General features: G+C 53.5%; 1 protein-coding gene across 4 annotated transcripts; it reads right to left on the reverse strand.

Moving 5' to 3' along the window:
* Positions 1 to 28357: 28357 nt before the first annotated feature.
* On the reverse strand, positions 28358 to 40196 carry HIGD1A (HIG1 hypoxia inducible domain family member 1A). 4 transcript variants are annotated; one of them, XM_073551746.1, is made up of 4 exons: positions 40050 to 40196; positions 29595 to 29702; positions 29356 to 29490; positions 28358 to 28700 (listed from the first exon to the last, which is right to left on the reverse strand). In XM_073551746.1, exons 1-4 carry the CDS (start codon positions 40105 to 40107, stop codon positions 28651 to 28653), a joined length of 351 nt encoding a protein of 116 aa, XP_073407847.1. In that variant the 5' UTR covers positions 40108 to 40196; the 3' UTR covers positions 28358 to 28650. The 4 variants fall into 4 exon arrangements, with proteins under 4 accessions (XP_073407847.1, XP_073407849.1, XP_073407848.1 ...); XM_073551748.1 differs by lacking the exon at positions 40050 to 40196 and adding an exon at positions 39841 to 40034; XM_073551747.1 differs by lacking the exon at positions 40050 to 40196 and adding an exon at positions 39860 to 40033.
* Between the last annotated feature and the right edge of the window lie 31164 nt (positions 40197 to 71360).

Below are 71360 nucleotides of genomic sequence, written 5' to 3' on the forward strand. Positions count from 1 at the left end.
AAATGAAGCAGGGCGCAGATCCTGGCTCTGATCAGCATAGGCCAGGGGTGGGCAATTCATTTTCCTGAGGGGCCACATGATAGACCATGACTGTTGTGGAGGGCCGAACCCTTAACATTAATTGTATCACTTAATATTGAGCAGAATTAAGTATGCTGACACCCCCCTGTATATCTTTAACCCCCCTGTGACGTAGCGATCACTAGCGGGTTGGGGTGTACTTGCTCGGCAGCGATATAACATTATAACATGCAGGAGGACTCTTTTTCTTTACATTGTGCTGCTGGGTTTATTGCTCCATAACGCCAGCAGCACCAACAGGTGGCGTGGCCTGGGCTGGCGACGGTGGCCTGGGCTGGCGACGGTGGCCTGGGCTGGCGACGGTGGACTGGGCTGGCGACGGTGGACTGGGCTGGCGACGGTGGACTGGGCTGGCGACGGTGGCCTGGGCTGGCGACGGTGGCCTGGGCTGGCGACTGTGGACTGGGCTGGCGACGGTGGCCTGGGCTGGCGACGGTGGCCTGGGCTGGCGACGGTGGACTGGGCTGGCGACGGTGGACTGGGCTGGCGACGGTGGACTGGGCTGGCGACGGTGGACTGGGCTGGCGACGGTGGCCTGGGCTGGCGACGGTGGCCTGGGCTGGCGACGGTGGCCTGGGCTGGCGACTGTGGACTGGGCTGGCGACGGTGGCCTGGGCTGGCGACGGTGGCCTGGGCTGGCGACGGTGGACTGGGCTGGCGACTGTGGACTGGGCTGGCGACTGTGGACTGGGCTGGCGACGGTGGCCTGGGCTGGCGACGGTGGACTGGGCTGGCGACTGTGGACTGGGCTGGCGACTGTGGACTGGGCTGGCGACGGTGGCCTGGGCTGGCGACGGTGGAACACGCACGGCTCAGGATCTCCGAGGAGGCATCTCCTAAAGTGACAAAGCAAAAGGAAATCGCTCTCTTCGATAACCCACGGAAGGATTGTTGGTACTCTCTGATTCCCCTTGTCTGAGCTTTGGACATTAAAAAAGACATTTTTGAAATCTGAGGCCTTTTCCCGCCATTTTACTGCAAGGTGATACCATTTTGAACCGTGAGTGAAAAAATCCTTTCCCTACTCCCTACATTACCCATCGGCTGTCCTTGTCATCAGAAAAAGTATCTCCACGCTTGTCTACCACATTTTAAAGATTTTTATTGTCTTTTGGAGATTTTTTTTACAAAAATCCTGTCATATACCAGCTGATTGGTGGAAGGATACAAAATAGTCCCCACCCTGTGCCTAATCTGACAGGATTTCTCTCGTTGCATAATTAAAAGACATTGACATTTTTTTTGGGAATCTCCTCTTGTCTGTTTTAGACCCTTTGGAAGTCCCAGGGTGTCCTAATTTAGCTGTATTCCCCTGCTTTGTCCCTGCGGAGGGATCTCTTTCATCTCAACGTCCTATCTCAAGTGCGCCATTTTCCTGTCATAATAGATCTGAGGCGGAAGGACACAAAATAGTCCGTGATTTGTGCCTATTTCTATGTTACCTCCGCTCCACTGGGGTGAACGGCCTTTCTTCGGCGGTGCCGTGTATCAGTGGCCGGCTCCCCTGGTGCACATGTTATGAGCGGGGACTGACGGCACTGAGCCCTGTGTGAAGACTCGCCGCCTGTCACGGCTGCATTTAAAGTCACAGGAGCGCGTCTCTATCGGCGCGCAGTTACTAAAGGATTTTACTGTGTGCATCATACAATATTAAAAGTGCCATCTGATTCTGTGGTGTCTCTCATTCCTCTGATTCCGTGGTGTCTCTCATTCCTCTGATTCTGTGGTGTCTCTCATTCCTCTGATTCTGTGGTGTCTCTCATTCTTCTGATTCCGTGGTGTCTCTCATTCCTCTGATTCCGTGGTGTCTCTCATTCCTCTGATTCTGTGGTGTCTCTCATTCCTCTGATTCCGTGGTGTCTCTCATTCCGTGGCGTCTCTCATTCCTCTGATTCCGTGGTGTCTCTCATTCCTCTGATTCTGTGGTGTCTCTCATTCCTCTGATTCTGTGGTGTCTCTCATTCCTCTGATTCCGTGGTGTCTCTCATTCCTCTGATTCCGTGGCGTCTCTCATTCCTCTGATTCCGTGGCGTCTCTCATTCCTCTGATTCCGTGGTGTCTCTCATTCCTCTGATTCCGTGGCGTCTCTCATTCCTCTGATTCTGTGGTGTCTCTCATTCCTCTGATTCTGTGGTGTCTCTCATTCCTCTGATTCTGTGGTGTCTCTCATTCCTCTGATTCCGTGGTGTCTCTCATTCCTCTGATTCCGTGGTGTCTCTCATTCCTCTGATTCTGTGGTGTCTCTCATTCCTCTGATTCTGTGGTGTCTCTCATTCCTCTGATTCCGTGGTGTCTCTCATTCCTCTGATTCCGTGGTGTCTCTCATTCCGTGGCGTCTCTCATTCCTCTGATTCCGTGGTGTCTCTCATTCCTCTGATTCTGTGGTGTCTCTCATTCCTCTGATTCCGTGGTGTCTCTCATTCCTCTGATTCCGTGGTGTCTCTCATTCCTCTGATTCTGTGGTGTCTCTCATTCCTCTGATTCCGTGGTGTCTCTCATTCCGTGGCGTCTCTCATTCCTCTGATTCCGTGGTGTCTCTCATTCCTCTGATTCTGTGGTGTCTCTCATTCCTCTGATTCTGTGGTGTCTCTCATTCCTCTGATTCCGTGGCGTCTCTCATTCCTCTGATTCCGTGGCGTCTCTCATTCCTCTGATTCCGTGGCATCTCTCATTCCTCTGATTCCGTGGCATCTCTCATTCCTCTGATTCCGTGGCGTCTCTCATTCCTCTGATTCCGTGGCGTCTCTCATTCCTCTGATTCCGTGGCGTCTCTCATTCCATGGCGTCTCTCATTCCGTGGCGTCTCTCATTCCTCTGATTCTGTGGTGTCTCATTCCTCTGATTCCGTGGCGTCTCTCATTCCGTGGCGTCTCTCATTCCTCTGATTCCGTGGTGTCTCTCATTCCTCTGATTCTGTGGTGTCTCTCATTCCTCTGATTCCGTGGCGTCTCTCATTCCTCTGATTCAGTGGCGTCTCTCATTCCTCTGATTCAGTGGCGTCTCTCATTCCTCTGATTCCGTGGCGTCTCTCATTCCGTGGCATCTCTCATTCCTCTGATTCTGTGGCGTCTCTCATTCCTCTGATTCTGTGGTGTCTCTCATTCCTCTGATTCCGTGGCGTCTCTCATTCCGTGGCGTCTCTCATTCCTCTGATTCCGTGGTGTCTCTCATTCCTCTGATTCCGTGGCGTCTCTCATTCCTCTGATTCCGTGGCGTCTCTCATTCCTCTGATTCCGTGGCGTCTCTCATTCCGTGGCGTCTCTCATTCCTCTGATTCCGTGGCGTCTCTCATTCCTCTGACTCCGTGGCATCTCTCATTCCTCTGATTCTGTGGCATCTCTCATTCCTCTGATTCCATGGCGTCTCTAATTCCTCTGACTCCGTGGCATCTCTCATTCCTCTGATTCCGTGGCGTCTCTCATTCCTCTGATTCCGTGGCGTCTCTCATTCCTCTGATTCCGTGGCGTCTCTCATTCCGTGGCGTCTCTCATTCCGTGGCGTCTCTCATTCCTCTGATTCTGTGGTGTCTCTCATTCCTCTGATTCCGTGGTGTCCCTCATTCCTCTGATTCCGTGGCGTCTCTCATTCCATGGCGTCTCTCATTCCTCTGATTCTGTGGTGTCTCTCATTCCTCTGATTCCGTGGCGTCTCTCATTCCTCTGATTCCGTGGCGTCTCTCATTCCTCTGATTCCGTGGCGTCTCTCATTCCTCTGATTCCGTGGCGTCTCTCATTCCTCTGATTCCGTGGCGTCTCTCATTCCTCTGATTCTGTGGCGTCTCTCATTCCGTGGTGTCTCTCATTCCTCTGATTCCGTGGCGTCTCTCATTCCTCTGACTCCGTGGCGTCTCTCATTCCTCCGATTCCGTGGCGCGTCTCATTCCTCTGATTCCGTGGCGCGTCTCATTCCTCTGATTCCGTGGCGTCTCTCATTCCTCTGATTCTGTGGCGTCTCTCATTCCTCTGATTCCGTGGTGTCTCTCATTCCTCTGATTCCGTGGCGTCTCTCATTCCTCTGACTCCGTGGCGTCTCTCATTCCTCTGATTCCGTGGCGTCTCTCATTCCTCTGATTCCGTGGCATCTCTCATTCCTCTGATTCCGTGGCATCTCTCATTCCGTGGCGTCTCTCATTCCTCTGATTCCGTGGCGTCTCTCATTCCTCTGATTCCGTGGTGTCTCTCATTCTTCTGATTCCGTGGTGTCTCTCATTCCTCTGATTCTGTGGTGTCTCTCATTCCTCTGATTCCGTGGTGTCTCTCATTCCTCTGATTCTGTGGTGTCTCTCATTCCTCTGATTCTGTGGTGTCTCTCATTCCTCTGATTCCGTGGTGTCTCTCATTCCTCCGATTCCGTGGTGTCTCTCATTCCTCTGATTCTGTGGCGTCTCTCATTCCTCTGATTCCGTGGCGTCTCTCATTCCGTGGCGTCTCTCATTCCTCTGATTCCGTGGCGTCTCTCATTCCTCTGATTCTGTGGTGTCTCTCATTCCTCTGATTCCGTGGTGTCTCTCATTCCTCTGATTCCGTGGTGTCTCTCGTTCCTCTGATTCCGTGGTGTCTCTCATTCCTCTGATTCTGTGGTGTCTCTCATTCCTCTGATTCCGTGGTGTCTCTCGTTCCTCTGATTCCGTGGTGTCTCTCGTTCCTCTGATTCCGTGGTGTCTCTCGTTCCTCTGATTCCGTGGTGTCTCTCGTTCCTCTGATTCCGTGGTGTCTCTCGTTCCTCTGATTCCGTGGTGTCTCTCATTCCTCTGATTCCGTGGTGTCTCTCATTCCTCTGATTCCGTGGTGTCTCTCATTCCTCTGATTCCGTGGTGTCTCTCATTCCTCTGATTCTGTGGTGTCTCTCATTCCTCTGATTCCGTGGTGTCTCTCATTCCTCTGATTCCGTGGTGTCTCTCATTCCTCTGATTCTGTGGTGTCTCTCATTCCTCACGGTCCCTCTTATAGAGGAAGACACAAGAATAAACATCAGCAATAATCCCTGCGAGGCCGGATTCAGGGCACGAGATGAGTCCCAAGGCTTCTCCAGTGTCCAAATCAACGAAAGTGTCTAATACGACTCCTCAAAAAGCACAGAAATTTCAGGATTCTTACAATACTCACTTTAAAGATCAAGTGGATATCGTTAACCCATTCAAGGCCAGATCTCCTCATAAAGAGGTCATGGATACATCCCTCTCATCAAAAAGGAAAAATCCTGGTAAAACTTCAAGTCCTGAGTCTGGAGATAATTCACCAAACTTTTCGCCGGAAAGGTCAAAATTTAAGATGGATAACACCAATCCTTCTCCTTCCCCATATCTGGATGTTATATCCATACACTCTTACATGGATACTCTCGCCCAGAAAATCACGTCCAGTATGTCTCAATCATTTGAAAACCAAAATAAAATGTTACAGTCCACCCTGGATAAATTTAGCAGCAGGTTAGACAACCACGAAAAACGGCTAACTGTAGTGGAAGAACCCACTGGTGATTTATCAAAAGACACCCATCACCTCAAATCTGAACTTCACAGACTTAAAATTAAAGTTGCGGATATAGAAGACAGGAACAGACGAAACAACCTGAAAATAAGAGGAATACAAGAATCTATCTCACCGGATAAACTAGAAGACGTCATCAAGACAATTTTCAAAAAATTACTACCGACACTTACAGACCAAGATCTCATCATAGATAGGATCCACAGACTTCCCAAACCACGGAATATCGATAAAGATCTACCTAGAGATACCATCTTAAGGGTGCACTTCTTCAAGATTAAGGAAAAAATGCCACAATCGGTTAAAGATCTAGGAGGTTTTCCAGAACCCTATGCTCACCTTCAGCTATTTACGGATCTTTCAAAGGAAACGATTGAAAGAAGAAAGTCTTTTAAGCCAGTCACCTCCACCTTGAGGGAAAATAACATCCCCTATAAATTGGGCTTCCCACTTAAACTTTTGATAATCTACAAAGGAAAGACGACCGTCCTATTCTCACCTAAAGAAGGAAGAGATTTCCTGTCCTACTACAGGATTCCTGACCGCCATAGAATCTCCAACTCTCAAGACCCTGGGCCCTCGTCAGAGAAGGGATGATCCAACGGAGAGACCTGGCCAATATATTTACTCACCTTGTTATAAGGCCTCTCTACACTTCTAGATTATTTGGTCAATGTATTGTACTGTACTGCTTATTATTCTTCTTTCCACAGGTTTTCTCATTTCTCTACTACTACTTTATGGACTCATATCACATGAGATTATTTTCCTTCTGGGAATAGTGTTGTTATGCCAAGGGATGCCTCCAATGGGATCCATACACAAACTTTCCCCACTAAGGAATTAAGGTACTGTCACACTTAGCGATATCGCTAGCAATATCGCTATAACTTGTGACGTAGCAGCGATATTGGTAGCGATATCTCTGTGTCTGATACTTACCTACGACCCGCTCCCCCGCTGCTTATCGCTGATCGCGCAAGAACGTCCAGGACTGTTTCTCGTCGTCAGCTTCCTGCGGTGCTTCCTGTGGAGAGACGAGCGACGAGCGTGGAGCCGGGCGGGAGGACGCAGGATCGCCTGGTGTGACAGGTAAGTAGCGACCCCCGACCCCTGCGATGTCGCTGGTGAGATCTGCCTGTGTGGCAGCTCACTAACGACCACTTAGTGATGCACCAGCGATCCTGACCGCGTCATATCGCTGGTCGGGATCGCTGGTGCATCGCTAAGTGTGACAGTACCTTTTGAGCTTTCCGGATTGGCTCTTCCTGAAGGACAATTTTGTTCTTATTGTTTTTGTGTCTCTTTTGTTTTTGGCTTCAAATAGGTATATAGTTTGAGGTTTTTGGACAACGAAGTTCTACAAAGGTAGGTGCACTCTGGTTTCTGCATTTCCTCTACCCCACTTCATACGAACCCAGCCATTCTTGTAACATGAAAATAAAATTCACATCATACAATGTCAGGGGGCTAAATAGCCCTTGGAAGAGATTTTCCATTGGTAGGGAGATTAACGGGATGCATCCTGAGGTTGTATGCCTTCAAGAAACCAAGTTCAAAAAAGACAACCACCCTTCTATAAATCTCAAAAATTTCCCATTTGTATTTGAATCTTGCGGCCCACGAAAGAAAGCTGGGGTTTTAACCCTGATTAGTAACTCAATTTCCTTTGAATTGCTTTCTGAAGTAAAAGACGAAAAAGGACATTATCATATTCTCCTGTGCAAATTGAACCGCCAAACCTTCACAATAGTTAATACTTATGCTCCCACCATCAGACAAATTAGCTTCCTGAATAAGCTAATGAAAAAATTAGACATCTTACGATCAGGAACCCTACTTTTGTTAGGGGACTTTAATATGGTGCCAGATGGTGTACTGGACTCCATCTCTCCCAGCAGACAAAAACGCAATCCTTGAACAGCTGGATTTATAATCACGAGCTATTCGACTCATTCTGCTGTTTGAACACCACATCTAGAGAATTTACTGATTTTTCTGATGGCCATCAGTCGGCATCTAGAATAGATCTGATTCTCACAGATGTCTTCTCCTTGCCAAGGTTCTCCTCCAGCTCCATACTTAATAAATCTATTACAGATCATTCCCCGGTAACTGCAGAACTGATAATAGGGTTTCCAACTCACCCCTAATTCATGTGGAAATTCAACTCCTCTCTGCTTCACAACCCCACCATCAAATCTGAAATCAGCTCAGCCTTACAGAATTATTTTAGTGAAAATGAATCAAACCTCCTCAATCCGTTTACCTATTGGAATGCTCACAAGGCGGTGTTGAGGGGAGTCTTGATTCAAATTTCTTCCAGACAAAAAAAAAAATTAATAGGGATAAAATCCTTACCCTACAACAGTCTATTAAACCTAAAGAAGAGGAACTCTGTCGATCCTCTGTTTCCTCTAACAAACAAGCTGTATTATCAGAATGTACTGATCTCAGGTTGCAGTTAAGGAAAATCATATTCAATTTTTACGACTCAGCTATTACATCAGCAAAATGCAAACATTACTTATCTATAAATCGCCCTTCAAAATACATGTCAAACAGAATTAAGAATATACGGAAACGGAATAGAATTGACAGTATAACTTCCTCTAATGGTGCATCCCTGGTCCACCCTAAAGATATTGTAGGAGCTTTTGCCGATTATTGCAAAAATCTGTACAATATCAACCAAGACAACCACAATATGCAGCCATCTACCTCAGAGATTGGATAATTTCTTTCCAGCATGAACCTTCCAAAGCTTAACCCTGAAGACTTATCATTTTTGTCTTCTCCCTTCAATGAACAAGAAGTCCTAGATACCATAAACAAACTTAAAACATTCAAATCACCCGGCCCAGACGGGTTTAGCAATGATTATTTCAAGTCTTTTAGTAATATATTAACCCCCCACCTTGTCAAAGTATTTATCTCAGCTTTCCAAATTGGTCAATTTCCTAAAGAGATGCTGGAAGCAACAATTATCGTAATCCCAAAAACAAATTCTGACACTAGCCAAATTTTTTAATTATAGACCTATATCCCTCATCAATACAGACGTAAAAATGTATGCAAAGATCCTGGCCAATAGACTAAATCAATTCCTCCCGAGTTTAATTTCCCATGATCAGATAGGCTTCATCAAAGGAAGACAATCCATCCATGGTACGAGAAGACTCATTAACATAATTAAGCTTATTTCCTCGAACAAACTCAGGGCCATTGATATCTCTCTTGATGCTGAGAGAGCGTTGGACCGCCTTAATTGGTCATATCTCAAAGCAACTCTCAAAAAATTTGGAATGGCTTCTCAGATCACGAGAAGTATTATGGCCTTGTACTCCGGCCCTGGGGCGAGGGTTTATTCCAACAATCATCTTTCCTCTACGTTTAATATAGCTAATGGGACCAGACAGGGTTGCCCATTGTCACCATTGCTTTTTGCATTAGCTACTGAACCTCTGGCCCAACTAATCAGGAACAGCACAAAGATCTCGGGAATCAAAACTCTGCACAGAGATTTTAAAATAGCGTCGTATGCAGACGATATTATTCTTACCCTCACAGATCCAAGCAACTCTATCTCTGCCTTACAAACATTAATCCTGACTTTTGCTAAAATCTCTTATTTTAAAATAAACGACTCAAAATCCAAAATACTTGGCTTTAACCTAGGATCAGACCAAGAGGAAATTGAGGGCCTCTCACCTTGGGGGTGGGCCACTGATGGGCTGACATATCTAGGCCTAAAATTCGTCAAAAACGTAAACTCTCTAATAAAAATAAACTTAGAGCTGCTTACTAAAAAGCTTTTTAATGAATTCCGTACATCTAGAGATGATGGGCTTTCTTGGTGGGGAAGAATCATGATGGTCAAGTTGTGTATTTTCCCAAAAATCCTATACCAACTTCGCTCACTGCCTTTAAAAATACCCACTTCCTCTCTCACAAACCTTCAAGCCTCATTAAACTCCTTTATATGGAATAACAAAAGACCCAGAATAGCAAAAAATATTCTATACAACCATAAATCTTATGGTGGAGCTGGTTCCCCAAATATTACGGCCTATTACATTGCAAATTTAGTCAAACAAAGCTCATACTGGTGGCCTCATGATACGACACCAGCTTGGCATGAACTAGAACTGTTCTTTAATAATTATAAACCTCTTCACCTACTAATTCTGAACCAACTCCTTCATAAAAAATTAATTGCAAATTCTCATCCGATTTTTCAAGCTATTTCTGAAGCTTGAAAAAAATTTTCTGCTCCAAAAAGTGGCTCTAACAAAGAAGTCACAATAAAAAATCTGGCTCTATCAGTTATCTTTCAAGCGTCTAATCAGACATTGACCCCATTTGGTCTGAACTTGGACATAAAAAAATTAAAGATTTATACGATGGCGTTACTTGTACACCTTATAATAAACTCAAGGAAAGGTTTCAATCTACTACCCCTGCTTTCTTACAATATGTTATCCTCAAAGACATAACCCATGAGTTCCGTACTATCTACCCGAGAATCTCTGACCCAGCAGTTAACCTTATTTGTAATATAGATCATAATATTTTCTGGAGTTTTGAATACATGTACAAATGATGTAACAATGGCTTTGAAGCGGTAAAGACTCAAAATATTGTCAAATGGGAAACCGAATTGCACACGACAATTGACCCTTCTGACCTTGAACAGGCATGTACCCTCTCGTGTGCCTCTTCCATTTCCCTATCACTACAAGAGACCCACTTCAAGCTTTTAACGAGATGGTATTATACCCCCGTTAGACTCCATAGAATCAACCCTGACAATTCTCCGCTCTGTTGGAGGGGTTGTGGAAGGCCAGGAAATATCTTGCATATATTTTGGCAATGTCCCAAAATTGTTCCCTTTTGGAGAAAGATTTCTAACCTTATTGATTTTATCCAGGAACACGACTTATTTTGTCTCCTCGTCTGGCCCTTCTTTCTCTGGACGTAGACAAAATTGATACTTCTAACAGGCTACTGACTATGCACATTTTACTAGTCTCCAAACATAGTATTGCCTTTCTTTGGAAAAACCCCAAACCCCCACAAATTAATGAAATTATAGACAAACTGAGCCTTCATCATTCTTTTGAATTGAAATTTGCAAATGTGCATGATCAATTTGCTAAATATTCTAGGAGATGGTCTAGATGGCTGGAGCTGTTCTCTTAAGTCTTCACCCAGAGTGCACCTGCCTAAGGCCCCTTGTGTTTGGGTCTTTGGAACATATATATTAATATATTATATGCTTAAATACCTACCTTTGTAATAATTCACTGTATATAATATGCTTCTGCATTAACTTGTTTCATTTTATGTCTTCTTTATATTTGGACTTTATTGTCCTTCCTTTTTCCTTCTTTCCCTTTACATTTTTCCCTCCCCCCATCTTTCCTCCCCCATTTATTGAAACTCAAATAAAACATTTGGAAAATAAACACACAGTAAAACAGCCTTTAGATCCGGAAAACAAAATAACAATGTCCATAAACAGGGTTCAGCTCCGTCAGGCCTGTGGGCGCACCGGCTGTGCCATGTCCAGCACGCAGGCTCTATAGCCTAAACACAGTCTCTTTCTGACCCCGGGCAGCGTACCACGGATCCCTGTCCGTTACCTGTTGGTGTCGGCCACACAGGTTCCCGGATGCCTCTTATCCTCAGAGGTATCCCACAACGTCTCTCTCTTGCCCCGGTCAGTATCACTCACGGTTATCAGACCGTCCACTCCGGAGGTGTCTCACAGGCCTCCTTCCTCTGGCTCAGTCTAGCCTACACTGCCACATGTGCCCCCCACACACAGGCTCCATTAGGTAGCCTCTCACCACCCACAGGTGAGGTAACAACACGCACTGGTCAGATGATCGTGACATCACCACAGGTCCTTAAACATACACAATCACATACAGGCGTCATCTTGGGTGTTCAGAAACACACCCCTTGGGTGGGTATGTAGGTGACTGGACCCACCCAGTTTTCCAAGTCACCTGGAAGCCTTCCAATGTATAGGAAAACCTTCAGCAGTAGATCTGCTGAGCAAAACACGCCCAGAGTTCCATCACAGGGCCACCCACCTCTGCGATACATACCGTCCATCAATCACATGACCAGTCGCCATGCCACAACCCCCAAAGCCCCTTATATACAGCATGAGCCTCACACAGCTTACTACATATGCGGCATCAGCCCCACACAGCCTCCCTATATACGGCATGAGCCCCACACAGCCTCCCTATATACAGCATGAGCCCCACACAGCCTCCCTATATACAGCATGAGCCCCACACAGCCTCCCTATATACAGCATGAGCCCCACACAGCCTCCCTATATACGGCATGAGCCCCACACAGCCTCCCTATATACACTATGGGCCACACACAGCCTCCCTATACACAGCATGAGTCCCACACAACCTCCCTATATACAGCATGAGTCCCACACAGCCTACCTATATACAACATGAACCCCACGCAGCCTCCCTATATACAGCATGAGCCCCACACAGCCTCCCTATATACAGCAAGAGCCCCACACAGCCTCCCTATATACAGCATGAACCCCACACAGCCTCCCTATATACAGCATGAGCCCCAAACAGCCTCCCTATATACAGCATGAGCCCCACACAGCCTCCCTATATACAGCAAGAGCCTCACACATCCTCATTATATACAGCATGAGCCCCACACAGCTTACTACATATGCGGCATCAGCCCCACACAGCCTCCCTATATACGGCATGAGCCCCACACAGCCTCCCTATATATAGCATGAGCCCCACACAGCCTCCCTATATACAGCATGAGCCCCACACAGCCTCCCTATATACACTATGGGCCACACACAGCCTCCCTATACACAGCATGAGTCCCACACAACCTCCCTATATACAGCATGAGTCCCACACAGCCTACCTATATACAACATGAGCCCCACGCAGCCTCCCTATATACAGCATGAGCCCCACCCAGCCTCCCTATATACAGCATGAGCCCCACACAGCCTCCCTACATACACTATGGGCCCCACACAGCCTCCCTATACACAGCATGAGTCCCACACAACCTCCCTATATACAGCATGAGTCCCACACAGCCTACCTATATACAACATGAGCCCCACACAGCCTCCCTATATACAGCATGAGCCCCACACAGCCTCCCTATATACAGCAAGAGCCCCACACAGCCTCCCTATATACAGCATGAGCCCCACACAGCCTCCCTATATACAGCATGAGCCCCACACAGCCTCCCTATATACAGCAAGAGCCCCACACAGCCTCCCTATATACAGCAAGAGCCCCACACAGCCTCCCTATATACAGCATGAGCCCCACACAGCCTCCCTATATACGGCATGAGCCCCACACGGCCTCCCTATATACGGCATGAGCCCCACACAGCCTCCCGATATACAGCATTAGCCCCACACAGCCTCCCTATATACAGCAAGTGCCCCACACAGCCTCCCTATATACAGCAAGAGCCTCACACATCCTCCTTATATACAGCATGAGCCCCACACAGCCTCCCTATATACAGCATGAGCCCCACACAGCCTCCTTTTATATAGTGCATGAGTGCCACACAGCCTCCCTATATACAGCAAGAGCCTCACACATCCTCCTTATATACAGCATGACCCCACACAGCCTCCCTATATACAGCATGAGCCCCACACAGCCTCCTTTTATATAGTGCATGAGTGCCACACAGCCTCCCTATATACAGCATGAGCCCCACACAGCCTCCCTATATACAGCATGAGCCCCACACAGCCTCCCTATATACAGCAAGAGCCCCACACAGCCTCCCTATATACAGCAAGAGCCCCACACAGCCTCCCTATATACAGCATGAGCCCCACACACCCTCCCTATATACAGCATGAGCCCCACACAGCCTCCTTTTATATAGTGCATGAGTGCCACACAGCCACCCCATGTACAGCATGAGCCAGTTTCACCATTTACTGCATGAGGCCCCACACAGCCTTTAATATACAGCATGAGCACTACAGTCTCTCCACATACTGAATGAGGCCCCACATAGCCTCCCATATACTGCATGAGGCCCCCACAGCCTCCCCATATACTGATTTAGCCCCACACAGCCTCCCCATATACTGCATGAGCCCCACACAGCCTCCTTATATACTGCATGAACCCCACACAGCCTCCGTATACAGCCTTCCCAGTCTCCCCATGTGCTGCATATCACCCCATAGAATCCCCATGTATTGCATGTCACCTCCATAGAATCCCCATGTTCACCTCCATAGAATCCCCATGTTGACCCCCCATAGAATCCCCATGTTCACCCCCCATAGAATCCCCATGTTCACCCCCCATAGAATACCCATGTTCACCCCCCTAGAATACCCATGTTCACCCCCCATAGAATACCCATGTTCACGCCCATAGAATCCCCATGTTCACGCCCATAGAATCCCCATGTCCACCCCCCATAGAATCCCCATGTTCACCCCCCATAGAATCCCCATGTTCACCCCCCATAGAATCCCCATGTTCACCCCCCATAGAATCCCCACGTTCACCCCCCATAGAATCCCCACGTTCACCCCCCATAGAATCCCCACGTTCACCCCCCATAGAATCCCCACGTTCACCCCCCATAGAATCCCCATGTTCACCCCCCATGTTCACCCCCATAGAATCCCCATGTTCACCCTCCATAGAATCCCCATGTTCACCCCCCATAGAATCCCCATGTTCACCCCCCATAGACTCCCCATGTTCACCCCCCATAGACTCCCCATGTTCACCCCCCATAGACTCCCCATGTTCACCCCCCATAGAATCCCCATGTTCAACCCCCATAGAATCCCCACGTTCACCCCATAGAATCCCCATGTTCAACCCCCATAGAATCCCCACGTTCACCCCATAGAATCCCCATGTTCACCCTCCATAGAATCCCCATGTTCACCCCCATAGAATCCCCATGTTCACCCCCCATAGAATCCCCATGTTCACCCCCCATAGAATCCCCATGTTCACCCCCCATAGAATCCCCATGTTCACCCCCATAGACTCCCCATGTTCACCCCCCATAGAATCCCCACGTTCACCCCCTAGAATCCCCATGTTCACCCCCCATGTTCACCCCCCATAGAATCCCCATGTTCACCCTCCATAGAATCCCCATGTTCACCCCCCATAGAATCCCCATGTTCACGCCCATAGAATCCCCATGTTCAACCCCCATAGAATCCCCATGTTCACCCCCCATAGAATCCCCAAGTTCACCCCCTAGAATCCCCATGTTCACCCCCCATAGAATCCCCATGTTCACCCCCCATAGAATCCCCATGTTCACCCCCCATAGAATCCCCATGTTCACCCCATTAGGATCCCCATGTTCAAACCACATAGAATCCCTCCATAGAATCCCCATGTTCACCCCCCATAGAATCCCCATGTTCACCCCCCATAGAATCCCCATGTTCACCCCCCATAGAATCCCCATGTTCACCCCCCATAGAATCCCTCCATAGAATCCCCATGTTCACCCCCTATAGAATCCCCATGTTCACCCCCTTAGAATCCCCATGTTCAAACCCCACAGAATCCCTCCATAGAATCCCCATGTTCACCCCCTTAGAATCCCCATGTTCACCCCCCATAGAATCCCTCCATAGAATCCCCATGTTCACCCCAATAGAATCCCCATATAATCCCCCTATTCTCCTCCCCATAGAATCCCCATGTTCACTCCCCATGTTCACCCCCCATAGAATCCCCATGTTCACCCCCCCAGAATCCCCATGTTCACCCCCATAGAATCCCCATGTTCACCCCCATAGAATCCCCATGTTCAAACCCCATAGAATCCCTCCATAGAATCCCTCCATAGAATCCCTCCATAGAATCCCCATGTTCACCCCCTATAGAATCCCCATGTTCAAACCCCATAGAATCCCTCCATAGAATCCCTCCATAGAATCCCCATGTTCACCCCCCCATAGAATCCCTCCATAGAATCCCCATGTTCACCCCCAATAGAATCCCCCTATTCTCCTCCCCATAGAATCCCCATGTTCACCCCCCTAGAATCCCTATGTTCACCCCCCATAGAATCCACATGTTCACCCCCCTAGAATCCCCATGTTCACCCCCCTGTTATGATTGGGTCACCGAGGAGGAAAACAAGACCAAGCTAAGCCACAGAAAACCAGAGAGGTTGGTAACTAAGCGGATTGCAGACCCTTGATCCTATCCACACAACTAGCAGTAGCCGTGGAGCGTACCTACGATGATTCTAGACGCCTCGACACAGCCGGAGGACTAAATAAGCCTAAAGCGAGAAAAGGGGAAATCTAAACTGCCCCAGAGCAGACCCCAAAGGAATAGACAGCCCCCAAACATATGCTGTCGGTGAGACAAGATGAAAACACAAACACAGGTAGGAAAATAGGCTGAGCAAACGATGGGGCCCACACTAACTAGAAAGGACAGGAAAGGAAAGATGCTGTCTGCAATCACGCCCAAAAACTCTGCAAAAATGTCCAACACTTCTGATAGCAAAAAACCCTGAAGTCACAAGACTTCATCCACTATATCAGCACTCTGGCATATTCTGAAAACAGAGCAAAAAGAGGCCAATCTAATAAGGGACAAAAAGTAACCTGGCACAAACAGTAACATAAGGATGGAAATTCAGCACAGCCCCAGCCGGGGCTGGCTGAGCACATAAAACTGAATAGACAAAACCAAATCAAATGTGAACAATAGCAAAGAACACTTAGCTTGAGAATGCAGGGACTGAACTGGAAACTAAGACCTCAGGAGGCAGGAAAAAATCACCAGCAGGGATGGAGGGAGTCGGCTGTCTTAAATCCAGTCAGAGGCTCCAGATGTCCAATCGTCATCCTCATTATCAGGTGGCAGGTCTCTGTCAATTAGATCAGCTTCATTACCTCCTGTAACCACCAGAGGGAGCCCGGAAAGAGAACTCATGACTCCTCTGTCAATACAACCAGCTCCACCACCCTCACCAGCAACCAGAGGTAGACCAGAAAGTGAATTCACAACACCCCCCACTAGAAACCCCATGTTCATACAAGCAGCCATTTATACCTATTTAAAAAACAAGGAACCTTGTTTTGCAATTTCTGACACCAACAAGCAACCTACCAGTGCCTTGCACCCCTGTGTACTTAACCATTTGGAACTGTCCATCCTACCCACAACTTGTGGGTCTCTAGTTCAATCACCACCAACGGCAAACATATAGTAAGTTGATTCTGCTTATGGAGTGCCCATCAGGGCTGTGGGGTACTCGGTACCGGGCAGTTCTTAAAGGGGAAGTGTCACGACAGCAGTGACCCGGTCCGTGGCCCTGGGCGTCCAATGAAAATGTTCAATAAAGTTTATAGGGGGATGATTTAAAAGGGAATTAGTTTGTGACGCCACCTGTGGTATTTGGCAAATAAGGTGTTAGCTGACGCTGCTTCAGAGTCCGCTGGGGCTGAAAGTGATGCAGCAGAGTTGTTACAGCTCTCCACAGGTAGAGCTAGACCCCAGGGTAACTGTATGTGTAAGTGATGAGATGATGATGGTGGTTGTAGTGCAGGGCAGGTGGTATAGCAAACAAATCTGAGGACAGCAGGGTTGTAGTGTCCTTTACTGGATGTATAGAGGTGCAGACCGGAGCACTGGTTACAGGTGACAATGGAGGTCCGGGCAGCCCGAAGCAACTCAGGATCCACTTAGCCAGGTGGGTTGGAGGCCTCCTTAGAGCAGCGCAGTATTTGAGGTCCTTGCTGCCTAAAGCTCTGCTCAGTCCTCTGTTCCTTTCACTGTCTGTCAGAACACATTACCCACATGGCAGGCAGCTTGAGCCTTTCACAGGTGTCGCTCCTTGTGGCGTCTCCGGCTCCAACCTCTGTTGCGCCTTCAGGTGTGTGATGGGGGCCAGAAGGCCTGCAGTCTTCTGCCCTCTGGATTTAGCTGATGAGACCGTAGTGCTCTGCGGCCACGGACTCCGGTGTCCAGTTCTCGCGCTGAGCTCTGGCATGAGTGTGGTCACAGCTCCTCTTCCCAAGCTTCCCTATATTTTTCCCTTCCTCTCTGACTCAGAATGCACTCCAGTCTGGGGACAAGCTCCTCACTCGTCCAGTTCCCAGCACTGAATGACTGAAACTGACGGAACTGGAGAGGATCTGCAAGGAAGAATGGCAGAGGATCCCCAAATCCAGATGTGAGAAACTTGTGGCCTCATTCCCAAGAAGACTCATGGCTGTACTAGCTCAAAAGGTGCGTCTCCTCAGTACTGAGCAAAGGGGCTGAATACTTATGACCATGGGATATTTCAGTTTTTCTTTTTTAATACATTTGCAAAAATTTCTACATTTCTTTTTTCTTCAGTGAAGATGGGGTGCAGAGTGCACATTAATGAGAAAAAATGAACTTTTCTGAATTTACCAAATGGCTGCAATGAAACAAAGAGTGAAAAATGTAAAGGGGTGTGAATACTTTCTGTACCCACTGTAAATTCCCTAGATGAAGAATTCAGGCATCAAATAGTTGCTGTTTTATGATCCATTTTTTTAAGGTAAACATTTTACCTCTGGGTGCGGCTGCATGCAAATTAACTAGAGCATAAGTGATCGTATTGATTACACAGATGAGAATGTGGAATCGATCGTTAGTATCAGTAATTTCCTCTAATAATTAAAGAGACAGTATCTCTGATTGCCGTCATCATTCCGGCTTTTTTTTTGCCTAAGGATGATCTAAACATATGAGGGAAATCCTTATGAGAAAATGTCGGTGGATTAATAGATAATAGTTTTAATTCTTGGAAAGCAATTACATCACAATTTGAGTTTTTAGCTTCTTTCCAAGCAGTGTGCCAATGGGACTATTGTGCCCCTTCACATTTAGAGATGAGACTTTACCGCCATTTAGAATACAGAATGAGACTGCATGGGAACGCCAGAAATTCTTATTTGTGAATATTAACTCTCTCCGAGTGAGAATATCAATGGTGCAAGTAACATCACATTACAAATAAAAGGATAAAAACCACTATAAAGCAACAACGCATAAAGCCACCACCAAAACACAACCAGACACAGATTCTTCTCAGATGAGCCGGTAACAAGGTCTGGGAACACACAAGACAAAATTCCAAAGGACCTCATATTAGAAAAGGGGGAAAAGGTCAGCCAACTCTGCATTTGAGTCCTGTAAAAGAACCTATAAGATAAAAGTCAGAAGACATCAAGAATGGATAAAAGCTGCTATAAGAATCTTCTTAGAAGCCCAGGAACTTCTGTAATCCAGGGTTACAGCTCTTCTTCAGGCTCGTCCGATGTAGGTTTCTTTCCTTTCCCTGAAATGTTATGTTCCTTTGGAAGTTTCTGGCCTTCTGTTGGATCTTGAATTACATACGGTTATTTATTGATGAAAACAATGAATTTTGTAGGAAGACCCCATTTATATGGGATGTTCTTATGGCTTAGGATTGTAGTGAGTTCCACAAAGGATTTCCTAGCCCTTAATGTCTCCCTAGTAAAGTCTGCATACACTTTAATGGCTGCATATGGAGAAAGCAGAGTTTTGTATTTGCTGAGATAATCAAACAGTCTTTAGTATGGAAGAAGTGGAGTCGTATGATGACTTCTCTGGGGATTTCTTTTGGTAGGAACTTGGGTTTCTGGAGCCTGTGGGCTCTGTCAATTGTTAAGTCCAAATTATGAGACGTCGTGAGAGTGTTGGAGTAGATCCTTATTATACGGGATAAGATCCGAAGGGGAGACACTTTCTGGTATTCCCCTGAATTTTAAGTTATCGCTCCTATTGCGATCTTCCTGATCAATAAGTTTAGCTCTTAGATATTTTACTTCATCTTTAAAGAGTTGTATAGTCTTATTCCAGAGAGTTTCGGTGTAAGGTAACGGCTTCCACTTTCTTCTCAGTAGCGATCATATTTTGGTTCATTTCTTCTAATGAAATTTTCAGGTTATCAAACTTCTATTAATATTAATGTCCAATTGTTGGATTGAAGAAGTGAATAATATTTCTCGGATGCTGTCAGATTTCCAATTGTCATGAGCTATGTCCTTATCCATTAGGTTTGGTGTCTGTAAGGCTAGTTTCACACTTGCTTTTTTTTGCAGCGCGTTTTTCCCGCAAAAAAACGCATTGAAAAAACGCATACATAAGCATACAACTGCTGCGTTTTTTCAAGCATTTTTATGAGCATGCATGAAAAAAACGCAGCGTTTTTATGCGTTTGTATGCGTTTTTAGTGCATTTTTACCGCGTTTGCGTTTTTTTCCAACATTTTTAGGTGGCCCCTCACACTACCCAAACCATGACTTTACTAACCCTAACCCTGACCCTAACCCTAACCTTAACCCTGACCCTAACCCTTAACCAAATCATACTTAACCCTAACCCAAACCCTAAACCCTAACTAACCCTAACCCTAACCCTGACCCTAACCCTAAACAAAACCATACTGAACCCTAACCCTGACCCTAACCCTTAACAAAACCATACTTAACCCTAATCCTGACCCTAACCCTGACCCTAATCCTTAACAAAACCATACTTAACCCTAATCCTGACCCTAACCCTGACCCTAATCCTTAACAAAACCATACTTAACCCTAACCCTGACCCTAACCCTGACCCTAACCCTGACCCTAACCCTTAACAAAACCATACTTAACCCTAATCCTGACCCTAACCCTTAACAAAACCATACTTAACCCTAACCCTGACCCTGACCCCAACCCTAACCCTGACCCTAACCCTTAACAAAACCATACTTAACCCTAATCCTGACCCTAACCCTGACCCTAACCCTTAACCAAACCATACTTAACCCTAACCCTGACCCAAACCCCAACCCTAACCCTAACCCTAAACCCCCTTAACTAACCCTAACTCTAACCCAAACCCCTAAATTCCATGGTTAAAAAAAAAAAAAACGCATATGCAAAAAAACGCATACATGAGCATGCCAGTGCGCACATATGCGCATCCATAGGCTATAATGGCCATTTTTAGCGCAAAACGTGCGCATATGTGCGCATGCGCTTTTTTGCAGGGCCAAAAAATGCAACATGCTGCGTCTGGAAAATACCAACGCACACCCCATGAAAATCGCATACATGCGCTTACCAGCGCGCAGGTATGCGCACCCATGTTAAATATAGGGGAAAAAACGCATGCGCAGGTATGCGTTTTTTTCCAGCGCTAAAAAACGCAAATGTGAAACCAGCCTAAGGGAGGACTTGTAGTGTCCAGTCTGGGGCGTTGTTTGTGAGGGGTTACGTTAGGTGACTAGTCCTCATCTGACTCAGGCTGAACAGGTGCTGCTGCCCCTTTGTCATCGCTGTTATCACTAGCCAGACCCTTCCTTTTGTTTTTCATACTGGAATCTTCATGTATAATGGAGGATATACTTGAATCCATATCTTTAGGTCCCCTCTTTTTATATGAAGGCTCCTTTAGTCTGGCCCTGGTAACAGTCTGTGTGTCACTATGTGCTCGAGGCTCTGCCTCAGTCTGTCAGTGTGAAGGACGGCGTTTGCGACTCAGAGTCCTTTCTGCTTGGGAGGATTTCCCAGAAAAATGGACTCTCCCAACACTGAGGTAGAATAGAATTCTAGAATGTTAGCGTTGGAAAGGACCTCCAGGGTCATTGGGACCTCCAGGGTCCTCGTGTCTAACCCCCTGCTCAATGGAGGAGTCACTAAATCATCTCAGACAGATGTCTGTCCAGCCTCTGTTTGAAGACTTCCATTGAAGGAGAACTCACCACTTCTCGTGGCAGCTTGTTCCACTCATTGATCACTCTGTCAAAAAGTTTTTTCTAATATCTAATCTGTGTCTCCTCCCATTCAGTTTCATCCCATTGCTTCTAGTCTTTCCTTGTGCAAATGAGAATAAAGTTGATCCTTCTACAATGTGACAGCCCTTTAGATATTTGTAGACAGCTATTAAGTCTCCTCTCAGTCTTCTCTTTTGCAAACTAAACATTCCCAAATCCTGCAACCTTTCCTCATAAGACAGGGTTTGCAGACCGGTCACCATTCTGGTCGCTCTTTTCTGAACTTGCTCCAGTTTGTTGATGTCTTTTTAAAAATGTGGTGCCCAAAACTGGACACAATATTCCAGATGAGGTCTGACCAAAGAGGAGTAGAGGGAAATAATGACTTCACGTGATCTAGACTGTATGCTCCTGTTAATACATCCTAGAATTGCATTTGCCTTTTTTGCTGCTGCATCACACTGTTGACTCAAGGTGACGGACTCCTCGTGAGTCACAGCAGAGCCGCCATGTGAAGTCCAGCACATTGCTCTGTGTCGTTCCCAGAGCGAGTGGAGCTGCGCTGAGGTACAGGAATTGTACTGACGTTTGCAGCGTCCTCGGCTCCTCCTGCTGTGACAGGATTCTTCTTCTTCTGAGGTAATGGCTCCTTCTTCCAGACAGCTGACAGAGGACCCCTTGGGTCCTGGGTAGGGGGCACGGTATTTTTCTGGCTGTCAGTACAACTCTTTGAAGGAGTAAAAGACACGAGAGGAGAGAGGGCTTTTGTAACTGTGCTCCTGCACCGGAAATGCCCCTTTTTTCCTATTAGGCATAATTGTAATCTAAATGGCTCAAAAATGTGCCAAAGTGACCCAGGAAAGTTCTTAAAGGCTTCCAAGAAGAAAGGTAGCTTCCATGTCCGACAGGACAGGGTGTGGTGCAGAAGGCATCGTACAAGAGATTTAGCCCAGACTTTACCAGGGAACAGCATTTTGAAGAGGGTCTAGGAGCAAGAGCGGTGCTCATACACATCTTTCTCCCCCACATCCCCAAGATGGGGCATTTTGGTAATTGGAAAAGCTCTTTAATCTTCAACTTTCCATGGAGACGTCAGAATGCTCATCAGCCAAGAGACGTCCCACATTCTATGTTACGTTGGCTGGAGCATGGCTATCAATGAGATATCAACGGGAGGCAGAACGACGCAGGACTAACCTGGAGATTTGCCATTTGTATCTAATGATGCAGTGTGATGACAGCCAATAGCCGCAGTTGCGGGGTCTGCTCCCTGACGAGTTGTCTCTGTGCTCCTTGATGGAGCAGACGATATACAGTATGTATGGTAACAGAAAAACCTCTAAGGAGGCGCTAATACGGACTGAACGACAACGCCGACCCGAGTTTCTAAGGCAGACGTATGCATGAACTGCACCCTGCAAAAGACGCTTTGTTCTCTTGTAGTACGTGTGCCGACTGGCGGTGGTCCCTTTCTGGAGCTCGTTCCTTCTTCAGTCTTCTCCTGAACTGAGCTGCGCTGAACTCCTCCTGGACTGGCCCCCACTCTATCCAGGAACCATCCCTCCAAAGCCCAGAGAGGATGTTCTCAGTCCCTCTGTCATCCCTCCACCTCCCAGAGAGAATGTTCTTAATCCATGGCCATCCCACCAAATCCAAGAAAGGATATTTGTGACCTAGTGGCCATCTTGTCGCACCCCAGAGAGGATGTTCTCTATCCGGCAGCCATCCCTCTGCACCCTAGAGAAGACATTTTGGTCCATCAACATCTTGGACATATGTTGTTCTTGAGCTAGCAGCCATCTCTTCCCCTACTGAGGGAACAATCATCTCTCTATCTCATGGAGAGGTGGCTCTTTCTGGTTTCCATCCCCCCCGGCACCACAGTGATGCTTCTTGATCCGAGAGATGACCTGCTGTTCTCAATCAGGTGGCCAAATGTCTATTTCCCGGAGAGAACGTTTTTGATCCAGAATCTCTTCCACTGCTTCATGGAGACAACGTTCTGAATCCCTCAGCCATCCATACATATCCTGGAGAAGATGTCCTTGATCCGGTGGTCAATGTTCAGCACCCCAGAGGACGTTCGTGATCTGGTGGTCATCCCTTAATACACCAATGATGATTTTTGATCCAGTGGCCATCCCTCCACATTTCATAAAATTGTTCTGATTCGGTCTCGATCCAGTGGCCATCTCGCCACATCTTGGAGAAGACATTCTTGCTTCCATCATGCTGCATAAGTTATATAAGAAAATACAAATTTTCCACAGCAGGACGTGCAGGACCCTGATCTGCAGGCTCTGAATGAGCACCTATGTCACAGCACAGAGCATAACTGTCCGCCTCCTCCTACACCAGGACTGAGCTTACCTCTCAACGTCTTTCTCCGGGCGGCTTCTTTTGGTGACCATTTCCTAAAGATTTTACAATCTCGCTGATGGTACAGATATGCCAACATAATGTGACCACAAGAATGGTGCTGGCATGGGCCGAGCGTCTGGCGGTTGTGTGCTGACAACAGATGTTGGGGGAAGCAGGGTCAGGCTGTATGGATGTCAGTATGTCGGGGGTCTCATGAGGATATAATAGCACCAGGTGAAGGCTGCATTCACACACCTGTACTAGCATGCCCAATCAGGGAACCCTGCTATCTGGCCGAGAATTGTGGCTGCAACAAGGACCCCAACAATAGCCGGACACGGCCGGGTGTTTCCAATTTGAAATATAAGTCCAGCTCACCAGTTGACATCCCAGGAATCAGAGCACGAAACCGCCGTGTCAAGACACGAAACATAGCAAAACGAGGGAAAAATCCAGCTCCATGATGTAGTGTGGGCACATGTGGCGCCCCTGAGGCTCAGTCGCCACAGAGGTACTGCACCTTCTCCTAAGGTGTAGTGCCCCACCACCTGGGTAAGTTGGGAACTCCTTTCCACACCCCAACACTCGCACCCCACACACAGGGTAGTTCAGCAATGGACCAGATTGCGGCTCCATGCTTAGAGGATAGCAGAGCACCTTTCGTGGGTCCTTACTTCGTAACACGAGATGTGCTGGGAGGTGGGTGGAGTTAGATATAAAAGAGTGGGAAAGTTTAGAATTACAGGTCAGTCTGACGGGAGGAGTCTAGAGGGTCAGTCAGTCAGTCAGGAGAGACTGAGGACGGATCCCTAGAAGGAAGGATGGAGGAAGGAGTGCTGCAACTGCCTCAGTGACCTGAGCCAGCTGGCACGGGAAAGGAACAGAAGGAGAAAGACGTAGAACTGCAACCTAAGCTTCCATAAGAGAGAGAAGGAATAGCGCGGAACGAAGGAGTAGGAGAACAGAGAGGAGTTGTGGGTTGGAAGAGGAACCCTGCCTATAGGTTCTCAGCGCAAAGCCGGGGCCCGGTCCCCGAGGTTGTATGGACACTTATGGTTCTGCAGCAGACACCGGTGGAGTAGTTGGCTGTAAATACACTACTCCTATCCAAGACTTGGGACACAACAGCAACCGAATAGAAAGCCAGGACTCTGGAGAAAGGAGTCCCCGATAGAGGCTACAGCTGTCTGTCATACAAGTAGAGTTGTTAGGAACATCTGCCAGGAGGAACTTCAGAGTACCACAGTACTGGAGCTCTTCACGCTAAGAGGCGCAATAGAGGAGTCGTTCAGGAAAGGCATATGTTGGCGGAGTGTTGGAGAGGATTCTGACTTGACCGGGAGGTTGATTGAGTCTCTGCCCCGGATGACACGGCACGGAGGCAGGCACCAGTGTGTACCACGAACTGAGAGTAAAGCTTTGGAACTACAAGCCCATGTGTCTTCCAGTCACTGTGCGCCAACACCGTCAGCACCGCTACATCTGGGTATCCTCCGTTACACTACCTGCGCCTATACACTGCCCTGGGGTTACAGCTACACCATCTATGCTGCAACACACCATCAGCCCCAGAGGATCTGCACGCAGCATTGGCTTAACATCTTGCTTGTCAAACACAGGTGGCGTCATGAACTATTCCATTTCATTAACTACAAACCACCATTGATTTGGGCGCCCAGGGCCACGGACCGGGTCACTGCTGCTGTGACACATGCCACTGACACCGGCCCGGTACCCCACAGCCCTGGGAGGGCGACCCACACACTAGGGGTATAGTGACAGGTGTACAGGGGCCTGTACATGGAGCACGGACCCTGCTCCCCGGCACTGTGTGGGCACACTAGGGGTATAGTGACAGGTGTACAGTGGTCTGTACAATGGAGCACGGACCTCTCTCCCCAGAACTGTGTGGGTACACTAGGGGTATAGTGACAGGTGTACAGGGGTCTGTACATGGAGCACGGACCCTGCTCCCCGGAACTGTGTGGGTACACTAGGGGTATAGCGACAGATGTACAGGGGTGTGTATATGAAGCACGGACCCTGCTCCCCGGCACTGTGTGGGCACACGAGGGGTATAGTGATAGGTGTACTGGGGTCTGTACATGGAGCACGGACCACGCTCCCCGGAACTGTGTGGGTACACTAAGGGTATAGCGACAGATGTACAGGGGTCTGTACATGGAGCACGGACCTCTCTCCCCGACACTGTGTGGACACACTAGGGGTATAGTGACAGGTGTACAGGGGTCTGTACATGGAGCATGGACCTCTCTCCCCGGAACTGTGTGGGTACACTAGGGGTATAGCGACAGATGTACAGGGGTGTGTACATGAAGCACGGACCCTGCTCCCCGGCACTGTGTGGGCACACGAGGGGTATAGTGATAGGTGTACTGGGGTCTGTACATGGAGCACGGACCACGCTCCCCGGCACTGTGTGGGTACAATAGGTGCGGAGCTCACCTGACACAACAACCTCCTGTCAGAGGGCGCGGAGCTCACCTGAAACAACCCCGTCTCTCAGAGGGCGCAGAGCTCACCTGACACAACAACCCCGTCTCTCAGAGGGAGCAGAGCTCACCTGACACAACAACCCCGTCTCTCAGAGGGCGCAGAGCTCACCTGACACAACAACCCCGTCTCTCAGAGCTCCTCTGCTGATCAGTATAATCCCTGTGACAATGTGATCAGGGGCTGGTTGGTGGTGGGATTCAGACTACCATCCAGGAACATCACTCATATCGGGAGCACATGACTGCAGAGACTCCAGACAAATCCGCACAGGAACAGTGGGGTCCGAATCAGTGCGATCCTCACTGGAGCAATTGAGCCCACTCAATGCTGCCCCCTGGGGTTGGCTGTGGGGTTCTATATTAAGTGGTAGCAGAGCTACAGCATCAGGTTTCCATTGTCCAGACATCAAGCTCTATGGCTGGAGAGACCCCATCCTCAGCAGTCTGTAACAATCAGTAACCGAACCTGGCACCAGCAACCCTGAAGCAAACACGTCCTTGGCCACTGGTCCTTAACGAAAATATTACAGGCCAGTGCTTCAATAAAGATGAGACATCCCAATAACAGAACCCCAGCCCGAACACCACCACCGTGGATACAAACACAGGACATGGAGGGACGGCACTCACCAGGGCAAACCTAGGATGCCGGGAGGGGGGTGTTACAGCAGTCACCAGGGCAAAACACAGGACGCCGGAGGGAACAGCAGTCACCGGGGCAAACACAGGACGCCGGAGGGAACAGCAGTCACAGGACGCCGGAGGGAACAGCAGTCAGCGGGACAAACAAAGGACGCTGGAGGGAACAGCAGGCACCAGGGCAAACCTAGGACACCTGGGGGGGGGGACAGCAGTCACCAGGTCAAACACGGGACGCCGGAGGGGGGGACAGCAGTCACCAGGTCAAACACGGGACGCCGGAGGGAACAGCAGTCACCAGGGCAAACACGGGACGCCGGAGGGAACAGCAGTCACCAGGGCAAACACGGGACGCCGGAGGGAACAGCAGTCACCGGGGCAAACACGGGACGCCGGAGGGAACAGCAGTCACCGGGGCAAACACGGGACGCCGGAGGGAACAGCAGTCACCGGGGCAAACACGGGAGGCCGGAGGGAACAGCAGTCACCGGGGCAAACACGGGAGGCCGGAGGGAACAGCAGTCACCGGGGCAAACACAGGAGGCCGGAGGGAACAGCAGTCACCGGGGCAAACACAGGAGGCCGGAGGGAACAGCAGTCACCGGGGCAAACACAGGAGGCCGGAGGGAACAGCAGTCACCGGGGCAAACACAGGACGCCGGAGGGAACAGCAGTCACCGGGGCAAACAAAGGACGCTGGAGGGAACAGCAGGCACCAGGGGAAACCTAGGACACCTGGGGGGGGGGGGGGGGGGCAGCAGTCATCAGGGCAAACACGGGACGCCGGAGGGAACAGCAGTCACCAGGGCACCGGGGGGACAGGATGCAAACACAGGATGCCAATGGGTGAAACAACAGTCACCGGGGCAAATATAGGACACAGGGAGAACAGCAGTCACCAGGGCAAACCTAGGATGCCGGGGGGACAGCAGACACCAGGACAAACACAGGACGCTGGAGGGAACAGCAGTCACCAGGGCAAACAGGTCGCCAGAGGGGAACAGCAGTCACCGGAGCAAACACAAGAAGCCGGGGGGGAACAAACAGCAGTCACCAGGACAAATATAGGACATGGGGAGAACAGCAGTTGCCAGGGCAAGCACAGGACGCCGGGGGAGGGGGGGGGGGACAGCAGTCACAAGGGCAAACACAGGACACTGGAGGGAACAGCAGTCACCGGAGCAAACACAGGACACCAGGGGAAAACACAGGACACCGGGGGGGGGGGAGACGACAGCAGTCACAAGTGCAAAACATAGGACGCTGGGGGGAGGACAGTAATCACCAGGGCAAATCAAAACACAGGTCATGGACGGCAGTCACCAGGGCGAACAAGATGTGGGTAGACCACAGCGACAGCCATCAGGGAGCACATGGGGGCATAGTATCCACAGGGGAGCACACTGCAGGAATCAGGGGGCACACAGGATGCACAGCAGCAGACGAGATGTTTTATTATTCAGATGGTCACAGGACAGTGGAATGTAACACGGCAACCAAAGTGTAAACGGCGCCATCTCAGGTGGCTGTTGGTAGAGCACCTCCACGGCCGTAGTCAGCGGTTTCCTCACACTCTGCCACGTCAGACGCATCAAAAAATAAAAAAATAAATAATATCTTGGTCTAATGTCGTCAGATAAAATTGTTCATGTTCCAAAATGTAACTACAGGACCTCCGCAAGAGGCACAAAAACCCCCAATGTGAAGTCCAGATGATGGGGGTCTCACTGCTGGGGCTTGGCCAGATATTCTTTATACATAGAGTACAGCACACCTGGAGAGAGAGGACAGAGTCACTGCCAGGAAGAGGAGGCGTTCAGTCCTACAGCACCAAAGCCATCGCCTCCCACCAGCTGCCCACCCCCATCGCCCCAACCTCTGGCCATCGCCTCCCCACCACCTCAACCTCTGGCCATCACCTCAATCTCTGGTCATCACCTCCCACCCTCTAATCTCTGGTCATTGCCTTCCCACCACCCCAACATCTGGTCATTGCTACCCACCATCCAATCTCTGGCCATCGCCTCCCACCGTCCCAACCTCTGGTCATCACCCCTCAACAGCTGCCCCCCCCGATCTCTGGCCATCGCCTCCCACCGTCCCAACCTCTGGTCATCACCCCTCGACAGCTCCCCCCCCCCCCCGATCTCTGGTCATCGCCTTCCACCGGCTGCCTGCCCCCCTCCCCCCCGTCTCTCCGGTCATCGCCTACCACCGGCTGCCTGCCCCCCTCCCCCCGTCTCTCTGGTCATCGCCTCCCACCGGCTGCCTGCCCCCGAAACCCCCCCCCCCCCACCGTCTCTCTGGTCATCGCCTCCCACCAGCTGCCCCCTCCTCCCCATTCTCTGGTCATCGCCTTCCGCCGGCTGTTTGCCCTCAATCTCTGGTTATCACCTCCCACCGATGGCTCATCCCCACCACAGACTCACCACAAGTCATTGCACCAACAACGAAGCCCTGTGCCCCCACCCGCATGTGTATAAGGTGCACAGACATCTTGGTGTCTCCTCGGGATCTGATCTTATACAGTCCATACGCCACGACCGCGGCAAATCCAGCAATACCTGAAATAGAGACCAGCAGTCATCAGCACAAAAGGGGTTAATGGGTGAGACAGCGCCACCTCAGACCCCAGGTGTACAATAAGATTAGCAGGGGTGACACTCACCAACAGGCACAAATGGGGACTCCTTAGACTTCTTTATCAGCTTCGATGTCTGAGTCTCTCCAAGTTCGTAGGTTGGGAGGACATCACCTGCGCCAGATGCCATGATGTCTGCAGGGCGAGAAGGACCAGGTGACCACGTGTACTGCTACCCCTCCCCCATTAGAGCGCCTCCTGTGTCCTCACCCCTCCCCCAATTCTCCGGCGCTCCCTCTCCTCTCCGGCTCTCCCCCCCCCTCTCCTCAGTCCTCTCCGGCTCTCCCCCGCCTCCCCCCTGCCTCTCCTCCGTATTGTCCGGCGCTCCCCCCTCCTCTCCTCCGTACTCTCCCCGTACTCTCCCCCTACTCTCCTCCGTACTCTCCCCCTACTCTCCTCCGTATTCTCCGGCTCTCCCCCTACTCTCCTCCGTATTCTCCGGCTCTCCCCTTCCTCTCCTCCGTACTCTCCGGCGCTCCCCCTCCTCTCCTCCGTACTCTCCGGCGCTCCCCCTCCTCTCCTCCGTACTCTCCGGCTCTACCCCTCCTCTAGTCCTGCTCTCCCCCTCCTCTCCTCCATATTCTCCTGCTCTCCCCCTCCTCTCCTCCATATTCTCCTGCTCTCCCCCTCCTCTCCTCCATATTCTCCGGCTCTCCCCCTCCTCTCCTCCATATTCTCCGGCTCTCCCCCTCCTCTCCTCCATATTCTCCGGCTCTCCCCCTCCTCTCCTCCATATTCTCCCCCTCCTCTCCTCCATATTCTCCGGCTCTCCCCCTCCTCTCCTCCGTACTCTCCCCCTCCTCTCCTCCGTACTCTCCCCCTCCTCTCCTCCGTATTCTCCCCCTCCTCTCCTCCGTATTCTCCCCCTCCTCTCCTCCGTATTCTCCCCCTCCTCTCCTCCGTATTCTCCCCCTCCTCTCCTCCGTATTCTCCCCCTCCTCTCCTCCGTATTCTCCCCCTCATCTCCTCCGTATTCTCCCCCTCATCTCCTCCGTATTCTCCCCCTCATCTCCTCCGTATTCTCCGGCTCTCCCCCTCCTCTCCTCCGTATTCTCCCCCTCCTCTCCTCCGTATTCTCCCCCTCCTCTCCTCCGTATTCTCCCCCTCCTCTCCTCCGTATTCTCCCCCTCCTCTCCTCCATATTCTCCGGCTCTCCCCCTCCTCTCCTCCATATTCTCCCCCTCCTCTCCTCCGTACTATCCCCCTCCTCTCCTCCGTACTATCCCCCTCCTCTCCTCCGTACTATCCCCCTCCTCTCCTCCGTGTTCTCCGGCTCTCCCCCTCCTCTCCTCCGTGTTCTCCGGCTCTCCCCCGCCTCTCCTCCGTGTTCTCCGGCTCTCCCCCTCCTCTCCTCCGTATTTTCCCCCTCCTCTCCTCCGTATTCTCTGGCTCTCCCCTCCTCTCCTCGGTATTCTCCGGTTCTCCCCCTCGTCTCCTCCGTATTCTCCGGCTCTCCCCCTCCTCTCCCCCGTATTCTCCGGCTCTCCCCCTCCTCTCCCCCGTATTCTCCGGCTCTCCCCCTCCTCTCCCCCGTATTCTCCGGCTCTCCCCCTCCTCTCCCCCGTATTCTCCGGCTCTCCCCCTCCTCTCCTCCGTATTCTCCGGCTCTCCCCCTCCTCTCCCCCGTATTCTCCGGCTCTCCCCCTCCTCTCCTCCGTATTCTCCGGCTCTCCCCCTCCTCTCCTCCGTATTCTCCGGCTCTCCCCCTCCTCTCCTCCGTATTCTCCGGCTCTCCCCCTCCTCTCCTCCGTATTCTCCGGCTCTCCCCCTCCTCTCCTCCGTATTCTCCGGCTCTCCCCCTCCTCTCCTCCGTATTCTCCGGCTCTCCCCCTCCTCTCCTCCGGCTCTCCCCCTCCTCTCCTCCGTATTCTCCGGCTCTCCCCCTCCTCTCCTCCGTATTCTCCGGCCCTCCCCCTCCTCTCCTCCGGCCCTCCCCCTCCTCTCCTCCGTATTCTCCGGCTCTCCCCCTCCTCTCCCCCGTATTCTCCGGCCTTCCCCCTCCTCTCCTCCGTATTCTCCGGCCCTCCCACTCCTCTCCTCCGGCCCTCCCCCTCCTCTCCTCCGTATTCTCCGGCCCTCCCCCTCCTCTCCTCCGTATTCTCCGGCCCTCCCCCTCCTCTCCTCCGTATTCTCCGGCTCTCCCCCTCCTCTCCTCCGTATTCTCCGGCTCTCCCCCTCCTCTCCTCCGTATTCTCCGGCCCTCCCCCTCCTCTCCTCCGTACTCTCCGGCTCTCCCCCTCCTCTCCTCCGTACTCTCCGGCTCTCCCCCTCCTCTCCGGCTCTCCCCCTCCTCTCCTCCGTACTCTCCGGCTCTCCCCCTCCTCTCCTCCGTACTCTCCGGCTCTCCCCCTCCTCTCCTCCGTACTCTCCGGCTCTCCCCCTCCTCTCCTCCGTACTCTCCGGCTCTCCCCCCTCCTCTCCTCCGTACTCTCCGGCTCTCCCCCTCCTCTCCTCCGTATTCTCCGGCTCTCCCCCTCCTCTCCCCGGCTCTCCCCCTCCTCTCCCCCGTATTCCCCGGCTCTCCCCCTCCTCTCCTCCGTATTCCCCGGCTCTCCCCCTCCTCTCCTCCGTATTCCCCGACTCTCCCCCTCCTCTCCGGCTCTCCCCCTCCTTTCCTCCGTATTCCCCGGCTCTCCCCCTCCTCTCCTCCGGCTCTCCCCCGCCTCTCCTCCGTATTCTCCGGCTCTCCCCCTCCTCTCCTCCGTATTCCCCGGCTCTCCCCCTCCTCTCCTCCGTATTCTCCGGCTCTCCCCCTCCTCTCCTCCGTATTCTCCGGCTCTCCCCCTCCTCTCCTCCGTATTCTCCGGCTCTCCCCCTCCTCTCCTCCGTATTCTCCGGCTCTCCCCCTCCTCTCCTCCGTATTCTCCGGCTCTCCCCCTCCTCTCCTCCGTATTCTCCGGCTCTCCCCCTCCTCTCCTCCGTATTCTCCGGCTCTCCCCCTCCTCTCCTCCGGCTCTCCCCCTCCTCTCCTCCGTATTCTCCGGCTCTCCCCCTCCTCTCCTCCGTATTCTCCGGCTCTCCCCCTCCTCTCCTCCGTATTCTCCGGCTCTCCCCCTCCTCTCCTCCGTATTCTCCGCCTCTCCCCCTCCTCTCCTCCGTATTCTCCGCCTCTCCCCCTCCTCTCCTCCGTATTCTCCGCCTCTCCCCCTCCTCTCCTCCGTATTCTCCGCCTCTCCCCCTCCTCTCCTCCGTACTCTCCGGCTCTCCCCCGTATTCTCCGGCTCTCCCCCTCCTCTCCTCCGTACTCTCCCCCTCCTCTCCGGCTCTCCCCCTCCTCTCCTCCGTACTCTCCCCCTCCTCTCCGGCTCTCCCCCTCCTCTCCTCCGTATTCTCCGGCTCTCCCCCTCCTCTCCTCCGTACTCTCCCCCTCCTCTCCCCCGTACTCTCCGGCTCTCCCCCTCCGTACTCTCCCCCTCCTCCGTATTCCCCGGCTCTCCCCCCTCCTCCCCTCCGTACTCTCCGGCTCTCCCCTCCTCCGTATTCTCCGGCTCTCCCCCTCCTCTCCTCCGTATTCTCCGCCTCTCCCCCTCCTCTCCTCCGTATTCTCTGCCTCTCCCCTCCTCCGTATTCTCCGGCTCTCCCCCTCCTCCGTATTCTCCGGCTCTCCCCCTCCTCCGTATTCTCCGGCCCTCCCCCTCCTCTCCTCCGTATTCTCCGGCCCTCCCCCTCCTCTCCTCCGTATTCTCCGGCCCTCCCCCTCCTCTCCTCCGTATTCTCCGGCTCTCCCCCTCCTCTCCTCCGTATTCTCCGGCCCTCCCCCTCCTCTCCTCCGTACTCTCCGGCTCTCCCCCTCCTCTCCTCCGTACTCTCCGGCTCTCCCCCTCCTCTCCGGCTCTCCCCCTCCTCTCCTCCGTACTCTCCGGCTCTCCCCCTCCTCTCCTCCGTATTCTCCGGCTCTCCCCCTCCTCTCCTCCGTATTCTCCGGCCCTCCCCCTCCTCTCCCCCGTATTCTCCGGCCCTCCCCCTCCTCTCCTCCGTATTCTCCGGCCCTCCCCCTCCTCTCCTCCGTATTCTCCGGCTCTCCCCCTCCTCTCCTCCGTATTCTCCGGCTCTCCCCCTCCTCCGTATTCTCCGGCCCTCCCCCTCCTCTCCCCCGTATTCTCCGGCCCTCCCCCTCCTCTCCTCCGTATTCTCCGGCTCTCCCCCTCCTCTCCTCCGTATTCTCCGGCTCTCCCCTGTATTCTCCGGCTCTCCCCTTCCTCTCCTCCGTATTCTCCGGCCCTCCCCTTCCTCTCCTCCGTATTCTCCGGCTCTCCCCCTCCTCTCCTCCGTATTCTCCGGCCCTCCCCCTCCTCTCCCCCGTATTCTCCGGCCCTCCCCCTCCTCTCCTCCGTATTCTCCGGCTCTCCCCTTCCTCTCCTCCGTATTCTCCGGCCCTCCCCTTCCTCTCCTCCGTATTCTCCGGCTCTCCCCCTCCTCTCCTCCGTATTCTCCGGCCCTCCCCCTCCTCTCCCCCGTATTCTCCGGCTCTCCCCTTCCTCTCCTCCGTATTCTCCGGCTCTCCCCCTCCTCTCCTCCGTATTCTCCGGCTCTCCCCCTCCTCTCCTCCGTATTCTCCGGCCCTCCCCCTCCTCTCCCCCGTATTCTCCGGCCCTCCCCCTCCTCTCCTCCGTATTCTCCGGCTCTCCCCCTCCTCTCCTCCGTACTCTCCGGCTCTCCCCCTCCTCTCCTCCGTACTCTCCGGCTCTCCCCCTCCTCTCCTCCGTATTCTCCGGCTCTCCCCCCTCCTCTCCCCGGCTCTCCCCCGTATTCCCCGGCTCTCCCCCTCCTCTCCTCCGTATTCCCCGGCTCTCCCCCTCCTCTCCTCCGTATTCCCCGACTCTCCCCCTCCTCTCCGGCTCTCCCCCTCCTTTCCTCCGTATTCCCCGGCTCTCCCCCTCCTCTCCTCCGGCTCTCCCCCGCCTCTCCTCCGTATTCTCCGGCTCTCCCCCTCCTCTCCTCCGTATTCCCCGGCTCTCCCCCTCCTCTCCTCCGTATTCTCCGGCCCTCCCCCTCCTCTCCTCCGTATTCTCCGGCTCTCCCCCGCCTCTCCTCCGTATTCTCCGGCTCTCCCCCTCCTCTCCTCCGTATTCCCCGGCTCTCCCCCTCCTCTCCTCCGTATTCCCCGACTCTCCCCCTCCTCTCCTCCGTATTCTCCGGCTCTCCCCCTCCTCTCCTCCGTATTCTCCGGCTCTCCCCCTCCTCTCCTCCGTATTCTCCGGCTCTCCCCCTCCTCTCCTCCGTATTCTCCGGCTCTCCCCCTCCTCTCCTCCGTATTCTCCGGCTCTCCCCCTCCTCTCCTCCGTATTCTCCGGCTCTCCCCCTCCTCTCCTCCGTATTCTCCGGCTCTCCCCTCCTCTCCTCCGTATTCTCCGGCTCTCCCCCTCCTCTCCTCCGTATTCTCCGGCTCTCCCCCTCCTCTCCTCCGTATTCTCCGGCTCTCCCCCTCCTCTCCTCCGTATTCTCCGGCTCTCCCCCTCCTCTCCTCCGTATTCTCCGGCTCTCCCCCTCCTCTCCTCCGTATTCTCCGGCTCTCCCCCTCCTCTCCTCCGTATTCTCCGGCTCTCCCCTCCTCCGTATTCTCCGGCTCTCCCCTCCTCCGTATTCTCTGGCCCTCCCCTCCTCCCCTCCGTATTCTCCGCCTCTCCCCCTCCTCTCCTCCGTACTCTCCCCCTCCTCTCCCCCGTACTCTCCGGCTCTCCCCCTCCGTACTCTCCCCCTCCTCCGTATTCCCCGGCTCTCCCCCTCCTCCCCTCCGTACTCTCCCCTCCTCCGTATTCTCCGGCTCTCCCCCTCCTCTCCTCCGTATTCTCCGCCTCTCCCCCTCCTCTCCTCCGTATTCTCCGCCTCTCCCCTCCTCCGTATTCTCCGGCTCTCCCCCTCCTCCGTATTCTCCGGCTCTCCCCCTCCTCCGTATTCCCCGGCTCTCCCCCTCCTCTCCTCCGTATTCTCCGCCTCTCCCCCTCCGGCTCTGCCCCTCCTCTCCTCCGGCTCTGCCCCTCCTCTCCTCCGGCTCTGCCCCTCCTCTCCTCCGTATTCTCCGGCTCTCCCCCGTATTCTCCGGCTCTCCCCCTCCCGTCCTCCGTATTCTCCGGCTCTCCCCCTCCTCTCCTCCGTATTCCCCGGCTCTCCCCCTCCTCTCCTCCGTATTCTCCGCCTCTCCCCCTCCTCTCCTCCGGCTCTGCCCCTCCTCTCCTCCGGCTCTGCCCCTCCTCTCCTCCGTATTCTCCGGCTCTCCCCCGTATTCTCCGGCTCTCCCCCTCCCGTCCTCCGTATTCTCCGGCTCTCCCCCTCCTCTCCTCCGTATTCCCCGGCTCTCCCCCTCCTCTCCTCCGTATTCTCCGCCTCTCCCCCTCCTCTCCTCCGTATTCTCCGCCTCTCCCCCTCCTCTCCTCCGGCTCACCCCCTCCTTTCCTCCGTATTCTCCGGCTCTCCCCCTCCCGTCCTCCGTATTCTCCGGCTCTCCCCCTCCTCTCCTCCGTATTCCCCGGCTCTCCCCCTCCTCTCCTCCGTACTCTCCGGCTCTCCCCCTCCTCTCCTCCGTACTCTCCGGCTCTCCCCCTCCTCTCCTCCGTATTCTCCGGCTCTCCCCCTCCTCTCCTCCGTATTCTCCGGCTCTCCCCCTCCTCTCCTCCGTATTCTCCGCCTCTCCCCCTCCTCTCCTCCGTATTCTCCGGCTCTCCCCCTCCTCTCCTCCGTATTCTCCCCCTCTCCCCCTCCTCACTCTCCCCCTCCTCTCCTCCGTATTCTCCGGCCCTCCCCCTCCTCTCCCCCGTATTCTCCGGCCCTCCCCCTCCTCTCCTCCGGCTCTCCCCCTCCTCTCCTCCGTATTCTCCGGCCCTCCCCCTCCTCTCCTCCGTATTCTCCGGCTCTCCCCCTCCTCTCCTCCGTATTCTCCGGCTCTCCCCCTCCTCTCCTCCGTATTCTCCGGCTCTCCCCCTCCTCTCCTCCGTATTCTCCGGCTCTCCCCCTCCTCTCCTCCGTATTCTCCGGCTCTCCCCTTCCTCTCCTCCGTATTCTCCGGCTCTCCCCCTCCTCTCCCCCGTATTCTCCGGCCCTCCCCCTCCTCTCCTCCGTATTCTCCGGCTCTCCCCCTCCTCTCCTCCGTATTCTCCGGCCCTCCCCCTCCTCTCCTCCGGCTCTCCCCCTCCTCTCCTCCGTATTCTCCGGCTCTCCCCCTCCTCTCCTCCGTATTCTCCGGCTCTCCCCCTCCTCTCCTCCGTATTCTCCGGCTCTCCCCTTCCTCTCCTCCGTATTCTCCGGCTCTCCCCCTCCTCTCCCCCGTATTCTCCGGCCCTCCCCCTCCGTATTCTCCGGCTCTCCCCCTCCTCTCCTCCGTATTCTCCGGCCCTCCCCCTCCTCTCCTCCGTATTCTCCGGCCCTCCCCCTCCTCTCCTCCGTATTCTCCGGCTCTCCCCCTCCTCTCCTCCGTATTCTCCGGCTCTCCCCCTCCTCTCCTCCGTATTCTCCGGCTCTCCCCCTCCTCTCCTCCGTATTCTCCGGCTCTCCCCCTCCTCTCCTCCGTATTCTCCGGCTCTCCCCTTCCTCTCCTCCGTATTCTCCGGCTCTCCCCCTCCTCTCCTCCGTATTCCCCGGCTCTCCCCCTCCTCTCCTCCGTATTCCCCGGCTCTCCCCCTCCTCTCCTCCGTATTCTCCGGCTCTCCCCCTCCTCTCCCCCGTATTCTCCGGCCCTCCCCCTCCTCTCCCCCGTATTCTCCGGCCCTCCCCCTCCTCTCCTCCGTATTCTCCGGCTCTCCCCCTCCTCTCCTCCGTATTCTCCGGCTCTCCCCCTCCTCCGTATTCTCCGGCCCTCCCCCTCCTCCGTATTCTCCGGCCCTCCCCCTCCTCTCCCCCGTATTCTCCGGCCCTCCCCCTCCTCTCCTCCGTATTCTCCGGCTCTCCCCCTCCTCTCCTCCGTATTCTCCGGCTCTCCCCTGTATTCTCCGGCTCTCCCCTTCCTCTCCTCCGTATTCTCCGGCCCTCCCCTTCCTCTCCTCCGTATTCTCCGGCTCTCCCCCTCCTCTCCTCCGTATTCTCCGGCCCTCCCCCTCCTCTCCCCCGTATTCTCCGGCCCTCCCCCTCCTCTCCTCCGTATTCTCCGGCTCTCCCCCTCCTCTCCTCCGTATTCTCCGGCTCTCCCCTTCCTCTCCTCCGTATTCTCCGGCCCTCCCCCTCCTCTCCCCCGTATTCTCCGGCCCTCCCCCTCCTCTCCTCCGTATTCTCCGGCTCTCCCCTTCCTCTCCTCCGTATTCTCCGGCTCTCCCCTTCCTCTCCTCCGTATTCTCCGGCTCTCCCCTTCCTCTCCTCCGTATTCTCCGGCTCTCCCCCTCCTCTCCTCCGTATTCTCCGGCTCTCCCCCTCCTCTCCTCCGTATTCTCCGGCTCTCCCCCTCCTCTCCTCCGTATTCTCCGGCCCTCCCCCTCCTCTCCCCCGTATTCTCCGGCCCTCCCCCTCCTCTCCTCCGTATTCTCCGGCTCTCCCCTTCCTCTCCTCCGTATTCTCCGGCCCTCCCCCTCCTCTCCCCCGTATTCTCCGGCCCTCCCCCTCCTCTCCCCCGTATTCTCCGGCCCTCCCCCTCCTCTCCTCCGTATTCTCCGGCCCTCCCCCTCCTCTCCCCCGTATTCTCCGGCCCTCCCCCTCCTCTCCTCCGTATTCTCCGGCTCTCCCCTTCCTCTCCTCCGTATTCTCCGGCTCTCCCCTTCCTCTCCTCCGTATTCTCCGGCTCTCCCCCTCCTCTCCTCCGTATTCTCCGGCTCTCCCCCTCCTCTCCTCCGTATTCTCCGGCTCTCCCCCTCCTCTCCTCCGTATTCTCCGGCTCTCCCCCTCCTCTCCTCCGTATTCTCCGGCTCTCCCCCTCCTCTCCTCCGTATTCTCCGGCTCTCCCCCTCCTCTCCTCCGGCTCTCCCCCTCCTCTCCTCCGTATTCTCCGGCTCTCCCCCTCCTCTCCTCCGTATTCTCCGGCCCTCCCCCTCCTCTCCCCCGTATTCTCCGGCTCTCCCCTTCCTCTCCTCCGTATTCTCCGGCTCTCCCCTTCCTCTCCTCCGTATTCTCCGGCCCTCCCCCTCCTCTCCTCCGTATTCTCCGGCTCTCCCCCTCCTCTCCTCCGTATTCTCCGGCTCTCCCCCTCCTCTCCTCCGTATTCTCCGGCTCTCCCCCTCCTCTCCTCCGTATTCTCCGGCCCTCCCCCTCCTCTCCCCCGTATTCTCCGGCTCTCCCCCTCCTCTCCCCCGTATTCTCCGGCTCTCCCCTCCTCTCCTCCGTATTCCCCGGCTCTCCCCTTCCTCTCCTCCGTATTCTCCGGCTCTCCCCCGTATTCTCCGGCTCTCCCCTTCCTCTCCTCCGTATTCTCCGGCTCTCCCCCTCCTCTCCTCCGTATTCTCCGGCTCTCCCCCGTATTCTCCGGCTCTCCCCTTCCTCTCCTCCGTATTCTCCGGCTCTCCCCCTCCTCTCCTCCGTATTCCCCGGCTCTCCCCTTCCTCTCCTCCGTATTCTCCGGCTCTCCCCTTCCTCTCCTCCGTATTCTCCGGCTCTCCCCTTCCTCTCCTCCGTATTCTCCGGCTCTCCCCATCCTCTCCTCCGTATTCTCCGGCTCTCCCCTTCCTCTCCTCCGTATTCTCCGGCTCTCCCCTTCCTCTCCTCCGTATTCTCCGGCTCTCCCCCTCCTCTCCCCCGTATTCTCCGGCTCTCCCCTCCTCTCCTCCGTATTCTCCGGCTCTCCCCCTCCTCTCCTCCGTATTCTCCGGCTCTCCCCTTCCTCTCCTCCGTATTCTCCGGCTCTCCCCCGTATTCTCCGGCTCTCCCCTTCCTCTCCTCCGTATTCTCCGGCTCTCCCCCTCCTCTCCTCCGTATTCTCCGGCTCTCCCCTTCCTCTCCTCCGTATTCTCCGGCTCTCCCCCTCCTCTCCTCCGTATTCTCCGGCTCTCCCCCTCCTCTCCTCCGTATTCTCCGGCTCTCCCCCTCCTCTCCCCCGTATTCTCCGGCTCTCCCCTTCCTCTCCCCCGTATTCTCCGGCTCTCCCCCTCCTCTCCCCCGTATTCTCCGGCTCTCCCCTTCCTCTCCCCCGTATTCTCCGGCTCTCCCCCTCCTCTCCTCCGTATTCTCAGGCTCTCCCCCTCCTCTCCTCCGTATTCTCCGGCTCTCCCCCTCCTCTCCTCCGTATTCTCCGGCTCTCCCCCTCCTCTCCTCCGTATTCTCCGGCTCTCCCCCTCCTCTCCTCCGTATTCTCAGGCTCTCCCCCTCCTCTCCTCCGTATTCTCAGGCTCTCCCCCTCCTCTCCTGCCCGTCTCCTCCTCTCCTGCCCGTCTCCTCCTCACCTGCCCGTCTCCTCCGCTTCTCTTCTCCTGTCAGTGCGGCCGCCGCTTTTCTTGTTCCGACAGTCTGCTGACGTCACGGGGCGGGGCCTCACACGTGACCAAGGTTACGGGCGAGTCCTTGGTGACCTTCCTGGCTCTGGCCGTAGAGTGCGGGCGGCCGGAGAGGAGCGGCAGCTCCCGCGCTACTCACCCAGTAACGGAGAGGAGGAGGCCGCCCGCTGCGGCTCCACCAGGGCCTGAACCGCCATAACACCACCGGACTACAACTCCCACAGGGCCTTGCGCCGTGACGTCACAGGATGCCGACTTCTCTATGATTGGCTGTGGTGTTGTTGGGGCGGAGCCAAGACTGGTTCGGATGAGACGTGCGGTAGCGCGAGGCCTCACCTCCATGTAAGGAAAGTGCGTGACAAACGGCGTGACGTCACCTGCCGTTACCAGGGAGACGCCGAGGACACGCCCAGCCCTGTCAGCGTGACTCAGCGCTTACTGTCCGCCGAGAAGAACGGAACGTGCGGTGTGCGGGCGGCGTCTTCACCACAGGGCCCCGGGGTGCGCGGGCGTCGTCTTCACAGGGCCCCGGGGTGCGCGGGCGGCGTCTTCACAGGGCCCCGGGGTGCGCGGGCGGCGTCTTCACAGGGCCCCGGGGTGCGCGGGCGTCGTCTTCACAGGGCCCCGGGGTGCGCGGGCGTCGCCTTCACAGGGCCCATCATCACAAGACCCCGGGGTGCGCGGGCGTCGTCTTCACAGAGCCCCGGGGTGCGCGGGCGTCGTCTTCACAGGGCCCCGGGGTGCGCGGGCGGCGTCTTCACAGGGCCCCGGGGTGCGCGGGCGTCGCCTTCACAGGGCCCATCATCACAAGACCCCGGGGTGCGCGGGCGTCGTCTTCACAGGGCCCCGGGGTGTGCGGGCGGCGTCATCACAGGGCCCATCATCACAGGACCCTGGGGTGCGCGGGCGTCGTCGTCACAGGGCCCCGGGGTGCGCGGGCGTCGTCTTCACAGGGCCCCGGGGTGTGCGGGCGGCGTCATCACAGGGCCCATCATCACAGGACCCTGGGGTGCGCGGGCGTCGTCGTCACAGGGCCCCGGGGTGCGCGGGCGTCGTCTTCACAGGGCCCCGGGGTGTGCGGGCGGCGTCATCACAGGGCCCATCATCACAGGACCCCGGGGTGCGCGGGAGTCGTCGTCACAGGACCCCGGGGTGCGCGGGCGTCGTCTTCACAGGGCCCCGGGGTGTGCGGGCGGAGTCATCACAGGGCCCATCATCACAGGACCCCGGGGGTGCGCGGGCGTCGTCGTCACAGGGCCCCGGGGTGCGCGGGCGTCGTTGTCACAGGGCCCCGGGGTGCGCGGGCGTCGTCATCACAGGGCCCATCATCACAGGACCCCGGGGTGCGCGGGCGTCGTCGTCACAGGGCCCCGGGGTGCGCGGGCGTCGTCGTCACAGGGCCCCGGGGTGCGCGGGCGTCGTCATCACAGGACCCCGGGGTGCGCGGGCGTCGTCGTCACAGGGCCCCGGGGTGCGCTGGCGTCGTCATCACAGGGCCCCGGGGTGCGCGGGCGTCGTCTTCACAGGGCCCCGGGGTGCGCGGGCGTCGTCATCACAGGGCCCCGGGGTGCGCTGGCGTCGTCTTCACAGGGCCCCGGGGTGCGCGGGCGTCGTCATCACAGGGCCCCGGGGTGCGCGGGCGTCGTCATCACAGGGCCCCGGGGTGCGCGGGCGGCGTCATCACAGGGCCCCGGGGTGCGCGGGCGTCGCCTTCACAGGGCCCCGGGGTGTGCGGGCGGCGTCATCACAGGACCCTGGGGTGCGCGGGCGTCGTCATCACAGGGCCCATCATCACAGGACCCCGGGGTGCGCGGGCGTCGTCGTCACAGGGCCCCAGGGTGCGCGGGCGTCGTCGTCACAGGGCCCCGGGGTGCGCGGGCGTCGTCATCACAGGGCCCATCATCACAGGACCCCGGGGTGCGCGGGCGTCGTCGTCACAGGGCCCCGGGTTGCGCGGGCGTCGTCGTCACAGGGCCCCGGGTTGCGCGGGCGTCGTCGTCACAGGGCCCCGGGGTGCGCGGGCGTCGTCGTCACAGGGCCCCGGGGTGCGCGGGCGTCGTCGTCACAGGGCCCCGGGGTGCGCGGGCGTCGTCGTCACAGGGCCCCGGGGTGTGCGGGCGGCGTCATCACAGGGCCCATCATCACAGGACCCTGGGGTGCGCGGGCGTCGTCGTCACAGGGCCCCGGGGTGCGCGGGCGTCGTCTTCACAGGGCCCCGGGGTGTGCGGGCGGCGTCATCACAGGGCCCATCATCACAGGACCCCGGGGTGCGCGGGAGTCGTCGTCACAGGACCCCGGGGTGCGCGGGCGTCGTCTTCACAGGGCCCCGGGGTGTGCGGGCGGAGTCATCACAGGGCCCATCATCACAGGACCCCGGGGTGCGCGGGCGTCGTCGTCACAGGGCCCCGGGGTGCGCGGGCGTCGTTGTCACAGGGCCCCGGGGTGCGCGGGCGTCGTCATCACAGGGCCCATCATCACAGGACCCCGGGGTGCGCGGGCGTCGTCGTCACAGGGCCCCGGGGTGCGCGGGCGTCGTCGTCACAGGGCCCCGGGGTGCGCGGGCGTCGTCATCACAGGACCCCGGGGTGCGCGGGCGTCGTCGTCACAGGGCCCCGGGGTGCGCTGGCGTCGTCATCACAGGGCCCCGGGGTGCGCGGGCGTCGTCTTCACAGGGCCCCGGGGTGCGCGGGCGTCGTCATCACAGGGCCCCGGGGTGCGCTGGCGTCGTCATCACAGGGCCCCGGGGTGCGCGGGCGTCGTCATCACAGGGCCCCGGGGTGCGCGGGCGGCGTCATCACAGGGCCCCGGGGTGCGCGGGCGGCGTCATCACAGGGCCCCGGGGTGCGCGGGGCGTCGCCTTCACAGGGCCCCGGGGTGTGCGGGCGGCGTCATCACAGGACCCTGGGGTGCGCGGGCGTCGTCATCACAGGGCCCATCATCACAGGACCCCGGGGTGCGCGGGCGTCGTCGTCACAGGGCCCCAGGGTGCGCGGGCGTCGTCGTCACAGGGCCCCGGGGTGCGCGGGCGTCGTCATCACAGGGCCCATCATCACAGGACCCCGGGGTGCGCGGGCGTCGTCGTCACAGGGCCCCGGGTTGCGCGGGCGTCGTCGTCACAGGGCCCCGGGGTGCGCGGGCGTCGTCGTCACAGGGCCCCGGGGTGCGCGGGCGTCGTCGTCACAGGGCCCCGGGGTGCGCGGGCGTCGTCGTCACAGGGCCCCGGGGTGCGCGGGCGTCGTCGTCACAGGGCCCCGGGGTGCGCGGGCGTCGTCGTCACAGGGCCCCGGGGTGCGCGGGCGGCGTCTTCACAGGGCCCATCATCACAGGACCCCGGGGTGCGCGGGCGTCGTCATCACAGGGCCCATCATCACAGGACCCCGGGGTGCGCGGGCGTCGTCGTCACAGGGCCCCGGGGTGCGCGGGCGTCGTCGTCACAGGGCCCCGGGGTGCGCGGGCGTCGTCGTCACAGGGCCCCGGGGTGCGCGGGCGTCGTCGTCACAGGGCCCCGGGGTGCGTGGGCGTCGTCGTCACAGGGCCCCGGGGTGCGCGGGCGTCGTCGTCACAGGGCCCCGGGGTGCGCGGGCGTCGTCGTCACAGGGCCCCGGGGTGCGCGGGCGTCGTCGTCACAGGGCCCCGGGGTGCGCGGGCGTCGTCGTCACAGGGCCCCGGGCGGCGTCATCACCACAGGGCCCCGGGTCGCGCGGGCGGCGTCATCACCACAGGGCCCCGGGGTGCGCGGGCGGCGTCATCACCACAGGGCCCCGGGTCGCGCGGGCGGCGTCATCACCACAGGGCCCCGGGTCGCGCGGGCGGCGTCATCACCACAGGGCCCCGGGTCGCGCGGGCGGCGTCATCACCACAGGGCCACGGGTCGCGCGGGCGGCGTCATCACCACAGGGCCCCGGGTCGCGCGGGCGGCGTCATCACCACAGGGCCCCGGGTCGCGCGGGCGGCGTCATCACCACACGGTCGCGCGGGAGGCGTCATCACCACCACCACCACAGGACCCCGGGGTGCGTGGGCGTCGTCTTCACAGGGCCCCGGGGTGCGCGGGCGTCGTCTTCACAGGGCCCCGGGGTGCGCGGGCGTCGTCGTCACAGGGCCCCGGGGTGCGCGGGCGTCGTCGTCACAGGGCCCCGGGGTGCGCGGGCGTCGTCGTCACAGGGCCCCGGGGTGCGCGGGCGTCGTCGTCACAGGGCCCCGGGGTGCGCGGGCGGCGTCTTCACAGGGCCCCGGGTCGCGCGGGCGGCGTCATCACCACAGGGCCCCGGGTCGCGCGGGCGGCGTCATCACCACAGGGCCCCGGGTCGCGCGGGCGGCGTCATCACCACAGGGCCCCGGGTCGCGCGGGCGGCGTCATCACCACAGGGCCCCGGGTCGCGCGGGCGGCGTCATCACCACAGGGCCCCGGGTCGCGCGGGCGGCGTCATCACCACAGGGCCCCGGGTCGCGCGGGCGGCGTCATCACCACAGGGCCCCGGGTCGCGCGGGCGGCGTCATCACCACAGGGCCCCGGGTCGCGTGGGAGGCGACATCACCACCACCACAGGACCCCGGGGTGCGCGGGGCGTCGTCTTCACAGGGCCCCGGGGTGCGCGGGCGTCGTCTTCACAGGGCCCCGGGGTGCGCGGGCGTCGTCTTCACAGGGCCCCGGGGTGCGCGGGCGTCGTCTTCACAGGGCCCCGGGGTGCGCGGGCGTCGTCTTCACAGGGCCCCGGGGTGCGCGGGCGGCGTCATCACAGGGCCCATCATCACAGGACCCCGGGGTGCGCGGGCGTCGTCGTCACAGGGCCCATCATCACAGGACCCCGGGGTGCGCGGGCGTCGTCGTCACAGGGCCCATCATCACAGGACCCCGGGGTGCGCGGGCGTCGTCGTCACAGGGCCCTGGGGTGCGCGGGCGTCGTCATCACAGGGCCCCGGGGTGCGCGGGCGTCGTCATCACAGGGCCCCGGGGTGCGCGGGCGTCGTCTTCACAGGGCCCCGGGGTGCGCGGGCGGCGTCATCACAGGGCCCCGGGGTGCGCGGGCGTCGTCTTCACAGGGCCCCGGGGTGCGCGGGCGGCGTCATCACAGGGCCCCGGGGTGCGCGGGCGGCGTCATCACAGGGCCCCGGGGTGCGCGGGCGTCGCCTTCACAGGGCCCCGGGGTGTGCGGGCGGCGTCATCACAGGGCCCATCATCACAGGACCCTGGGGTGCGCGGGCGTCGTCATCACAGGGCCCATCATCACAGGACCCCGGGGTGCGCGGGCGTCGTCGTCACAGGGCCCCAGGGTGCGCGGGCGTCGTCGTCACAGGGCCCCGGGGTGCGCGGGCGTCGTCATCACAGGGCCCATCATCACAGGGCCCCGGGGTGCGCGGGCGTCGTCGTCACAGGGCCCCGGGGTGCGCGGGCGTCGTCGTCACAGGGCCCCGGGGTGCGCGGGCGTCGTCGTCACAGGGCCCCGGGGTGCGCGGGCGTCGTCGTCACAGGGCCCCGGGTTGCGCGGGCGTCGTCACAGGGCCCCGGGTTGCGCGGGCGTCGTCGTCACAGGGCCCCGGGGTGCGCGGGCGTCGTCTTCACAGGGCCCCGGGGTGCGCGGGCGTCGTCTTCACAGGGCCCCGGGGTGCGCGGGCGGCGTCTTCACAGGGCCCATCATCACAGGACCCTGGGGTGCGCGGGCGTCGTCATCACAGGGCCCATCATCACAGGACCCCGGGGTGCGCGGGCGTCGTCGTCACAGGGCCCCGGGGTGCGCGGGCGTCGTCGTCACAGGGCCCCGGGGTGCGCGGGCGTCGTCGTCACAGGGCCCCGGGGTGCGCGGGCGTCGTCGTCACAGGGCCCCGGGGTGCGCGGGCGTCGTCGTCACAGGGCCCCGGGGTGCGCGGGCGTCGTCGTCACAGGGTCCCGGGGTGCGCGGGCGTCGTCGTCACAGGACCCCGGGGTGGGCGGGCGTCGTCGTCACAGGGCCCCGGGGTGCGCGGGCGTCGTCGTCACAGGGCCCCGGGGTGCGCGGGCGGCGTCATCACAGGGCCCCGGGGTGCGCGGGCGTCGTCTTCACAGGGCCCCGGGGTGCGCGGGCGGCGTCATCACAGTACCCCGGGGTGCGCGGGCGTCGTCTTCACAGGGCCCCGTGGTGCGCGGGCGGCGTCATCACAGGGCCCCGGGGTGCGCGGGCGTCACCTTCACAGGGCCCCGGGGTGCGCGGGCGGCGTCATCACAGGGCCCATCATCACAGGACCCCGGGGTGCGCGGGCGTCGTCATCACAGGGCCCATCATCACAGGACCCCGAGGTGCGCGGGCGTCGTCGTCACAGGGCCCCGGGGTGCGCGGGCGTCGTCGTCACAGGGCCCCGGGGTGCGCGGGCGTCGTCGTCACAGGGCCCCGGGGTGCGCGGGCGTCGTCCTCACAGGGCCCCGGGGTGCGCGGGCGTCGTCGTCACAGGGCCCCGGGGTGCGCGGGCGTCGTCGTCACAGGGCCCCGGGGTGCGCGGGCGTCGTCATCACAGTGCCCCGGGGTGCGCGGGCGTCGTCGTCACAGGGCCCCGGGGTGCGCGGGCGTCGTCGTCACAGAGCCCCGGGGTGCGCGGGCGTCGTCATCACAGGGCCCCGGGGTGCGCGGGCGTCGTCATCACAGGGCCCCGGGGTGCGCGGGCGGCGTCATCACAGGGCCCCGGGGTGCGCGGGTGGCGTAATCACAGGGCCCATCATCACAGGGCCCATCATCACAGGACCCCGGGGTGCGCGGGCGTCGTCGTCACAGGGCCCCGGGGTGCGCGGGCGTCGTCGTCACAGGGCCCCGGGGTGCGCGGGCGGCGTCATCACAGGGCCCCGGGGTGCGCGAGCGGCGTCATCACAGGGCCCCGGGGTGCGCGGGCGGCGTCATCACAGGGCCCCGGGGTGCGCGAGCGGCGTCATCACAGGGCCCCGGGGTGCGCGGGCGTCGTCGTCACAGGGCCCCGGGGAGCGCGGGCGACGTCATCACAGGGCCCCGGGGTGCGCGGGCGTCGTCGTCACAGGGCCCCGGGGTGTGCGGGCGGCGTTATATCCTGCCCTGTGTCTCGGCGGTTACTGTGCGCTATATGCTGTGGACCGAGGAGAGCCTGGAGGGGAGTGACTAGGCGATTACCTGACTGTTCACTAGAGCCTCTGATGGGGAGATTAGACTTGGCTCCCGATGAACGCCAGATGTCACTCCAGGACAGACCGACGGCCGTGCAGCTGCCGGACCCAGAGGACAGACTGGAGGGGGCGGCAGGCGGGATTTTTTATCTAGCGTCCCAATGTCAGCACATGGTGGGCCGGGGAGGATCCCTGACTCTACAGCGGGGAAGGGCCCGTTGTCGGCGGGTAGATTCAGATTAGATCCAAGATTTCCAACCACAGTTATGATGGGGAAAGTGTGGCAGCAGCTTAGACTGTGGAGGGGGTGACGGAATATACACGCTATGCGTCAATTTGGTCTGACCCTGGGGTGGCGGAGCTCATGAGACTGCGGGGAATTGGTCAGTGGAGGCGTGGTGGCACTTGCTTCGTGTCTCAGCTGTTGGTGGTGTTCTTAAGACGTCTGAAATGCTCAGGAGTTTCCTTTAAGCCAAAACGTGTTTTTCCAGTATCTGCAGTAGAGAGGTGCGCTGAGTACGCAGCCTGCAGTGTCGCGGGGGTCCTGCCGTCAGAGGACCTCCTGATAGAAGTACGAGGGGGTTCATCACTTGGGGCTGCTGGACGCCCGTTAATGCTGAAGGAATAATGGATGGCGGACCTGGGTGCTACATCAGACTCTCAGTGGGAGGCCATATTACAATATATTCCTACGGTCTCTGAGGCGCGTCGCAGGTATACTTGGTGCATCGAGTATATGGGACTCCGCTGTGGATGATGAAGGCGGGACTGAGGGGGGCTCCAAGTGTCCGAGGTGTTCTGAAGAAGGAGCCGGCCTTCTGCACAGGATGTGGTCATGTTCTCGCCGGCAGCCCTTTTGGGTGAAGGTGCTTGATGCAAGCAGTGATGGGGGTAGATGTTGGGCGCAGCCCGCTGGCTCGCCTCTTGGGATGTGTGGATGATGCTGCTGCAGATGAATGTGAGACATTGGCTGTTACAAGATTGCTGTAAACTGCCAGGAAGATGATCGCGATGCACTGGTTGGATGAAAGACCACCAGTCACAAAAGAATTCGTCAATAAAGTGAATTTTATTGTTCTCATGGAAAGGAATATATATATATTGAGAGAGGGCAACATGCAGAGTCTGGAAATGTTTGGGACGGATGGATGGATCCGGGTGAGGCGTCTGCGGGGCGGATGGATGGAGTGTCCGGGTGAGGCGTCTGCGGGGCGGATGGATGGAGTGTCCGGGTGAGGCGTCTGCAGGGCGGATGGATGGAGTGTCCGGGTGTGGCGTCTGTGGGGCGGATGGATGTAGTGTCCGGGTGAGGCGTCTGCGGGGTGGATGGATGGAGTGTCCGGGTGTGGCGTCTGCGGGGCGGATGGATGTAGTGTCCGGGTGTGGCGTCTGCGGGGCGGATGGATGTAGTGTCCGGGTGAGGCGTCTGCGGGGCGGATGGATGGAGTGTCCGGGTGAGGCGTCTGCGGGGCGGATGGATGGAGTGTCCGGGTGAGGCGTCTGCGGGGCGGATGGATGGAGTGTCCGGGTGAGGCGTCTGCGGGGCGGATGGATGGAGTGTCCGGGTGAGGCGTCTGCGGGGCGGATGGATGGAGTGTCCGGGTGAGGCGTCTGCGGGGCGGATGGATGGAGTGTCCGGGTGTGGCGTCTGCGGGGCGGATGGATGGAGTGTCCGGGTGAGGCGTCTGCGGGGTGGATGGATGGAGTGTCCGGGTGAGGCGTCTGCGGGGCGGATGGATGGAGTGTCCGGGTGAGGCGTCTGCGGGGCGGATGGATGGAGTGTCCGGGTGAGGCGTCTGCGGGGCGGATGGATGGAGTGTCCGGGTGAGGCGTCTGCAGGGCGGATGGATGGAGTGTCCGGGTGAGGCGTCTGCAGGGCGGATGGATGGAGTGTCCGGGTGTGGCGTCTGCGGGGAGGATGGATGGAGTGTCCGGGTGTGGCGTCTGCGGGGCGGATGGATGGAGTGTCCGGGTGAGGCGTCTGCGGGGCGGATGGATGGAGTGTCCGGGTGAGGCGTCTGCGGGGCGGATGGATGGAGTTTCCGGGTGTGGCGTCTGCGGGGCGGATGGATGGAGTGTCCGGGTGAGGCGTCTGCGGGGCGGATGGATGGATCCGGGTGAGGCATCTGCAGGGCGGATGGATGGAGTGTCCGGGTGAGGCGTCTGCGGGGCGGATGGATGGAGTGTCCGGGTGAGGCGTCTGCGGGGCGGATGGATGGAGTGTCCGGGTGAGGCGTCTGCGGGGCGGATGGATGGAGTGTCCGGGTGAGGCGTCTGCGGGGCGGATGGATGGAGTGTCCGGGTGAGGCGTCTGCGGGGCGGATGGATGGAGTGTCCGGGTGAGGCGTCTGCGGGGCGGATGGATGGAGTGTCCGGGTGAGGCGTCTGCGGGGCGGATGGATGGAGTGTCCGGGTGAGGCGTCTGCGGGGCGGATGGAGTGTCCGGGTGTGGCGTCTGCGGGGCGGATGGATTGAGTGTCCGGGTGAGGCGTCTGCGGGGCGGATGGATTGAGTGTCCGGGTGTGGCGTCTGCGGGGCGGATGGATGGAGTGTCCGGGCGAGGCGTCTGTGGGGCGGATGGATGGAGTGTCCGGGTGAGGCGTCTGGGGCGGATGGATGGAGTGTCCGGGCGAGGCGTCTGTGGGGCGGATGGATGGAGTGTCCGGGTGAGGCGTCTGTGGGGCGGATGGATGGAGTGTCCGGGTGAGGCGTCTGCGGGGCGGATGGATGGATCCGGGTGAGGCGTCTGCGGGGCGGATGGATGGAGTGTCCGGGTGAGGCGTCTGCGGGGTCAGTGCAGGCCACGCCGGGCCCAGCTTCATTGGGAGGGAGATTCATAGAGTTGTGCCTCTGAAAAGCCGTGTTTCCGTTTGCCAAGAGGTGATGCATTAGCTGAAGTATAAAGGATATTGGGATGGGACTGGTGGGAGGGGGCGGGTTATTGAGTTAAGGGGCTCGTTATGGTAAAAGAGGAAAATGTATTTATCTGCTTTTTACATTGCGTTTTGTATCTGTCTGGACTAGAGTTGAGCGAAACGGGTCGGCCAAATTCAAAAATAGCCGACTTTCGCTAAAGTCAGGTCTCGCCGATCGAAACCCGACCATAGCGTAAGGTCGCCGATCCGAGCGCTAAAGTCGCGTTTCAAAAAATGCTTCCAGCGCCTTTTCTCAGCCAATGATGGAGGACGCACACTGTGGGCAACACGATGACATGCGCAGCGGCCCCCACCATCTTAGAGAAGGGCATGCAAGTGATTGGCTGGCTTTGTGTGGCGTCACAGTGGGTATAAAAGGCCGCGACCGCCATCTTCTGCCGGTCTTACAATAGGGAGAGGTGCTGCTGCTGATTCTGAACAGGGAGAGCGTTACGCAGGGAAGAAAAAAAGCCCTGCTTCTGCTGCTAGCGCTTTCCCTGTGCAGTGACGGGCGGATTGTAGTTGTGAGCAGCAGCGCTGGTGGTGATTACGCTGCCTTATAAGGCTCCCTGCTAGCGGCATTAAAAGTCACAGAGAAAAAATGCGATCAAATAAAGTCCAAAGACCAGAATTTTAGCAAATATGAAAAACAATTTTATTAAATAGACAGCAAACAGGAAAAATGGGAATGGTGTCAGAATGACCATAGGGGCGCACAGGCTGAAAAATGGAGCATACCTTGGGGTGTATAGACCAAGGGATTAGGAATCACATCAACATTGCTGTGCTGACATGATGGTAAGTATATGGCACCTATCCCACACTGAAGTAATAATACCAGGCAGGGTACAAAAATGTATATAATCACATAACAAGTGTCTTTACCTGTCAGTATAGGTCCACCCAAGGCATGCCCCCTCCCAACGCACGTTTCGGCAAATGGCCTTTCCCAAGGTATGCTCCATTTTTCAGCCTGTGCGCCCTCATGGTCATTCTGACACCATTCCCATTTTTCCTGTTTCCTGTCTATTTAATAAAATTGTTTTTCATATTTGCTAAAATTCTGGTCTTTGGACTTTATTTGATCGCATTTTTTCCTCTGTGATTTTTGAGTTTTTCTGCGATTGTCCTTCAATTTCCATATGTAAACCCATCTTTAAGACTATTTTTCTGTGTCTATTATTGTTTTAATGGGTTTCTTTTCCATGATATGGTTCTGATAGCTGCATTGATGTGTGCACACTGCTGTTCAAACTGCTTTTTTCAAAGCACTCCAACTTTTATTATTTTCTTCTGCTCATTTACCGAGCGTTAATTTTTTCACACACCGTATAACGGTGTACGCTCCTCACACACTACCGTGTACCAGCTGGGATCACGGACAAATAGAAGCTATCTGGGTGTGACTCTGGAAGAAAAAGCCGAGGAGTTTTGACAGTTTTCTAGACCTACACGTTAGAGTGCTGTCCGCTTTTCAAACAGTTTGGTATATCTGCTGTTTGATTACGGTCAAAACTAGACAGAGGCAGCGTGTGTCAGTCTGTATACAAATAGATGGAGACTGACAATTTTCCTTACACACATCATATAGAGCTGTCCGATTCTCAAACAGTATTGTAGATCTGCCTTTCGCATTAGTCACATCTATACAGAGTCAGCGTGTGTGTGACACTCCGTAAATACATATACGGAGATTGTTAGTTACACAAAAAAACGTATACAGCTGTACACTTCTGATACTGTACCGTATATCTGCTTGTTGGATTACGGTCCAATACATACTGTAAGAGCGTCTGACTAACAAAATATATACGTAGATTTAATTTTTTGAATACACCTTACACAGGTGGACGCTCCTCATACAGTACCATCTCTCTGCTGGTATTTTTGGTACATTTTCCCAAACATGAGGAAGTATGGTGGAAGAGGCCATGGACGTGGGGAGGGGGGCGCAGCTGGTACTGATGGTGGTGGTGCATCGGCTGGTTCTGGCAAAAGCACAATAGCAGCTAAGGCAGGAGGTGTTGAGCCTGCATCATCGTCTGGCCCAAGAAGGCCTGTAAGGTTCCCTTTTCTTGGAGTAGGAAAACCGCTTTTAAAGCTGGAGCATCAGGAACAGGTTTTGTCGTACATTGCCGAAACATCCACCAGCTCTATTGCCTCCTTTTCTGAACGCTCCAAACCTGCAAGCACGGAGTCGTCAGTGCAGGGTTCTGGTCAGGAACATCTTTCCTTGTGTTTTTCACCCCCACCAAAAGTGAAGGACGCGGCAGCCCACACTTCAGATTACTCTATGGAGCTCTTTTCACATACCATACCTGGGTTATCAAGTCAAATCGTGAATTCCCCAGCCCAAACTGAATCTGACATGGAGTGCACTGATGCACAGCCACTGCTAGATGATACTGCTGGTACATTTACCCAGAGCACTACATTGTCCTACTGTTGAGGCAAAGGTTACCTCTAAGAAGTGCGGAAGGACCTTTAGCCGAGGTAAAACAACTCAGAAATTTGAATACCAGTTGCATGCTTAGACATTTAATCAGCATGCACTTGCAAGCGTGGACGGACTACAAAACTTCAGGTTGCACATGTGCACCTGCTCTGACTGCAGGTAGCCAACAACACTCCATCGCTACCTCCACTGTAAGACCACCGCCACCGTTTAGCACACCACCAGCACTAAATGTGGAGGTGTCATCGCAAGGCCAAAGCACTCCGGGAATCACAATGGTTTTGCAACGCAACACTGAGTCTAGGCCATCATCACCAATACCATCACCAACCCCCTCTCACTCCGTCCAGTCCACTGCTACTTCCCCGCTATGCTGCTCTCCAGTCCAGCTCACCCTACCAGACACTCTGAGTAGGACAAGAAAGTACTCATCCTCTCATCCGTGTACACTGTGTTTGAACGCCTACATTGCCAAACTAATCTCATTAGAGATGATGCCCTACCTTTTGGTTGAAAGCGAGGATGCTGGCCAGCCAGTAGTCGCACATGTGGGCCTATGCTCCAGGTGTCAATGCTGCACTGCAAGTGCTGGGTGGAGGAGCACTTTCTGGCCAGAAAGTGCTCCTCCACCCAGCACTCGCAGTGCAGAATTGACAACTGGAACATAGGCCCACATGTGCGATTATGCCTTGCGGATCCTAAAAAGGGACCCCCACATTGCCAAAATGATGAGGGATGACGACTACTGGCTGGCAAGCATCCTCGATCCACGCTACAAAGGCAAATTACACAACATCATCAAATTTGGTGTATTGATTGATGATGGTTAAGATGTAGCTATGGCCTGTCCTGCTGGCCTCTGGACTGGCTTACTGAGATTGAAATATATGCGAAGATTTAAAAGTACCACAACATTGTAGACTGTTTTACGCTTCGACTACCTTTCCCTACTTTTTAAATTCTGGTGTAATACATAGTGAGCCTGTGAGTGTCTGTGTCTGACTGCGGAAGTATAGACGGAAATTTACAATTACCCCTAGACTGGATACACCTGGTGTGTGCTGATACAGTACCTTTGTTCACAATTTTGTATTACGGTATCATCCATAGTGAGCGTGTGTGTTTTACGCCTTCTATATATACGGTGAATCGGACATACCAATTTTTAACCTATACTCGATACAGCTTGTATCTTGTTATACAGTACCTTTGTTCGACATTTAGTATTACGGTCAAATCCATACTGAGTATACAGAGATTACAATTGTACCCTATAATATATATATACTTGCTATCTTGTTATCCAGTACCTTTTTTACAACATTTTTTATTATGGTCAAACCCAGACTGAGTGAGCGTCTGAGGGTGACTCCAGAAATATATACCGAGATTTCAAATTTGGCCAACACTGGATCCATCTGTATGCTTCTGCTACAGTAACCTTTTTAGCTATTTATATTCTGGTGTAATCCATAATGAGCCTGTGAACGTCTGTCTGTTACTCCGGCAATATATTAGGAGCTTTAAGATTACCCCAACACTGTATACAGCTGTACGCTTGTGTTACATTACCCATTTACAGCTTTTCATATTCTTGTGTAATCCATACTGTGCCTGAGAGCATTTGTGTCTGCCTCCTGAAATGTATGCGGAGATTCAGAATGTTTACACTATACTATATATACCTTGTATCTTGTGATACTGTTACGTTTTTCAACATTTTATTTTATTGGGTAATCCATCCTAAGCCTGTGAGCGTCTGTGTATGACTCATGAAATATATACGAAGATTTACTGTTATCCCTAGACTGTATAGAGCTGTACGCTTCTGATGCAGTACCATATATCTGCTGGTATTTTGGGTCCATTTTCCAAAACATGAGGACGAATGGTGGAAGAGGACGCAGACGTGGGCGGCCACCTGGTACTGGTGGTGGTGCATTTGCTGGTAGTGCCTAAAACAATAGCAGCTAAGGCAGGAGGTGTTGAGCCTGCGTCATGGTGTAGCTCTGGAAGGCTCCGTTTTCTGGGAGTAGGTAGTCTGCAAACCCTGTCTTATGAGGAAAGGTTGCAGGATTTGGGAATGTTTAGTTTGCAAAAGAGAAGACTGAGAGGAGACTTAATAGCTGTCTACAAATATCTAAAGGGCTGTCACATTGTAGAAGGATCAACTTTATTCTCATTTGCACAAGGAAAGACTAGAAGCAATGGGATGAAACTGAATGGGAAGAGACACAGATTAGATATTAGAAAAAACTTTTTGACAGTTAGAGTGATCAATGAGTGGAACAGGCTGCCACGAGAAGTGGTGAGTTCTCCTTCAATGGAAGTCTTCAAACAGAGGCTGGACAGACATCTGACTGGGATGATTTAGCGAATCCTGCTTTGAGCAGGGGGTTGGACCAGATGGCCCAGGAGGTCCCTTCCAACTCTACGATTCTATGATTCTATGATTCTAAAGCTGGAGTATCAGGAACTGTTTTTGGGTTACATTGCTGAAACAGCCTCCAGCTCTATCGCCTCCTCTTCTGAAGTTTAAAAAAATGCAAGCACTGAGTCTTATCGTATGGAGTAATATACTGTCCTTTTTTTGAGCTATTGTACAACTTAAAATAGATATCAGTCATGTAAGCAGTGAAGTATGTGTCATTGTACTATACCTATATTTCTGTGCCGTATCGGAGCATCATGAGTTGTATGTGTTAAAGGGGCGCACTGACTCTTTGGCTCAGGGCACATGAAAACCTGGAGCCAGCCCTACCCCCCCACAACTTTAGCCAAATAACCCCCAGTTTTCAATGCGCAACTATTATTATGAAGTAAATGAAGGTTGACAAGCTTAAGTAATAAGAATTGATGTCGTTGGCATTGAAATGGGCACTGTAGGTGTGTTTCCTGTCCTCCTCTCACTGCCGACTTTGCTTCTCCTTTGACTTGCATTGGGTTTCGTGTTTCAGTCAGCCTCCGACTTTTCCCTATAGTTGACCGATTTCGTTCAACCCGACTTTTGCGAATGTCGGGTTTCATGAAACCCGACTTGACCCGAAAAAAGGCAAAGTCGCTCATCTCTAGTCTGGAGTTTGTCAGACTGTATTGCTATATGGTTATCTATTGTAATCAGATATTTGATTAAAAAAAAAAGTGCAGCAGGCAGGATATGTACTCGGAGCGCGGCAGGCAGGACATGTACTCGGAGCGCGGCAGGCAGGACATGTACTCGGAGCGCGGCAGGCAGGACATGTACTCGGAGCGAGGCAGGCAGGACATGTACTCGGAGCGCGGCAGTCAGGACATGTACTCGGAGCGCGGCAGTCAGGACATGCACTCGGAGCGCGGCAGGCAGGACATGTACTCGGAGCGCGGCAGGCAGGACATGTACTCGGAGCGCGGCAGGCAGGACATGTACTCGGAGCGAGGCAGGCAGGACATGTACTCGGAGCGAGGCAGTCAGGACATGTACTCGGAGCGCGGCAGTCAGGACATGCACTCGGAGCACGGCAGGCAGGACATGCACTCGGAGCGCGGCAGGCAGGAAATGCACTCGGAGCGCGGCAGGCAGGACATGCACTCGGAGCGCGGCAGGCAGGACATGCACTCGGAGCGTGGCAGGCAGGACATGTACTCGGAGCGCGGCAGGCAGGACATGTACTCGGAGTGCGGCAGGCAGGACATGCACTTGGAGTACGACAGGCAGGACATGTACACGGAGCACGGCAGGCAGGACATGTACTTGGAGTACAGCAGGCAGGATTTCCACTTACATGCGACCTTACACTACCTAGTCTGAAACGGGAAGGTTGCTCAGGCACCTCCCCAGTGCAGAGGAAGCAATTTATCCATAATGCCTCCAAACCATTGGCTGGGGAGGAAACTGCAAGTGCATGCGCTGGCCCTTTAACTCCTTCATGACCCAGCCTATTTTGACCTTAATGACCGGGCCATTTTTTGCAATTCTGACCAGTGTCCCTTTATGAGGTAATAACTGGAAAGCATCCTAGCGATTCTGAGATTATTTTTTCGGGACATATTGGGCTTCATGTTAGTGGTAAATTTAGGTCGATAATTTTTGCGTTTATTTGTGAAAAAAAATGGAACTTTGGCGAAAATGTTGCAATTTTCAAATTTGGAATTTTTATTCTGTTAAACCAGAGAGTTATGTGGCACAAAATAGTTAATGAATAACATTTCCCACATTTCCACTTTACATCAGCACAATTTTGGAAACAAAATATTTTTTTGTTAGGAAGTTATAAAGGTTAAAAGTTGACCAGCAATTTCTCATTTTTACAACAAAATTTACAAAACCATTTTTTTAGGGACCCCCTCACATTTGAAGTCACTTTGAGGGGTCTATATGGCAGAAAATACCCAAAAGTGACACCATTCTAAAAACTGCACCCCTCAAGCTACTCAAAACTACATTCAAGAAGATTATTAACCCTTCAGGTGCTTCACAGGAACGAAAGCAATGTGGCGCAGGCAGGGCGTGGAAGGGAAGGAGAGCCATTTGACTTTTTGAATGGAAAATTAGCTCCAGTCGTTAGCGGTTGCCATGTCGCATTTGGAGAGCCCCTGTGAGCCTAAACATTGGAGCTCCCCCACAAGTGACTTCATTTTGGAAACTAGACCCCCCCCCAAGGAACTTATCTACATGCATAGTGATCACTTTGAACCCTCAGGTGCTTCACAAATTAATCCGTTAAAAAAAAAGTACTTTTTTTCAAAAAAAATTTCTTTTAGCCTCAATTTCTTCATTTTCATATGGCTGACAGGATAAAATGGATCCTAAAATGTGTTGGGCAATTTCTCCTGAGTACACCGATACCTCATATGTGGTCATAATCCACTGTTTGGGCGCACGGCAGGGCTCGGAAGGGAAGGAGCGCCGTTTGACTTTTGAATGGAAAATTAGCTCCAATCGTTAGCGGACACCATGTGGTGTTTGGAGAGCCCCTGTGTGCCTAAACTGTGGAAACCCCCACAAGTGACCCCATTTTGGAAACTAGACCCCCTAAGGAACTTATCTGGATGTGTGGTGAGCTCTTTGAACCACTACATGCTTCATAGAAGTTTATAACGCAGAGCCAAGAAAATAAAAAATCATTTTTTCCCACAAATATCATTTTTTAGCCCCCAATTTTTTATTTTCCCAAGGGTATCAGGAGAAATTAGACCACCAAAGTTGTTGTGCAATTTTTCCTGAGTACGCTGATACCCCATATGTTGGGGTAAACCACTGTTTGGATACATGTCGGGGCTTGGAAGGGAAGGAGCACTGTTTGACTTTTTGGATGCAAAATTGGCTGGAATCAATGGTGGTGCCATGTCGTGTTTGGAGACCCCCTGATGTGCCTAAATAGTGGAAACCCCTCAATTCTAACTCCAACCCTAACCTCAACACACCCCTAACCCTAATCTTAACCCTAATTCAATCCCTAATCCTAACCCTAACTGCAACCCTAATTCTAATCCTAACCCTAACGCTGAGTGCAACCCTAATTCTAACCCTAATCCTAACCCTAAAGGAAAAATAAAAATAAATATATTTTCTTTATTTTATTATGTGTCCCTAGCTAAGGGGGTGATAAAGGGGAGCTTTATTTTTTATTTTTTGGATTTTGATCACTGCGATAGTTTTATCACAGTGATCAAAGTGTACCTGTGAAAAGAATGAATCTGCCAGCAGATTCGCGGGCACACTGCGCATGCGCCCGCCATTTTGTAAGATGGCGGCGCCCATGGAGAGAAGACGGCGGGACACCGGGAGGTACCGGGACTCATGAGGTACCAGAGGGGCTGTAGGGGGCGATCAGAAGGCAGGGGGAAGTGGAGGGGAGCAGATTATTGCAGCGGCTACCGATCGCCGCCGTCAGTGGGTGGCGGCGGCACATCGCCGCTGTCAGTCGGTGAGGGGGGGTCGGAGCACGGTCTCCAGCAATGTCCGATGCTACTGCAGCATCGGCCATGGCTGGATAGTAATATTTCATCAAATTTAATTGATGAAATATTACTATCGCTCTGATTGGCTGTTTCACTTTTAACAGCCAATCAGAGCGATCGTAGCCACATGAGGGCGAAGCCACGCCCCCTGTGGTAAAGTACAAAGCCCCCTGTATCTGCGGGTCAGGTGACCTTTCAGTGACCCCGGTCACCCGACCCGCAGGGGGCTTTAAACTCATGACGCCACATAGGCCTCACTGGTCATAATGGCACAGGTATTCATGACGCCTATGTGGCGTCGTTGGTCGGGAAGGGGTTAAGAGGGCGGGAGCGCACACGTGCCCTTAGAACATGGCCAGAGACCCGGCTGGAATTGCTGCTGGGGGCATGAGGTAGAGAGGAACCAACTACATCTCGGGTAACATAGTAACATAGTTTTGACGGCTGAAGACCTTATGTCCATCTAGTTCAGCCTCTTTTTAGTGCAGCTATTCTGCATTGTTGATCCTGGGGAAGGCAAAAAACCCACAGAGTAGAAGCCAATTTTCTCCATAGGGAAAAAAATTCCTTCCCCTAAGCTGGGTCAACCATCTACCTATAATATTCTGTTATTCGTAACCTTCTATACTGTTACTCACAAGAAAAGCCTCCATTCCTTTCTTACAGTCATTCAGTGAGTTGGCCATCACCACTTCCTCAGGAAGAGAATTCCAGAGCCTCACTGCTCTTACCGTGAAGAACCCTCTTCTATGCTGGTGCAGAAATTGTCTTTCCTCCAAACGAAGAGAATGCCCCCTTGTTCTTGTCACAGTCCTTGGTACAAACAGTTCATTGGAGAGATCTCTGTGTTGCCCTCTGATATACTTGTACATATATATTAGGTCTCCCCTAAGTCTTCTCTTTTCTAGAGTAAATAGACCTAATTTTGATAACCTTTCTGGGTATTGTAGTGAACCAACTCCATTTATCATTTTAGTAGCCCGCCTTTGAACCCTTTCAAGTTCAGTAATGTCTTTCTTGAGCGCCGGCGTCCAAAATTGCACACAATCCTCCAAGTGTGGTCTGACGAGTGATTTGTACAGAGGGAGAATTATGTTTTCATCTCGTGTCCCCAGACCTCTTCTAATGCATCCCATGACCCTACTTGCTTTGGTGGCAGCTGCCTGACACTGGGCACTCCAATTTAGCTTCTTATTGACTAAGATGCCCAAGTCTTTTTCCATGTCTGATTTCCCCAGCAGTTTCCCATTTAGTAATTGTAGCATCTGTTTCTCCTTCCCATGTGCAGAACCTTACACTTATCTGGGTTAAACCTCATTTGCCATTTTTCAGCCCAATTCTCCAATTTACTCAAATCTGTCTGTAGTTGTAAACTGTCCTCCTTTGTGGTAACTACCTTACATAGTTTTGTATCATCTGCAAATACTGATATTTTACTGTGTAAGCCATCCACTAGATCACTAATAAATATATTACATAGTAGGGGGCCCAATACAGACCCCTGTGGTCCCCCACTAGTAACCCTGGCCCAATCTGAGGATGCCCCATTAATAACCACTCTTTGTTTTCTATCAGTAAGCCTGCTACCTCCCCATCTACACACATTTTCCCCTAGCCCAAGCTTTCTCCTCTTACTTACCAATCTTTTATGTGGGACAGTGTCACATGCTTTAGAGAAGTCGAGATAAATGACATCCAATGATTCTCCTGGGTCCATTTGAGAGCTCACATCCTCATAGAAGCTGATCAGGTTAGTCTGACAGGAGCGATCCTTCATAAATCCATGTTGATATGGAGTTAAACATTTATTAACATTGAGATATTCCATAATGGTATCCCTTAGAAACCCTTCAAAAATGTTACCCACAACAGATGTTAAGCTTACCGGCCTATAGTTTCCAGGTTCCCTTTTACACCCCTTTTTGAATATTAGTACCACATTTGCTTGCCGCCAATCAAAAGGAACAGACCCTGTTTCTATTGAGTCTTTAAATATAAGGAATAGAGACCTGTCTATCACATTACTTAACTCCCTTAACCCCTTCACCCCCAAGGGTGTTTTGCACGTTCATGACCGGGACAATTTTTACAATTCTGACCACTGTACCTTTATGAGGTTATAACTCTGGAACGCTTCCATGGATCCCGGTGATTCTGACATTGTTTTCTCCTGACATATTGTCCTTCATGTCAGTGGTAAAATTTCATTCAAATAACTTGCGTTTATTTGTGAGAAAAACGGAAATTTGGCGAAAATTTTGAAAATTTCGCAATTTTCCAACTTTGAATTTTTATGCCCTTAAATCACAGAGATATGGCACCCAAAAAAACTTGATAACTAACATTTCCCACATGTTTACTTTACATCAGCACAATTTTGGAACCAAAATTTTTTTTTGTTAGGAAGTTATAAGGGTTAAAAGTTGACCAGCGATTTCTCATTTTTACAACACCATTTTATTTTTATGGACCACATCACATTTGAAGCCACTTTGAGGGGTCTATATGATAGAAAATACCCAAAAGTGACACCATTCTAAAAACTGCACCCCTTAAGGTGCTCAAAACCACATTCAAGAAGTTTATTAACCCTTTAGGTGCGTCACAGGAATTTTTTTGAATATTTAAAAAAAAATGAACATCTAACTTTTTTTCACAAAAAAAATACTTCAGGTTCAATTTTTTTTATTTTACCAAGGGTAACAGGAGAAATTGGACTGCAAAAGTTATTGTGCAATTTGTCCTGAGTATGCTGATACCTGATATGTGGGGGGGAACCACTGTTTCGGCGCATGGCAGAGCTCAGAATGGAAGGAGCGCCGTTTGACTTTTTCAATGCAAAATTGTCTGGAATTCAGATCGGACGCCATGTCACGTTTGGAGAGTCCCTGATGTACCTAAACAGTGGAAACCCCCCACAAGTGACCCCATTTTGGAAACTAGACCCCCCAAGGAACTTATCTAGATATGTGGTGAGAACTTTGAACCCACAAGGGCTTTACAGAAGTTTATAACGTACAGCAGTACAATTAAAAAATCATATTTTTTCCACAAAAATGATCTTTTCACCCCAATTTTTATTTTCCCAAGGGTAACAGGACCCTAAAAGTTATTGTGCAATTTGTCCTGAGTACGCTGATACCTGATATGTGGGGGGGAACCACTGTTTCGGCGCATGGCAGAGCTCAGAATGGAAGGAGCACCGTTTGACTTTTTCAATGCAAAATTGTCTGGAATTCAGATCGGACGCCATGTCACGTTTGGAGAGTCCCTGATGTACCTAAACAGTGGAAACCCCCCACAAGTGACCCCATTTTGGAAACTAGACCCCCCAAGGAACTTATCTAGATATGTGGTGAGAACTTTGAACCCACAAGGGCTTTACAGAAGTTTATAACGTACAGCAGTACAATTAAAAAATCATATTTTTTCCACAAAAATGATCTTTTCACCCCAATTTTTATTTTCCCAAGGGTAACAGGACCCTAAAAGTTATTGTGCAATTTGTCCTGAGTACGCTGATACCCCACATGTGGGGGTAAACCACTATTTGGGCGCATAGCAGAGCTCGGAAGGGAAGCAGCGCCATTTGACGTTTTTGGCTGGAATTGAGATCGGACATCATGTCGCGATTGGAAAACCCCTGATGTACCAAAACAGTGGAAACCCCCCACAAATGACACCATTTTGGAAACTAGACCCCCAAGGAACTTATCTAGATGTGTGGTGAGAACTTTGAACCCCCCAGTGCTTCACAGAAGTTTATAACGCCCGGGCGTGAAAATAAAAAATTCGTATTTTTTCCACAAACATGATCTTTTAGTCACCATTTTTTTTATTTTTCCAAGGGTAACAGGAGAAATTGGACCCCAAAAGTTGTTGTCCAATTTGTCCTGAGTATGCTGATACCCCATATGTGGGAGAAAACTACTGTATGGACACACGTCGGGGCTCGGAAGGGAAGTAGTGACGTTTTGGAATGCAGACTTTGATGGAATGGTCTGCGGGTGTCATGTTGCCTTTGGAGAGCCGCTAATGTACCTAAACAGTGGAAACCCCCCACAAATGACCCCATTTTGAAAACGACCCCCCACGGAACTTATCTAGATGTGAGGTGAGCACTTTGAACCCCCAAGGGCTTCACAGAAGTTTATAATGCCCGGGCATGAAAATAAAAAAATCGTATTTTTTCCACAAACATGATCAATTAGTCCCCAATTTTTTTATTTTCCCAAGGGTAACAGGAGAAATTGAGCCCCAAAAGTTGTTCAATTTGTCCTGAGTACGCTGATACCCCATATGTGGGAGAAAACTACTGTATGGACACACGTCGGGGCTCGGAAGGGAAGTAGTGACGTTTTGGAATGCAGACTTTGAGGGAATGTTCTGCGGGTGTCATGTTGCATTTGGAGAGCCGCTAATGTACCTAAACTATTGAAACTCCCCACAAGTGACCCCATTTTGGACACTAGACCCCCCACGGAACTTATCTAGATGTGTGGTGAGCACTTTGAACCCCCAAGTGCTTCACAGAAGTTTATAATGCTCGGATGTGAAAATAAAAAAATCATTTTTTTCCACAAAAATGATATTTTTGCCACCAATTTTTTATTTTCCTAAGGGTAACAGGAGAAATTGGACCCCAAAAATTGTTTTGCAATTTGTCCTGAGTAGGCTGATACCCTATATGTGGGGGTAAAACACTGTTTGGGCACATGGCAGAGCTTGGAAGGGAAGGAGCACCATTTGACTTTTTCAACTCAGAATTGGCTGGAATTGAAATCAGACGCCATGTTGCATTTGGAGAGCCCCTGATGTGCCCAAACAGTGGAAACCCCCAATTCTAACTGCAACCCGAACCCCAACACACCCCTAACCCTAATCTGAGCCCTAACCCTAACCCTAGCCCTAGCCCTAATCTCAGCCCTAACCCTAATCTCAGCCCTAACCCTAGCCCTGGACCTAACCCTAATGGGAAAATGGAAATAAATACATTTTTTTATTTTATTACTTTTCCCTAACTAAGGGGGTGATAATGGGGGGTTTGATTTACTATTTATGGCGGTTTTTATGTTTGGCGGCTGTCACACGCTAAAAGACGCTTTTTATTGTAAAAATAGTTTTTGCATCACCACATATTGAGAGCTATAATTTTTCCGTATTTTGACCCACCGAGTCATGTGAGGTCTTATTTTTTGCGGGACGAGTTGACGTTTTTATTGGTACCATTTTTGGGCATGTGACATTTTTTGATCGCTTTTTATTCCGATTTTTGGGATGCAGAATGAACAAAAACCAGCGTTTCATGAATTTCTTTTGGGGGGGTGCGTTTACACCGTTCCGCGTGCGGTAAAATTGATAAGGCGGTTTTATTCTTCGGGTCGGATACGGTTACAGCGATACCTCATTTAGGTCGTTTTTTTATGTTTTGTCGGTTTTATGCAATGAAAACTATTTTATATAAAAAATTATTATTTTTGCATCGCTTTATTCTGCGAGCTATAACTTTTTTATTTTATCGCTGATGATGCTGTGTGGCAGCTCGTTTTTTTGCGGGACAAGATGACGTTTTCAGCGGTACCATGGATATTTATATGCGTCTTTTTGATCGCGCGTTATTACACTTTTTGTTTGGCGGTATGATAATAAATCATTATTTTTTGCTTCGTTTTTTATTTTTATTTTTTAAGGGGTTCACTAAAGGGGTTAACTAATGGGACAGTTTTATAGGGCGGGTCGTTACGGACGCGGCGATACCTAATATGTGTACTTTTATTGTTTGTTTTTTTTTATTTTCAAAAAATGGATTTATTTGGGGGAATATTTTTTTTTTTTGTAATTTATTTGGCGATTTTTTTTAAATTATTTTAACACTTTATTTTTATTTTTTTTTTACTTTATTAAATAGTCCCAGGTGGGACATCACTGTCCTGTGACAGAACGCTGATCTGTCACATCACAGATCACTGACAGATCAGCGATTTGTCACAGGCAGTGCCGAAGGCTTCCTCATGACTGCGCTTCCTGCAGGCCCCCGAAGGCCCCCGTCGCCATCTTGGATTCGGGGGCCTGCAGGAAAGGAGCCCCCCGCAGCAGCGCTGCACATTGCGCTGCCGTGGGGGGCTCAGGGAAGCACGGAGGGAGCCCCCTCCCTGCCGATGCTTCCCTTTAACCCCCGGTACACCGCGATCATGTTTGATCGCGGTGTGCAAGGGGTTAACGTGTCGGGGGCGGTCCGTGACCGCCCCTGACACATTGTGCCGGGTGTCAGCTGTGATAATCAGCTGACACCCGGCCGCGATCAGCGGCGCTCACCACGTGGGCGCCGCTGATCGCGGTAGACGTACTATCCCGTCCATGGGCATAGGGGCCCGGGTCCCATGGACAGGATAGTACGTCGGATGTCAGGAAGGGGTTAATGCCCGAGGGTGAATGCCATCAGGGCCTGGTGATTTGTCCATTTTCATCTTACTAAGGCGGTTCTGCACTTCTTCCTGGGTTAGGCAGGTAATACTTAATGGGGAGATCACATTATCACTCTGCATTTCCCCTGGTGAGTGAACTGACGCCAGGAACCCGGCATGGTGCTGAAACAGTCAGCTATCTTCCTTCTTGGTGTAGCTGGAGGACATCTGTGTTTATCTCGCAGTCTACTCAAGCTGAGTGCTCCCTCTTGTTTGTGTATCCAATCTGTCTTTAGCGGTAGTGGGGATTCACTAGCGCTTATCCTGTCCTTTCCGCTGCGGGGCTTATTGCCAGGGTCAGGCAGGGATTAGGTATCCTGCTCGGCGATAGGTGCGGAACCTATATAGGGACAATAGGGCAGGCAGGGTGACGTTAGATCTATTTAGGGGTCTTCACTCCTCCTTCCCTAGTGTTTGGTTTCCTTTCCCTTATCCCTTCGTGTTGCACTTAGTCTCCCTTCACTGTGCATGACAGGAGTGCCTGGAAAACGCCGGAGTGAGTGTATGTGAGAATAGGGCAACTTCCTCTATGTACTGGATGTTCAGGAGTATATGGCTGCATGTGGTAATGATCAGATAGTTGCAGGCACTGTAGGCGAACTGTCCGCGTCCCATGTTCTCTAGATGTTTGTACCTGTCTGATCCATGTGAGATGTGACTCAGGGGCTTTGGACCATGGCATTACAGAGGGTGCTCTGGACCATGGCGTTTCCACGGGGGCTCCACCATTGTCTGTGTCCTGACTAGTACCAGACATGCAGAGAATCAGTGCGGCTTAGTGTCAGGAGCCTGTACCTACAGCACTACTTGCTCTCGGCATCACATTGTAGTTACTGGAAGAAAATAACAAGAATCCATCTGTGAAGAATATGGGGGGATTTAATGGCAGCTTACAATCCTCCATCAGCATGTGTAGCTGTAACAGGTCACCTGGCTCAGCAGGTGCTCCAGCCACACCAGCTAGTATCCAAGTCATACAAGATGACTTTCAGCGGAGCCCACACTGTGTAACTGCTTTGTCCAATCAGATAGGATTTCATAAAGAGAATATGGACTTATCATACATCCTAGCCACACACTGGTTACATTTTCAAGATCGCTGGAATGGGCCAAAAGCCTTCCAGGGTCTCAGTGAGTTCTAGCACCCCAGGATGGGGTGATATGCTGGTAGAAGCTGGGTAGGAAAGCAGTGTTTGGTCTCCAATTGTTAAGGAGCATGGCTGGATCCGATGGTGCCTGTCACACTGTGACAGTCTTCAGTAAGGAAGGGTGGCCTCAAACTGTCCCTGGAGTTGGGACCATAACTATCCCTGTCCTAGGGGTACTCTTAAAGGTAGAGTGTCCAACCTTGCTTTGCTCCTGTAAAAACCTAACCTGTCCCTTCCCCCACCCCATGAGGTATGGGACAGAAATAAAACGTAAACCAGACTCAAAGACAAAACAGATAACAGAAAACCTCAATCATACAAAAACACTAACCTACAATATGGAGGTGGATAGGGACTGGGAGGAATAAGCTAAATGGGACCAGGGACCAGGAGATACACACGTACTACAGCAAACCACAGGAAACTACAATGCCAAAACTTCAACTAGCTAGCTTTAGCGCACAGCATCTAAGAGCAAGAAGCAGAGCGCTCACCGGTCAGGCCAGGCTTTATAGGAAGCGTTGATGACCAGGGCTGTGGAGTCGGTAAGCCAAACCTCTGACTCCTCAATTCCCACGATTCCGACTCCCTCATACATGGCTCATGTTTAATTGATAAATTTCCTGTAGTAAAATGGTAACATCGGGCTTTTAATTGTTATTATGATACAATAATCAAGACATTTAGATTGAACATAAAATATATTTATTGGAATACAACTTTAGAACAAAACACTTGCATATTTACAATTTATTATACACTCTGCAGTAAGTGGGAAAAAGAGTTTTCAACAAAAACCGTACTGAATAACATTTGTGCAGTCTATGAATTTGTTCTGAGAAATAGAATTGCCTCCATCAGATCCTCCCTCATAGATGACCTCATTATTCTAAGGCTCGAGACCAACCTCTCTACAGTAACTTGTGCTGGAGGTAAAGCCCTAACCACATGGGAACCTCTCTAGCAATGTCAGGGTGTGAAGGAATTGCCTCCTGCACAGTCAGTTTTGATGAACTGTTGAACTCTTCTACTTTGAGAACAAGTGAAAAACGTTGCTGAAATATGGTCATTAGTGCTGAGCATTCCGATACTGCAAATATCCGGTATCGGCCGATATTCGCTGTATCGGCATACCGAGTACCGATATTTTTTCAATATCGGAATCGGAAGTTCCCATAATGCAATGAGCCACTGTTGTGGCTGTGATTGGCTGCCGAAATGACGTCATCATGATGCGCGGTCTGTGCGCATCATGATGCGCCGTCAGTTCGGGCCTTCCGGGGGGTCTGTGCCAACTGCCCGGGGGTCTGTACCGACCTGCCCGGGGGTCTGTGCGGCCTGCCGGGGGTCTGTACCGGCCTGCCGGTGGTCTGTGCCGACTGTCCGGGGGTCTGTGCAGGCTGCGGGGGTCTGTGCAGGCATCTTCCCATCGGGCGATGCCTGCTACCATGACGGTGATTGACACATTAGCCAATGATGGGACAGTAGTAGTCCCATCATCCGGCTAATGTGTTGAATGTAAACATTTTTAAAAAAAATACATACTACATACATACTACATACATGCTACATACATACTACATACATACTACATACATGCTACATACATGCTACATACATGCTACATACATGCTACATACATACTTGCTACATACATACTACATATATACCACATGCATGCAACATACCACATATATACTACATGCATGCAACATACATACAACATATATACTACATGCATGCAACATACATATACTACATGCAACATACATACTACATACATACTACATACATGCTACATACATACTACATATATACCACATGCATGCAACATGCATATACTACATGCAACATACATTCATACTACATATATACCACATATATACTACATGCATACTACATATATACCACATGCATGCAACATGCATATATACAACATATATACTACATGCATGCAACATACATGTGACGGGGTATACGACAGAGCAAGAAGGGACAACAGGCCGAGGGACGATCCAACGAGATTTATTAAGGCAGGGAGCATACAACATCAAATATCCATAATGTCCTTGGAGTCCATGAGAAGTCCACAATAAGTCCACACAATGGAAACAAATCCGGGCACCTCACGATAGTCCTTGTGCCAGATACGATAACAATAATCCTTGCAATAGTCCACAGGATTCCACACAATCCCACGGACGTCACGAGCTGGCCTCAACTCAGTTCGTGACTCCTTCCACATCCGCACTCAAATCACAACTGATCTTAAAACAAGAATGTATTGTCAGGGCTCCTAGGATCAGCCCATCTGAAGGGGGGTAGGTGTCACACCTACTATTCAATGGTTTGGTCCATCAGAAGATTCTAGAAATGTAAGGGCTCCACTTAGTCTACAGGATGTGTATTGTAGGTTATCTTCTGCTTAGGAAACAATAGCCAAAGTTCCACTAGCTGCTGACACAAGCCTAAATTAGATTATGGTCCAGGTACATCACAAGACATTGCAAAGTATTGGGGGAAGGAGACATGGTTAATTTACAGCAAATACAACCAGAGGAAAGGTAAATGACATATTATACAAAATACAGGACAGGGCAAAACTACAAATCATGACAATCCCTTCCCCTCCCAATTTGTGTACGTACTAGGGACCTCTACAGGTCGCTTGTTAAGTACACACAGGCATGGCTGACAGGACTCAGGGCTCCTCCTGCCTGGACAGTCCATCTGCATTTCGGTGTTGGCTGCCTCTTCTATACTGTATGGTAAAGTTTTAGGGCTGCAGAGCCAGGCTCCATCGTAGTAAGCGTCCATTGTCCCCAGAGACTCGGTTCAGCCAGGTGAGGGGATTGTGATCAGTAATGACAGTGAATTCTCGTCCATACAGATATGGCCTTAGTTTCCTAAGGGCCCACACTACAGCCAGACATTCTTTTTCAACAGTTACATAGGCCACTTCTCGGTGCAGCAGTTTCCGGCTGAGGTAGGCAATGGGGTGCTCGTCCCCAGCTGCATTCACCTGGCTGAGGACAGCTCCCAGTCCATAAGCAGAGGCGGCCGTCTGCACAATGAATCTCCTCTTGTAATCTGGAGCAGCCAGAACAGGGTCACAGACCAGAGCGTCCTTCAGCTGGTTAAAAGCCTCATCACAGGCTGGAGTCCAGATCACCAGCCGGGGCATCGTTTTCTTGGTCAGGTTGGTAAGAGGCTTGGCCACAGTGCTGAAATGCGAAACAAATTTTCGGTAATAACTGGCAGTGCCCAAAAAAGCCATAACTTGTTTCTTAGTTTGGGGTATAGGCCAGTCTCTACTAGCCTGGATTTTGGCAGGTTCAGGACGGAGCTTCCCTCCTCCTACTCTATGCCCTAGGTACTGGACTTCACCCATCCCCAATTGGCATTTATCGGGTCGAATGGTTAGGCCGGCTGCAAGAATCAGGTCAAGAATAACGGCTACTTGTTCAGATGTTCCTCCCACGTCTGGCTGAAGATGGCGATATCACCCAAGTAGGCACAAGCAAAGTCACCACATCCCCGGAGGATCTGGTCCAGCATTCTCTGGAAGGTTGCCGGGGCATTCTTTATTCCAAAAGGCATGCTTAGAAATTCATACAGACCAAAGGGGGTTATAAAAGCGGACTGTTCTCTCCATCCGTGAGCGGGATTTGCCAGTATCCCTTACTGAGATCCAAGGTAGTGACATATCGGGACCCAGCCAGTCGGTCTAGAAGTTCGTCAATACGGGGCATTGGGTAAGGATCGCTGACGGTATGGTCGTTTAGTCGTCGATAGTCCACACAAAATCGAGTACTCCCATCCTTCTTGGGTACTAACACCACAGGAGAGGCCCAAGGGCTATGGGAGGCCTGGATTACCCCAAGCTGTAACATCTCCAGTTTGTGCTGCATAGTGTTTCGAACAGATTCAGGTACCCGGTAAGGAGCCTGTTGTATGGGACGGATACCCTGAGTGTCCACATGATGTTGGGTGACGATGGTTCGACCTTGTTTCTGATGAGAAAGCAGCCCGTCTCTATTGAAGCACTCCCAGCATCTGGTTTTTCTGCAAGGAATCCAGGTGATCTCCGAGAGGAACCTGTTCCACAGTGGATGGGGCTCTCGCTGCTTCAACGAGGTCAGGTAGGGAGTCCTCATCCTCTTGACTGTCTTCTGAAGCTAGCCGACAGCTTGCTATCATTGGAAGGTTCCGGTCATGGTACTCCTTAATCATATTCACATGGACAGTCTTTTGTCTTAGCCCCTGATCATCTAAAGCAAGAAGATAATTGGTATCATTTAGTTTTCTGAGAACCCGGAAGGGGCCCTCCCATGTTGTCTGCAGTTTATTCTGCTGATGGGGAACAAACATTAAGACCTGTTGTCCTTCTACAAACTCCCGATAGCGTGCTTTACGGTCATACCATGTCTTCTGTCTGGTTTGAGCCATACGCACATGACTCTGGGCTAAACTAGCGAGTTGAGCCAGGGTTTCTCGCAGCTTTAGGACATAAGGGACAACAGGGGCTCCTGTATCTTCAACTTGTCCCTCCCAATATTCTTTTAGCAGGGTTAAGGGTCCTCGGACCTTTCTTCCATAGAGTAGTTCAAAGGGGGAAAACCCGGTGGACTCCTGGGGAACTTCCCGATAGGCAAACAAGAGATGGGGTAGGTACTTCTCCCAGTTTGAATCTCTGTCCGTGAAGGCCCTCAGCATATTCTTCAGAGTGCCATTGAACCGTTCACAAAGTCCATTTGTTTGGGGATGATACGGGGTCGTTCGGATCGCTCGTACTCCACAGGTGCGCCACAGACACTGGACCAGCTCTGACATGAACTGGGAGCCTTGGTCTGACAAGATCTCACTGGGGAATCCTACTCTGGTGAAAATGGTAACCAGGGCCTCGGCCACCTTGGCTGCAGAAATACTTGACAAGGCCACAGCTTCTGGATAGCGGGTGGCATAGTCCACAACAGTGAGGATGTACTGCTTTCCAGATTTACTTGGTTTAGCCAGAGGTCCAATGATATCGACAGCTACTCTTTGAAAGGGTTCTTCTATTATAGGGAGCGGTTAAGGGGTGCCTTTGGGTGATCTCCGGGTCGCCCTCTACGCTGACATATGTCGCAAGTTCGGCAGAAATGCGCTACGGCTTGGGAAATCCCAGGCCAATAGAAAGATTGAGTCAATCGTCTCTCAGTGCGGGTTTTGCCTTGATGGCCAGCAGTAGGAATGTCATAAGCAAGGTGTAATAGGGGAATTCTGTATTTCTGAGGAACAATCAGCTGTTTGCTTAAAGTCCAGGGCTTATCTAGGGAGTCAGCATTGGTAACCCGATACAGAAGTCCATTTTCTCTGATAATTCTTTCCCCGTTCTCCCCCAACTGCCCTATCTCAGCTCGAGCTCTAAAACTAGCTAGGGTGGG

This window comes from Dendrobates tinctorius, unplaced genomic scaffold (assembly GCF_039654945.1).
Source record: "Dendrobates tinctorius isolate UK_male_01 unplaced genomic scaffold, ASM3965494v1 ptg000179l, whole genome shotgun sequence".
Taxonomy (NCBI): Eukaryota; Metazoa; Chordata; class Amphibia; order Anura; family Dendrobatidae; genus Dendrobates; species Dendrobates tinctorius.

Bases quoted from the DNA above. Each gene is read 5' to 3' on its own strand.
- HIGD1A (XM_073551746.1), bottom strand. From the start codon at position 40,107: ATGGCGGTTCAGGCCCTGGTGGAGCCGCAGCGGGCGGCCTCCTCCTCT. The intron at 29,703-40,049 runs GTGAGTAGCGCG...CTCGCCCTGCAG, and splicing joins CTCCTCCTCTCCGTTACTGG to ACATCATGGCATCTGGCGCA. The intron at 29,491-29,594 runs GTGAGTGTCACC...TCTCTATTTCAG, and splicing joins GTCCCCATTTGTGCCTGTTG to GTATTGCTGGATTTGCCGCG.